Here is a 72,089-nt window from a genome sequence, read left to right on the forward strand (position 1 = left end):
GTGCTTACAGGCATGTCTCGCCTCTACGTCGACTCATGTTTCTGCAACGATTCCATATGAATGACCGGCATTTGAACAACTATATGGCCGAATTCCTAGTAAGATGGAAACAAATTTTCAAGTGTGGTACAATGCTTTCACCTCGTTATAGACTGAGCGGTATTTTATATACAGACGATGTTGTTATTTTTTAAAATTTTGTGAAGTGAAGAAACAGCGCAACAGTTGCTTAATCCACGATATCTTATTTTGTACACGACCGGTTCCAGAACGCTTAAAGTTGCATAATCTGGTGTAAAAGATAAAAACATTTAACTATCTGAGATTATACTCACCTCAATGTTGCCATGTAACCAAACATTTGCTATCAAACGGATAAAAGAGACATAAATTCCATTCGAACCGTTTCCCTGTGCTGCATGACTGGTAACACAAATAGGAAAAGACGTTCTTATTGTGTGACAGGATAATTTATAAAGGGGCTATACTCTTAAGAAATATAGCAGAAGAATATGGACTGAAAATTTCTCCACATAAATCAAAAGCAATGGCATGTTATGAAAAAAAACGAGATGATCCAAAATTGAGAAAAATGGCAAAATATTGGAGAGGGAATCAATCTTTAACTAACTTAGATGTGAAATATCGCCAATGGTAGATCGTGACATAGAAACAATACTTCGTAAATTTTATACATATAATAAAAGAATATGTATAATATAAATAATATATAATATAATATAAAATGTGTGGCTCAATTTACAGAACTCCGAAAAACAGAAAGGAGACTATGCTGAAGCTTTATAAGGCAACAGCGGTACGAAATTTCTCAGGGCAGTTAAAAGCAAACTACGAAACACAGAAACAAGATAGGAGGTACAGATCTGCGATTTGGGAAGAAAAACTAAAAATTATAAAGTCAACTAGTGTAACCAATTAGAAAGAATGCAGCAAAACCGCCTGCCCAGAATCGCCTTGAACTAGACAGCGATGTGTCTTTCGGACGTCCCAGGACGAGATTTTTCCGGTACAAGTTGTGCGGCTTACTCCACAAAATGAAGATGATGATGGTGACTGGCACATACGCACCACTTCAATGCCACGACTTACTTCAGCTGTTGAAGGTCATGTGAATGCCTCACGGTCGTACACCATCTGCAACACTCCAAATTATGTCCTCTTTTGAGTGAGTGACTGGTATTTTTTCCGGTGACGTCATCGAAGTACTGCGTCGTCATGTTTCTGCAGCTTCGACTCTTCAGCCTTGCCGTTGCCCGCGCTGACTCACGCTGCATGCAAGGCAGGGGAAGTACTGTGCCGTATTGTTTGTGCTGAGCAAATCAGCGAGCGCTACGGAACACATCCCCACCACTAGGTTGGCGTGTGGCGAATAAAGGAGCGCGAACAGAACTGTCTGCATTGAGTACATGTCGTCAGTCGGCAAGATGCGCATTCTCAAGGCGGTGAGCGGCTCACAGAAACATGGATCCGTTGAGATCCAGCAGGATGGTGGCAAGTACACACAGTAGTTTAATACTCAGCCGGGCTTGGCGAGTGTTATAAGCATTGTTTACACCTAAACACAAGCGAATGAGCATTCGCTTGTGCTTGTGAAGGGCGGGAATGGGTGTCACAGTTTCTTACTTTCTCTTCCGCTGCCCCCACCCCCCCTCTTAATATAGTATCTTGTTACCCCACTTTTTAACATACCTTAGCTGCTTTAGATTTTAATAATAAAAACAACATAACAAGTAACATTTTAATACAGTGGTCAAAATAAATGTCGCACTTCTCTGAAACTTTAATATCGAACGTTGCGATGCAGAAATGTGTTACGATATCTACATTGGTTTGTTTTGTAATGCAAGTCTAGCAGAAACAGTTCATGTTTCTATCGTGAGGGAGCATTATGTGCAGTCTATGGTAACCATTTCACCTGTAAAGATTGTAGTACTTTCAGCTACGTGTAATCAAGAGGCCGGCCGGAGTGGTCGTGCGGTTCTAGGCGCTTCAGTCTGGAACCGCGCGACCGCTACGGTCGCCATTTGAACCATTTTTTTGTAATCAGGAGATCTGTGTTGCTTCGGGATGGTTCGGAGAACAATAACGTACGGTCAGAGGCACCGTTTAGTCACTCTAACGGAGGAGAGAATGAGACAGATGGATGTTGCAGCAAATCTTCATATGAGTCAGTCGGACAAGTTTCTAGCGACCTCAGTTAAGGATCTTCAAGTGGCCGCAGATGAAAAACAACAGGAGTGCAGGACCGATATCTGCGTATAGCGGCAGGCACAAACCTTCAATACAACGCAACGCGTCTACGGCGACAGTTACAAACAGCTATAGGAGTGTAGGTGTCAACTAAGACGATACGAAATAAGATCCATGAGCTGGGATTGCGTGCCAGAAGACCCCTCCAAGCTCCTCCTCTAAATGGGTTTCGGTGAAGCACTCGTGTATCATGGGCACAAAGTCACTCTTTGTGTACTAGGCAGCAGTGGGGTACACGCTCTTTTCTGTTGACACCCGTTTCGGTCTGCGCGCTGACAATACTGATACCCGTGCGTGGAGGCAACGAGGACAACGTTTACAATCTAACTGTATAGCAGACCGCCGCCCTTATAATGGCGATTCCGTCATGTTTTGGTGTGGAATCGTGTGTGGCCGCAGACAGCCCATGTGCCAACACATTGGAGGATGACTGGTTAAAGTAACGGGACGACATCTTTCCACGCATTGTGGCCCCATTTGAGCTACACATTGGAGCGTGATTCACGCTGATGGATGACTACGCACGCCCCAGTCGTCACAGTCTTGTGAACGTTCCCCTAGAGGAGCATATACCCAGTTGGATGGAAAGGCTTCCATATTCAATGAATTGGCTTCCATATTCTCCAGATCTCAGCTGCATTGAGAATGCATGGGCCATGTTAAACGAGCGGTTTGCAATCGTCCTGTCCCACCACAGACCTTACAGGGCATCAAAGAGGCCGATATATAGGAATGGGTCAATATCCCACAGGCTTCTCTGGACAGTTTGGTAAGGAGTTTGCCTAAACTGCATTCCAAAGTCTCTCCAATTACGAGGAGGGTCGATTGGTCCAAGAACAATGTGACAGTGAAAAGAAACGGTAGTGTTTGTAGTGGAATCTTTTGTGAGGTTTTGTTTTTCTTTTTTGTTGGTGTTTATCAAGCTGATATGTGTCTATCTTCTTAGTTTTTCTTTTCTTATGTCTGTACTTGGCAGAACAAAATCAGTTTTGTTTCCTGTGATATCCATGATTGACACTAACGGAATATGCAACATTTATTTTAACCACTGTATTGTAATAATAATTTGTTTAGTTTTGTGCTTAACACATCACTTCAGCATAAGTGGCAATAACAATAATTTACACGACATAAATAGAAGAAGGCGCTACATATTACCAGTATCTCACTTAGCAGTGCGATTATGAACACCAGTCTGCAATCTATAACTGTGCGAGCATGTGTAAGGCAGGACTGCTGCTTCTTTAAGTTGTTCCCATCTACGGCTAGTGTTTCTTTTATTGTTCCCTTGCAGTAGGGCCTGTCCGTTTCTGTTGCCGCACTCAACTCCCTGTGGTTTTGCCAGTTCTACCTGTAAACTCAAGGATAGTATCCGATTTGTTGTTGGTAGCACGTGCGGACAGTCTGTGAGTGAATGACCGCCTTTGCTCAGCTGGAACGCGCTCTGTGGCCGGTCGGCCCGCTTGTGATCATCCACAATTTCTTGTAGCACAGTGGGCGATCATGACGCCTATGACACGTGCCCCCTTGCCCTTGGCCGTGAGCAGTGATTTGCACTGGGGGCTGGAAAGGGGGGGGGGGGGGAGAGGAACGGGAAGGAAGACAACACGAGAGGACGAGCGTACGCTGCCTATTCTGAAAACGCTGCCGTTTTTTTCTTTTTTCGGTAGTGATCGGCGCATTGGTGTCACCTTTATACGGGCCAGATACACAGTCCTGCCACATTAACGTGACCGCCTCCATGTTCAACGTCAACGTGCAGTAACCACACACAGACGGCAGATGGCAGCACTAATAGTGGACGGTATAAAAACTGTCGGGGGACTTGGAAAACAGTACAGTCGTTGTCGTAAGGCGAAAACGGAGCGATTTATCTGACGTCCACAATCATTGGCTTTCGGGCCAAGGGTGGAAACATTTCGGAAGCAGCTAAGTTTGTAAATTGTTCGCGTGCCACTGTGGTTGAAGTATACCGTGCATGGCAAAATGGCGCTTCCAAAACCGGCGCCGAGGTAACTGTGGTGCACCACAGGCCATAGATGACAGCGGTGAAGGACGGCTGCGGAAATGTGTACGGGCAAATAGGCGAGCAACTGTTGAGTAGCTGGCCGCACAGTTGAATCAAGGGGCTACCAACGGTGTCTCCATAACGACCGTTCAGCGAACGTTGCTGCGTTTGGGCATCTGCAGCAGGCGCCTGGTTCATGCAACCCGTGCTGACTGCAGTTCCTCGGCGGCGAACGGTGGAATCTGCACATCAGTACCGAAACTGGAAGTCCGCCTAAAGGCGACAGGTGGTCTTCTCATATGAATCACTTTTTATGCTGTAGTGGACGGTGATTCGGATTCTCCACCAGCCTTGAATCTTGATTGGAGGGCAGGTCAGAAATATTCAGGCTACACACTTCGATTTTACCACAGAAAGAGATCAGAAAGAAAATGGTTGTTAGATTGCATTTTACCTCACCATGGTAACTGTTCAGAGGTGGGACATATGAGATAGCCTACTGTGGTAGCAAAAATGATCACGCTTAGTTTGCAGTTAGAATTGAATTCAAACAAAAATCAACATTGAACCTGAATCTGCGATTTGTTACTTGTTGAATTTCCTTTTATGATGAAACCAGGCGCAGATATCACTGTAGGAGAGCGATTTGTTGGGTGATGGCGGACTACGTTGACATGCAGTACAATGCTACACATACGTCGCAGTGTAAAGCAAGAATAACCGGACTTCAGGCATAAAATAATTTAGACTGCAGGTTCTAATAGAAAGAATGCAAACATTCGTGTGATAGCACGTAATTGTCGCATCAACAGACTCGCTTCCCAGTGGAATTAAGCTGCCGAAAAATAAAAATAAGTATATACATATACTTAGTGATGGTTGAGGTACATGTTCAATAACATAACTCATTTTAACGCGGTATTGCTATTATTATTCGCAGCTAACCAAAGCGGCTTTCTTACGTACATAGAGATAGAAGAAAGGGTATGTAGCAAGAAGCACTCTAAGAGGGCCTCCTTTTTCATATAAATAAAAGAACAACGTAATAATTCCATCCACTCTAACATACTGAGCCGGCCGAAGTGGCCGTGCGGTTAAAGGCGCTGCAGTCTGGAACCGCAAGACCGCTACGGTCGCAGGTTCGAATCCTGCCTCGGGCATGGATATTTGTGCTGTCCTTAGGTTAGTCAGGTTTAACTAGTTCTAAGTTCTAGGGGACTAATGACCTCAGCAGTTGAGTCCCATAGTGCTCAGAGCCATTTTTTTTCTAACATACTGAGTCCAAGGATTTACATATTTCTCTGCATGCTGCTTAATTACACGACAAAATTGACTGTGTTATAATTAGAACGCGGATTTTAGATAAAAATCTATTTTGTTCCTGAGTTCCTATTTGCATAAAAATTTGTACTTATGCATTTCATGACTATTTACACTTAATAGCGTTAATCCTATAGGACCTAAAAAAGCCTATTTCGACGTTAGTGCCTATTTCGGCTTTAATATCCTAAAAAGCGCCTACTTCATCATATAAGACAGTGGCTCCAAGTTTTTCCACACAATACGACAGATGGAAAAAAATATTTTCTGCCCAGCGTGCAGCAAGGTGGCTAGTTGATATGCGCTCATGCTTCGTATTTGCCTAACACTTCGGTCTTTTTTAATTTTTTTATATCGCTATCCCTGTTAATACCAAATACTCTTTATAGGTGTTTTATTATTCATATGTAAAAAATAGATCACGGATCTTTAGGTAAAAACCTATTTTTTTCCTAAGCTCCAATTTGCATATAACTTGGTACTTACGCGTTTCATGACTAACTAAACTGAATACCGTTAGTTCTATAGGACCTAAAATTGCGTATTTCGACGTTGACGCCTAATTTTGCCTATTTCGGCATCAAAATCCTAAAAAGTACCTATTTCGTTAATCTGACATAGAGTTCTTGTGTTTTCAAAGATTAGAAAAAGGAAGTAAACTTAGGGCTTTACGTCTCGTCGAAGGCGAAGGTCGTTAGAGGCTGTTTACAATTCCTTTGCTTGCCTTACTACCAACAGCACTCGGCACGGTTGAATGGTCATCCCTCCAAGCACGCGCGGTGAGCGAATGGGAACCGGTCAAAGATTTGAGTTACACATTAGAATCGAACGTGGGAGTACTAAATGTTATATTTGAAAATATTTAGTTCGTAGGATTCTGGCCAGATGTGTATTTTCGCCAAGAAACGGTTTCATAGGCCTTAAGCTGAGCACGGATTAAAAAATCACAATGTTAATCGTAGGCGCCCTTTGTAGCTAAATTACTGCCCTTCACGCATTTTCTCGCTGCTGTCTACAGGCAGTCCTATCAAATTACTCTGTTTCGTAAAAGGTATTATACGTGAATTTTCCGGTTCGAAAAATAATTTGCCAGTAGTGAGATGTTTTCATCTGAAGCACCGGTAGATTCCATTCGCTTGTTCAGAAGGGGCGGCCATTTGTCAGGTGCCATATGCCCAGCAACGAGTACGGTACATCCCCTACCGTTCCCATGCACCGCAGTAGAAGGGAAAAAAACAGGTCATCGTTCACTTTTTCCCAGCGAAAACAAATCAGTACATTGTGTAGCGATCGACGTGTTAAGTGTTACTGATGTTCTAAGTGCAAAATAAATTCTAGTTTCTGTGTGAGATAACTACGCCATGCCGAAAACAGCTAGTTCAAAGTCTACTCATATAAGGCAGTGGCTGCAAGATTTTCCGCATTATACAACAGATGGGAAAATTATTTTCTGCCAAGCATGCAACAAGGAGGTTAGTTGATGTTTTTCTTAGATTTCTTATTTTCCTGTCACTTAGGATTCTTTTCTATCGCTATCCTTTAGTAATACGAAATACTCTTTATATGCGATTCTAAACGGCACCGCCTCCCGCGCCCGGGTTCCCGGGTTCGATTCCCGGCGGGGTCAGGGATTTTCTCTGCATCGTGATGACTGGGTGTTGTGTGATGTCCTTAGGTTAGTTAGGTTTAAGTAATTCTAAGCTCTAGGGGACTGATGACCATAGCTGTTGAGTCCCATAGTGCTCAGAGCCATTTGAACCATCTAAACGGCATTTCCCTTTCTCTCGTATTAGGTTTCGAGGGTTAAGAAATCTCATTTAACTCAGCATTCAGATGGAATCGCACATAAAGCTAATGTTGAACGAAAATCAAAATTAAAGCAAACTCTTTTAACCAATAAATCTGGTGAATCCACCGAAAAAACAAGTTCTGCAGTGATTTGTGTCATGCACATGTGGCAGCAAACATCCCCTTTCGGAAACTAGAAAACCCTATTTTCAGAGATTTTCTTGAGAAGTACTGCCATCAGTATATTCCTGCAGAGTCAACTTTATGTAAGAATTATGTGGATTCAGCTTACAATGCTGTATAGCACAGAATCCTAGAAGACGTTGGAGAATCTTGTATATGGATTTCTGTGGATGAAACTACTGATAGTCTTGGCCGTTACATTGTAAACCTGATTATTGGCAAGCTAGATCCAGATGCTCCATCCAGGGCTCATTTGATTTACTCAAAACAGCTTGCAAAAATTAACCAACAAACAATAGCACAGTTTGTGAACAATGGGCTTAAGGTGCTATACCCAAACGGAGTGGATGAGAATAAGTTGCTTCTGGCCGTCACTGATGCTGCTGCATATATGACAGCAGCGTTTCAACTATTAAAAGTATTCTACCCATTGATGCTGCACGTAACTTGGTAGTGCATGGGATCAACCACATAGGAGAGCAAGTAAGGCTACAATTTCCTAAAGTAAATAAAGTAATATCTATGGTGAAGAAAATTTTTGTTAAGGCACCATCAAGAATACAGGCATTCAAAGAACAGCTTCCAGAAGTCCCATTGCCGCCAGAGCCTGTTGTCACCCGCTGGGGCACGTGGCTGATAGCAGCAGAATACTATAGTACGCATCTCTCAGCTGTCCAGATGGTGGTTGAAAATATACCGGAGGATGCTGCACCCGTAACTGCAGCAATGGAGTTACTCAAAGATTCTTCTTTAAAACGGGACTTATCTTACATTAGGGCCCACTACACATTTACGGCAAGAATAATTTCACAATTAGAAGGCTCAGGGAGATCTATGTACGATAATGTTTCTTTGCTTGAAGAAGTCAAAATGAAAATTAATGAAGCGCCAGGTGAAGTAGGGGAAAAAGTATGGGCAAAAATGCAAACGGTTTTGCAGAAGAACACTGGCCTGAAGGAGTTGCGTGCAGCTGCCGACATACTTGGTGAAATATCCAGCACTCCTGACTGCAGCATTCCTGTCCAACATGTGCCGAAAATGAAGTACGCCCCTGTCACATCTGTTGATGTAGAACGTTCTTTTTCAGCGTATAAATTGATTCTGACTGGCAAGCGCCACAGTTTTTCACTAGAAAACCTAGAAAAGATTTTGGTTATTTATTGTGAAGCCAACTATGGTCAGAGTATGTGAAACTACAAATGTATTAATTAAACCATTGCCACATCTTTTTTACGGAGATCTTTATCTTGCAGGAACTCAAAAATATTTGGAGTTATGTTCAACATTAATGTTGTAGATTGCTGTGCTCTGTAACTGTGTAAATATTCATTCTCCTTGTTTTAATGACTGATAAGATCTTCATACTGTCAACATTGTGTATTTTAATTTATTTTTATTTTACCTGCATCATTTTTATTAGAGCCTATTTTAGGTTTTATACAGCCCAAATGAACTATTGAAGGAGCCTATTTTAGGTGCCTAAAACACACTTTCTTACGACCTAAAAATCCGTGGTCTAGTTATAATGCTCCGGCCTGAGGTTGCTTTGCGCGAGGCGCTGCCACAGCCGAAAACGTGTCACGTGGAGTCGGCCATTGACGCGAGAGTGCCTGAGAATGCCGCGGCCACACACTTGCGTCAATGTCACTAGAACACTGAAGATTTAGATACGCGCCATTGATTAGTAGACTGTTTGACGTTGCCCTTATTATGTTTTGGATTCTAATTGCTCCTTTAACTGTTTATGTCGACTTTGCTACACTCTGGACTTTGTTTTTGGCTAGCCGTGAACCCCTTTGTCATTGCACTCAGTAACAGCCTGTTTGTTTAATCGGTCAAGTGTGAGTGATCATAAACTGTGCTCCAACTACGTAGAGCAGGACAGAACAGTGGCGATGAAGGCTTGAGTGCCGTGCAGCTATCCCACTGGGTCCCGAATTTATAAAGTTTTGGCTGCAGCAGTTAACTGCTGCAACAGCCGCAACAGCTTCAGCAACAGCAAGAAACACTGTGGGATGCCAGCAACATCAACTACTGCAGCCACAGCAGCAGCACACGAAAAGCAGTGGGAATTCCAGCACCGACAACAGAAACTGCTGTTACAGCTACTCAAAACCAATAACAGTCTGCAGCTGCAGCTTCTTCACCTCCCCCTCCGCCATTCGCTTACTTCGGCGAGGCAAAGGCAAATAAAATAACTGACTCAGGACGTCAGAGAGCGCTCTTACCGTCTTCCAGTAATACACTGTACCAAGTGATGCGAAAACTACACCTATTCTCAGCTTCTCTGCTGTTTATGGTTTGCTGATCGACTATTACAATCACCAAACGCACGTAATTGCATCTATGTTCAAATTTAATCAAAATGTTAAGGATCCTAGGCAGCGCTATGCACCATCAGTTGCTGACTTGCTAAGCTTAGCTCGCTAGTGTGGTTTTTCCGGCAAACAATGCGGTGCATCGTGTGTGGAGCCGTTAATTCTATGTTGTTATATGTCTCGCTTCTGATAGAGAAGTTTGTGCGAAGACCTTAGACTCATTTGATTCAAACAGGAGCAGCCGGCCTTTGTGACCGAGCGGTTCTAGGCGCTTCAGTCCGGAACCGCACTGCTGCTGGGGTCGCAGGTTCGAATCCTGCTTCGGGCATGGATGTGTGTGATGTCCTTAGGTTACTTAGGTTTAAGTAGTTCTAAGTCTAGGGGACTGATGACCTCAGATGTTAAGTCCCATAGTGCTTAGAGCCATTATTATTATTCAAACATGGGCGATGTGCTAAAAATTCCCAAAGCTCACGAAGTAACGGCATCAGCACCAGCTATAATTCAAGATCCTTCTGGTATCGACTTTCTTAGCAGTAACAGTCGTCGCCGTTCTGTTCTGCGATCAACTGATGAATTCCAGTCAGCGCCAACATCCGATTTACAGAGCACCCGTTCGTCCGGTAGTCCGACGACTCGGGATTCAGCAGTGCAGGAGTTACTGATCGTCCGCACTCATTGTTGGTAGATGCGCAAAAACAGAAGCGCTTTATTCGTCATTGGCGTGTCTTAATGCGAGGAGAGGCTGAGGCAGCAGTTTCCTCACTGTCGTTGTTAAGGGGTCCCTGAAAAGTTCGTGCCGTCAAATCATGTCCAGGTTGCGCTCCACGGCATCAGTGACGTCACTGCGGTTTCTGTGACGTCACCTTTTCTCATGCGAGGCCAACAAGATTTACGGCCTGTGTAACGAACTTGTGACGTCACACTAGTCGGTTTGTCCGCCACACTTCGCGAACGCTCGGCTCCGTGCCGGACGCTCGGGAAATCAATATTTAATTGAGAAGGTACCCACTACAGGTCCTCATTTTGTCTTGTGCTATCGAGAATTTGCGTGCGTTTAACCTGCAGTCCCGAATTATTAAATGCGTCTGAAATAGTTACTTGCTGCCAGCCGCGGCCTGTCTTTCTCGTGTGCTTCGTTTTGCATGACAAAAACCGGGGCATCTAGCCTTGGCTGGCTTGCCACTTCAACAACGGCCATCAGTACGCTGCAAGCCATCCTGCCGGCGCATTTAACTGCAGCAGACGGGATGCAGAACCTGTTATGTTGTAGCTAGAAATTAATGGAGCAACGGCAGGTTTCCGCATGAACAAAGGCACAGCCGCGTTTGTGACTAATGTGGACACATACTGACGCGTGAGCTTTCCAAAGCTGCAGTGTCCTCAGCACAGCTATATGAAGGGCCAGGGAAAGAAGTTAAATTTTATGAAACTCGAGTACAAGCAATTTTAATGTTTGAACTGCGAGTACATCAATATCTGAGAACATCCAACACTTTTTATTTCATAAATTAAACATCTTGAGCGCAAAGAATGTGGAAATAGCGTTACTGGCATCTACAGTGTTCACATAATGAAGTAATTTCGCGAAATGTAGACAAATGTCGCTCTGTAAGGGGATAGAAACAGGGAAATCAAGCGAAAAAGACGCCATAATTCCATAATAATCACGACGATACGAATTTCTGGTTGTGACAATACAGCAATAGTACCGCTATCGCTTCACAGCACTAGGACGGAAAAACTTCATCAGGCATTGCTATTCTTTATATTTTAGCCTGGAAACCGAAAAGTGTCCTTGAATAAAGAACGGAATTTTTCGTGTTAGATTACCGCGAACAAAAGATACTGCAGAGGTATCGTGCACTAGACAAGTAAGGAATTCTGAAGAAACATACCACCATAAGTAGGTAAGGGCAGTTCAAACAGACCATCCACTGGTTGACATTGACATGATGTCCTTATGAAGCCAGTCTGCATTCCTCCATGATAGGTCTTTTTATATTTCAACATACGAAGTAGTTGGATTCAGATGATATTTTAATACGCTGAGTTTTGAAAGGGCATTTCGCAGTATACTTTGAGTCCAACAGTGTTTTCTGTTTCTCGATTGACGTTGATCACAGTCAAACAAGATTACTTACATCTCGATTCTTCGATCATTCGATTATTGCCGGCCGCGGTGGTCTAGAGGTTCTAGGCGCTCAGTCCGGAACCGCGGGACTGCTACGGTCGCAGGTTCGAATCCTGCCTCGGGCATGGATGTGTGTGATGTCCTTAGGTTAGTTAGATTTAACTAGTTCTAAGTTCTAAGGGACTGATGACCACAGATGTTAAGTCCCATAGTGCTCAGAGCCATTTGAACCATTTGATCATTCCATTGATATCTGCAGGTGTTTCCATCACTGCCTTTGCGTTCCATAATCCATCTTCAAGGAATGTAATTTTTATATTATGAAGCCACTAGTTTGATCATTGTTACATAATGAATGAATGGGAAAACGGTGAAGTTTTAATTTTGACCACCAGCAGAGTCAGTGTCCTCATCCAAAGCATGAGTCACGAAGTGAAGAAGGAATGACGCCCATTTCGCAATGAATTCAGGATAAACATACAGAAAGGATTCGCCTGTTGCAGGAACATGGATACTGTACGAATACACCGAAAGTGCCGCTTAAAGTAATCGTCATTGGCTGCTATATTTAGCAAACATATATTTTTTGCAAACTCCATCCTGATAGCCACCTTCGTTTTCTTCTTCTTTCCCTCCCATTTACTGGAGGGACCGATTGCATCAGAATTCTGTTTGCTCTGCCCTCTCGTAGCTAGATGAGTCACCAGTGACTTGCCTGCTTCTTTCCCCTGAAAAATTGACTTACCTGGTTTTTTTCCACTTTTTGGAAAACTTTGAGTGGTAGTACCTCTGGACTCGCGAGATTTTTTTTTCAGTTTTAGCCTCTCAACAGACGCGTACGATCGGTCTGAATCGACCTATAGCAAAAACTCAATTTCGAAAAAAAGTGTTACCTGGTTTTTTTTTCCTCCGACCCTTCATATAATAGTCCAAGCTAAGTATAAAAATGTAGCTCGGCAACTAACTCTGCTAGTAATCAATTCATGGAGGAAAACAAACATTTTTATGCTTTTTGGTTTCCAAATTCAAGACCACTTTAATCTGGTTTCAACTATTATATCATTCACGGACCTTGATGCCTTATGTGCGCAGTGTAAGTGACTGCTTGAACCTACATTGGGCTGTCCAACTGATTTTCCAAGCAATCAGCAGTGCCTAAGTTTTGTACAGCATGTCCAGTGCATTTCACCATGTGTGATCACAGTAAAGCAGAACTAGATAGATGCTTAACATACGCGGTATCGTCTAGCCAACGGGCAGCACCCACAATCGTAGTTAAGAATCTGAATGGACCACTTAAGATTTGTAGTGAATTTAAGTCTGTCATTAATTCTCGAGCAAATGTCGATTTGTATCCAGTTTCTAAGCTGGAGGAATTGTATATAAAATTGACTGGAGGCAATTATTTTTCAGACAGAACACGCTGACGTCTCCCTTCAATTGATCACATGAAACACTTTTCAGTGATTAATATACCATTTGGCAATTATCTTTATAACTGGTTGCCATTAGGAGTCGGTGTTCATGACATTTCGGCGATACTAATCCAAGGCATCCCCAACAGTGTTAATTATTTAGATGACATGCTGATCACCAGGGCCACACGGAAGAAGCACCTACATCACCTACAGATGATGTCTCAGCTGATCTGCACTATCGTCGCGACAAATCTAGTTTCTTTGATCCAAGCGTAAAGTACCTGGGACAATATTAAGTAAAGAGGAGCTCACACCTAAAAGGATCATGTGGAAGTAATCACCTCCCAAGAACCTCAGCGAGCTATAGTCGTTCCTGGGCAAAGTAAATTACTATGTGTAATTTATTTCCAATGCTGTCCAGATATCCAATCCTCTTAACCTGTTACGTAAATAAAGTGTTAAATTTGTGTGGTCAGAAGCGTGCCAGAAACATTCTTGCAACTTAAAAAGTGCACATGCCACCCCTTCTTTAGTAATATTCAGTCCCAGAAAAAGCTTAACACTTAAATACTAAAGTGACATTGAACAGCCGGACGGAGTGGCCGAACGGTTCTAGGCGCTACAGTCTGGAACTGCGCGACTGCTACGGTCGTAGGTTCGAATCCTGCCTCGGGCATGGATGTGTGTGATGTCCTTAGGTTAGTTAGGTTTAATTAGTTCAAAGTTCTAGGGGACTGATGACCTCAGTAGTTAAGTCCCATAGTGCTCAGAGCCGTTTGACATTGAACGTAAAGAAAACTAATGCCACGAATTTCAGTTTGAAGAGGAAAAATGACAATGTTAAATTAAATGTAGATGGCACCTCTGTAGACTGTGTAACAAATGCAAAATTTCTAGAAATGAATATTGGTTCTCAGTTGAAGTGGTGTGAACACACAAATGTACTTGCAAACAGAATGTCATCAGCATGCAATGCCCTTAGAATCCATGCAGTGTCTTTTAGTTACATATTATTCATATGTACACTCAGTTCTTAGCTATGGAATTCCTTTTTTGGGGAACAAATGCACAAAATATGAACACAATTTTCAAACTCCAGAAAAGAGCCATAAGAATAATAACCAAAAATACTAGTCGAGCTCATTGTAAGGATCTGTTCAGAACACTTGGGATTTTAACTGCTCCGTGTGAATACATTTACCAGTCAGTTGCCGGCCAGAGTGGCTGTGTGGTTCTAGGCGCTACAGTCTGGAGCCGAGCGACCGCTACGGTCGCAGGTTCGAATCCTGCACGAGCGACTCAAGACGGCAATGGGTATATTAAAGAGCGCTCAATGGACATGAAACGGACATAAAAATCTACCGTCATTGTAGTACTAACCTTAAGGTACGATATATGTTTTAGTTATAATAAATATTTGTTCTGGGAATACTGAATCATTTAGCAGTGTTGATTCCTATCATCTCCTCAGTATTATTTTCATTTTAATTACGCATTTTGCTAAGATTACAGACACCAAGATCAGCAGTCCAATGTGCGTGTTACATTGACAAATAGAAAACTGTTTTATCGTCTTCTTGCATCAGCTTTAATATTGAATTTCCCTTTTGTGTGATGTTATAGTTGTTTTTGCGCCCTTAAGGGGCTCCGGAACGCCCTATACTTGCAATGTTAAAATAACGCTTATAAATTACGTATTTCCTCACAAAGTATTTGAGGTAGGAAGTTGAACTTTTTACAGATTATTTATTGGAATATGGGCTACAACTTAACACAGGGATTTTACAAAATTTTAGTTCAGTTATTAAAGATGAATTTTTTCATTTGTAATGAAAATTCACAACATTTTTTTGCAATTTTTTATTTATATATTCAAAAATATACAGTTTTTTGGAAAAGGCTGTGTTAAATTATGCAGAAGGTACTGTGTAACATTTACTGAAAGTTTGAAACAAATATGTTTGGAAGATCCTTAGAAAACATGTAATTAGTATGAGAAAATAAAAGTTTTGGGAATCGAGCGACAAAGATTGGATTAACTTTTTAGTGCATTCCAGGTCCATAGGATGGATTATCTTCATCCTCTGCAAACTCCTCCTCCAGCTTCCTCTTGTTCCTCCTCCTGTTTACTCTTGCTTGTATTTCTAGACTCTTTACAGGCAGCCCGAAGGCGTTCCTTGTCTAAAGCAAGCATCGCTCGTTGTTGTGTTCGTAGATTTTGCTACCATTTTCTTCAGTTGCAGTTACTGCAACACTGTTCCAAAAGGTGGTCATGTATGAACACTTATCACATTTCAGTTGTATTTCACTAGCAAGTCCTACGTGCTTTATTATGGAGAGTTCCAGACCAACTTCACTACAATGAATACATCTTACACAGTTTGAAAAAATTCCTTTGAGAACCGACATATCAAATATTTCATTCACATCCGATTCGCCCATGAGACATTCATAGTTTTCACTCATTGAACCAAGCTCCTTTTGTGAAGTATTTTCTTTCCCACTTTGACTGCTATGGGCAGGTGTACTTGAGAGGTTAGGTTCACTCACTTGGTTATCGTCTTTATTGTTTACAGTAATAACACATACCTTTGGCTTTCCAACATTTCTCCTTTTCTTAAAAGCCTTCAGAGGATTTCTAATAAATTTACTTTTACTCATTATTATACTTCAACAAAACAGAGACTCAAGAAACAGAATTAATTACGAATATTTTCGAGATAACGACAGAGTAAATAAACATGAAACAATCGACAATCACACCAGCGATATATATTGAACCATCACAGGTTAGCCACAACACATACTTCATCTCACATCACTGAAATGTACCTGATGAACACGGACGTTAATAATAACACCATTTGACAGCAGTTTAACAGCGCCACAGTGGGTCACGCCCATGTAGAACACATTTCAAAAAAAATTTAAAAATAGTTGTAGTCTTCGGAATTGAATAAATTATATATCTATTAAAAGGTAATAGTCTGCAGATTCAGAAAACGCAAAAAAGTAAAAATTGAACTTTTCATGATTTTGAGCCTTTCCGGAGCCCCTTAAGAACTTTTTGGTCCCTTAGGAAATTGTTTTGTCATAAGAATAACTTCACGACCGGGTATGATCGTATCTACGATCGTGAAGTAATTAGAAAGACAATAATGTAATTTCTTAATCAATAGCACGCTAGCTGTGACTGCTTCAACCCACGAGAAACTGCAAGTAAAGACTATTCACATTTCATAGTGCAATATTTTAATGACAATGGTCAATCCATGATTCTTACGCCAATTGTGATTGATAAAACAGTAAGCGAAATCTCAAATTCCAACTTTTCCATTGAATAACATCACTTTTATTTTGTTACATCACATGCTCCAGGAGGCAAGCAGTACAACCTTCCATAATGACGAAATCATTCACGGAATGTCACGAAAACATTCCCCAGACCATAATGCTCCCTCCTCCGGCGTGGGCCCTACCGATAATTGTTGCAGCGTGTTTCCTTTCAGTTCGATGGGGCATAAAACTTGACTCACCTGAAAAAGCCGCCTGTCGCTACTCAGTGGACGTCCAGTTGTGGCATTGGCGCTCAAATTTCAGGCTTCGTTGCTGATGAGCAGCAGTCAGCATGGGCACATGAACCAAGCGTAGAGGCTCATACACAGCAATGTTTTCTGAACAGTTGTTGAGGAAACACTGTTGAGAACCCCTTGGATGATCTGGGGGTCAGTTGCTCGACAGTTGCACGTCTGTTCCTCCGTAAACATCTCCGCAACCGTCGTTCGACTGTTTCATCTATGGCCCGTTGTGCACCACAGCTGTTTCGACGCCGGTTTTGGTTAGCACCATTTTGCCATGCACGGTATGCTTCAACCAATGCGACAGGCGAACGGTTTACCAACTTAGTCGTTTCGGAAATGCTTCCACCCTTGAGCCAAAAGCCAGTGATCATGCCCTTTTCGACGCCAGATAAATCGCTCCATTTCTGCATTACAACAACGACTCTGCTGTTGTCCGCGTACGCCCGACATACTTTGTGTACCCCCTCCTCTGATAGTGCTGCCATCTGCCTTGTGTGAGAGGTTCTTGCACTTCGACGTCGAACACAGGCGGAACATTAATGGAACACAGGTAGGGTCACATTAATGTGACTGGACCTTGTAAATCTGACACTCTTCTTTATCTTATAACCACAATGTAATTGTTATTGTGAATATCAACAGAAATAACTGTGAATAACATCAGTGACAGAAGCTTTTATCCGCAAAGTAGTTATTGCTGCAGATATCAGCACATATAACCGCGGATACCCGTATCCAAGCTGACCACTAGCCAGGGCTACATCTACATCTACATCTACATGACTACTCTGCAATTCACATTTAAGTGCTTGACAGAGGGTTCATCGAACCACAATCATACTATCTCTCTACCATTCCACTCCCGAACAGCGCGCGGGAAAAACGAACACCTAAACCTTTCTGTTCGAGCTCTGATTTCTCTTATTTTATTTTGATGATCATTCCTACCTATGTAGGTTGGGCTCAACAAAATATTTTCGCATTCGGAAGAGAAAGTTGGTGACTGAAATTTTGTAAATAGATCTCGCCGCGACGAAAAACTTCTTTGCTTTAATGACTTCCATCCCAACTCGCGTATCATATCTGCCACACTCTCTCCCCTATTACGTGATAACACAAAACGAGCTGCCCTTTTTTGCACCCTTTCGATGTCCTCCGTCAATCCCACCTGGTAAGGATCCCACACTGCGCAGCAATATTCTAACAGAGGACGAACGAGTGTAGTGTAAGCTGTCTCTTTAGTGGACTTGTTGCATCTAGTAAGTGTCCTGCCAATGAAACGCAACCTTTGGCTCGCATTCCCCACAATATTATCTATGTGGTCTTTCCAACTGAAGTTGTTCGTAATTTTAACACCCAGGTACTTAGTTGAATTGACAGCCTTGAGAATTGTACTATTTATCGAGTAATCGAATTCCAACGGATTTCTTTTGGAACTCATGTGGATCACCTCACACTTTTCGTTATTTAGCGTCAACTGCCACCTGCCACACCATACAGCAATCTTTTCTAAATCGCTTTGCAACTGATACTGGTCTTCGGATGACCTTACTAGACGGTAAATTACAGTATCATCTGCGAACAACCTAAGAGAACTGCTCAGATTGTCACCCAGGTCATTTATATAGATCAGGAACAGCAGAGGTCCCAGGACGCTTCCCTGGGGAACACCTGATATCACTTCAGTTTTACTCGATGATTTGCCGTCTATTACTACGAACTGCGACCTTCCTGACAGGAAATCACGAATCCAGTCGCACAACTGAGACGATACCCCATAGGCCCGCAGCTTGATTAGAAGTCGCTTGTGAGGAACGGTGTCAAAAGCTTTCCGGAAATCTAGAAATATGGAATCAACATGAGATCCCCTTTCGATAGCGGCCATTACTTCGTGCGAATAAAGAGCTAGCTGCGTTGCACAAGAACGATGTTTTCTGAAACCATGCTGATTACGTATCAATAGATCGTTCCCTTCGAGGTGATTCATAATGTTTGAATACAGTATATGCTCCAAAACCCTACTGCAAACCGACGTCAATGATATAGGTCTGTAGTTCGATGGATTACTCCTACTACCCTTCTTAAACACTGGTGCGACCTGCGCAATTTTCCAATCTGTAGGTACAGATCTATCGGTGAGCGAGCGGTTGTATATGATTGCTAAGTAGGGAGCTATTGTATCAGAGTAATCGGACCTGACACCTTTCCTTCCGAAGTACTGGCACCTTTTGAACTGAATACGTACCTACACGGCAAGGTCCATCTAATGAAGAGACCAGTAAGGCAGAGAAGTGTGATGATAAAGAGCTGACCGTTTTTTGTGGTGTGTTTGCAGGACGACGACGACCTGTGCGGGTGGCGACAATGATGCTGAATGCCTCTACTGTCTTGATTTTCATCATCTTTGCAGCAGTGGCTTATTTCACAGACTTACCAACAGGTAAGTTTGTAAGATAAACAGAGTGGTAAATTAATTTATTCTTCTTGTTGTGGCTTCAAAACCCAGAGGGCGTGTTCGCCCCCTTGACAATTTCCATCCATTCTGCTCTCTCTGTTTCCTGCAGCTTTGATGTTTTCCTACTCGTATCCTTGTTCCTTAGTTTATTTCGTCTTCGTGAAGGCAATCCAGCTTTATCTGTTAGGTTATTAGTAAAAATAATTTTTTCCAAGCCAGCGATTTTGGAACTGCGCTCGGTCACCTATTCTTTGGAGGACCATTTCTCCCACTCTCACCTGCCCTAACCCTGTTTCCCACTGAGGCTGTGTACCCAATCTTCCACAGGGTTGCTCAGGTTCCAGGGGTTAGTTAAACCGTTTTCATGTTTTTATCTCACTCTTCACTAATGACATAACGTTCCTCTTTGGGCATAAACGTGTGTAATACCTCAACTGCAACATGCCTTTGTTATGGTGAATGCTAACATCACTATATGAGGTGTTCATGTAAGTGAAAGACATTGAAATATGTCGTAAACTACACATCCGATGCAAAAAGGTTACAATTCAAATTTGTTTGTCTCGAAGGAGGACGTGATACCCCACCTCCATGTTGCGCGGGTAATGTGAGGTTGCTTTCCACTCGTCTCTTAATTAGATTAGATTAGATCAGTTTTCGTTCCATAGACCCAAAAAAAGGAGATGATTCTCGTGGGTGTGGAACGTTGTAAATTATAACATAAAAACATAAAACATTTTAGTATAATATTTAATACCTTGATCATTTGTCAGGAGATTGTCGAAATACGTAGGTGAATACAATGCGGTAAACGGGAACAGGGTGCCTAAAGGATGCTGCTTTCTCAGATAACTACACAACAATTCAAGCAAATCACGTTAATGGTTTTTATTACAATAAAGTATATTGACAATATTTAACTCTGGTTTACGAGGGTGAGTCAAATGAAAACCTTAAACATTTTTTAAAGTATTATTTACTGTACAGAAGTGGTACAAAGCTGTATCACTTTTCAAAATAATCTCCCCCGCGCCCAGTGTAAGTCCTCTAGCGCTTACAAAGTGGATAAATTCCTGTAGAAAAAAATTCTTTTGGTAGTCCGCGCAACCACTCATGCACCACGTGGCGTACCTCTTCATCAGAACTTCTTTCTTCCCATTGCGCTTTTGAGTCGTCCAAACATATGGAAATCACTTGGGGCAAGGTCTGGTGAGTATGGTGGATGAGGCAGACACTCAAAATGCAGGTCTGTGATTGTTGCAATTGTTGTACGGGCAATGTGGGGCCTTGCATTGTCATGTTGCAAAAGGACACCTGCTGACAGCAATCCACGTCGCTTTGATTTGATTGCAGGCCGCAGATGATGTTTTAGGAGATCTGTGCATGATGCACTGGTGACAGTGGTCCCTCTAGGCATGTAATACTCCAAAATGACGCCTTTTTCGTCCCAAAATAGAGTCAGCATAACCTTCCCCGCTGATGGTTCTGTTCGAAAGTTCTTTGGTTTTGGTGATGAGGAATAGCGCCATTCCTTGCTCGCACTCTTCGTTTCCGGTTGGTGGAAGTGAACTCAGGTTTCGTCCCCAGTAACGATTCTTGCAAGGAAGCCATCACCTACTCGTTCAAAGCGCCGAAATTCTTCACAAGCATCAACAAGTCGTTCTCACATTTCAGGAGTCAACTGCCGTGGCACCCATCTTGCAGACAAAAAAAAATGGCTCTGAGTACTATGGGACTTAACTTCTGAGGTCATCAGTCCCCTAGAACTTAGAAGTATTTAAACCTAAGGACATCACACACATCCATGCCCGAGGCAGGATTAGAACCTGCGACCGTAGCGGTCGCGCGGTTCCAGACTGAAGCGCCTAGAACTGCTCGGTCAAACCGGCCGGCTCTTGCAAACACTTTGTGAAACTGGAGCATATCATGCACAATGTGGTGTGCTGACCCATGACTAATCTGTAAACATGCTGCAATGTCATTCAGTGTCACTCGGCGGTTTTCCTTCACTATAGCTTCAACTGCTGCAATGTTCTGTGGAGTTACAACTCGTTATGCCTGACCTGGACGAGGAGCATCTGCCACTGAAGTCACACCATTTGCGAACTTCCTACTCCATTCGTAGACTTATTGCTGTGACAAACATGCATCACCGTACTGAACCTTCATTCGCCGATGAATTTCAGTAGGTTTCACACCTTCACTACGCAAAAACCGAATAACAGAACGCTGTTCTTCCCTGGTGCAAGTCGCAAATGGGGCGGCCATCTTTATACTGATACTGTGACGGTATGTGTGCATCTGCACTATGCTGCCACCTACAGGCCATTCTGCATGCTGTTTGTAGACGCTTACCAACTTACAGGATAACGGCGCGAAATTTCGATTTGTTATTACAAATTTAACGTTTTCATTTGACTCACCCCCGTAGAATGTCGTGTAGCAAGCTATTGGCGACATGCAAATAATCAATGTCTTTCGCTATATAGAATGTCCATGTAAGTAATGGATATGGATGACAAGTAACAGCTCTACTAGTGCTCTCTTCTAGTCCGGGTCTACTAGTGCCCGTCTTCTACTGTCCGGCCGAGGCTGGCAGGAGCGGCTCTTATATTCTCTTCGGCTAGAGGACGCTCCTGTCCTGGTGTGGTCCTAGTCAGCGAACTATTGTCTGACTTCGTCTCACTGCCCTCTCTGCTCTTACGTCCTTCATCTTCGTGCCGGCGCTTGTCGTTGCTCCGGAACAGGTACGACAGACCAGTATTTCATAATTTGTAATTGAAAACCCCATTCGCAACGTTGTATTCCTTCGACATATCGAACTGCTCGGTGTGCCACTGCGACCGCGGTTCGAGGCGAACGCTACTCTACTTTTCCAAGTAGAGGTAGTGTTTAAACGTTAATACCGTCGTCTTCTATACTTGGGCAGATGTATAAAGCATTTAACCTTAGCTTAAGACAGAAAATGACCTTAGATCATGCCTAACCCGAAAACCTGCGTTGTATAAACATGAATCCATATCGCTATGAAATCGCATCATATTTGACTGGCTATAATTCGTGATTAAAATTCAGGTTCAACTCTAATCGCCAATTTATACTGTAGTGGCACTACGATTCCTTGCTTTGGTTTTTTGTAGATACCAATTGAAAGAATAAAAAAAGGTGTTATCACCACAAAAAACGGCAAGTAAATATCTGACTACGCCATTCCCACGCTGAAGATGCTCAAAACACTTTTTTTCGATCTGTAAAGTTAGGATAAGGAAATTACCAGCTACCGCGTGTATTTAACGATCAATCTCATAACAGCTCTTGGCAGGTGATTCGTAATTTATGTGGTTAGTTCAAAGGAACTTAATAGTTACGAAGGAGTTTTATAGACACTTAGCAGCAGAGAAAGAAAGGAAAATTGGTTGTCGGGACGGTAGCTCAGTGTGCGTGTTCGGTCAAAGGGTTAGCTGTCCTCTGTAATTAAAAAAACTGAGTGAATGGGTCAGCGATGAACTTGAACTGGTGTAATGGGACGTCCGCCCCGAAAAATAACGAAGAAAATGAGATATGAGACCTAAAACAAAACCGCAGTAAGAGATCACATGTTAGAACCCACGACAATTCTTGAATTTTTTTCCATTTGTTACTACTTTCTCTACATTGTTGGTAGTAAAGATAATTATAACAACACAGCCATTCTGTGTGCAATAACCCTATGTGATGTGGATTACATTGTTTCCTTCCGTTCACTTTAGAAGTATCTGAGCATTGAGATGTGTCCACTGACGATGACGATGTCGAGACCCAGCGATCTCTCTGCACATTTCATGAAAGGCTGAACCCGCTGTTGAAGTTAAATACCAAGTCATGTAAGCTGAGGCTTCGTCTGCAGAAAATTACTGTAGATCAATTGGAAATAAGACTCAGACACTATCTGCTGAAACCAACCACTGATTGCAATGTGCATGTTACTGTTAACCTTAAGATTTTGCGCCACAAGAACCTTTCAAATTATGGTTGGTGATCTGCTGAAAGCAGACACAGCAGAGCTGTCCATAAGGTATCGGCCTTACGAGAGAATTAAAGTCAACATCAACTTCTCTCCATGCCTTTACCTTGTTGACCACAGTGACTTTATCTTTTTTTTTTTTTTTTTGTACTCAGTTATATTTTTATACCGGCCCAACGCATTTCCGGCAGCAAATCTTCTCTAATTGAAAGAAGTTTGACATTCGCACCTTTTTCTGTTTACTTGCTACCATGGTTATAGCACGAGACCTTCGATAACAAATACTGCGTATCTACGATGTACGATAAATATCTGCGGTCGGAGTGGAATAATCGTGTCAATAGCCGATTTTAGACGTGTTGCCAAGCATGTTACACGCGACCTAAGATCAAATCTGAATCTGCTTCAGTGAATCTCGGTTTAGCGCTATGGAATACAGCTGAGTCCCGTAAATAGTTCGATTTTTAATCTAATGTGACATTTGGTCTCCAGTCAGCGATATTTATACAATGGCCCCTTGGTGACTGATGACCACAGATGTTAAGTCCCATAGTGCTCAGAGCCGTCCGAATCCCTTAGTGATCTGCTTTTCAAATGATCGTTCACAGAACAGAAGCATATCTGCAGAAATTTCAGCACAGACGTCTCTGATGCGGTCAATTATATCTTCACGGCCTATTGGCACTTGCTGGTTCACCTTATCTTTTAAATATCCCCATAGAAAGAAATCCGGTGACGTCAAATTTGACGACCTAGAGGGCCAATTAATAGGACCACCTCTGCCGATCCGCCGACCAGTGTAAACACTGTCTAAATCTCCCCTTCTTCAATTGCATAATGCGCTGGCAACCGTCATGCTGAAATCACATACGCTGTCTAACGTCCAGGTCGACATCCTGCAGTAGTACCGGTGGTTACTGTTCCAAAAACGTCCGATATTTGCGTCCATTTAGCGTGCCGTCAATAAAATACGGACGATTTAGTTTGTTCCTAATGATGCCACACAATACATTAGTTAACTGATCAAGGCCGTTGGAGGTCAATTTGCTGTAACCAATGGGGATTGTTTACATTCCAGTGATGCGTGTTATGCCGATTAACGCTACCATGGTATGTGAATATAGACTCATTTGAAAATATTACCAGCCGGCCGAAGTGGCCGTGCGGTTAAAGGCGCTGCAGTCTGGAACCGCAGGACCGCTACGGTCGCAGGTTCGAATCCTGCCTCGGGCATGGATGTTTGTGATGTCCTTAGGTTAGTTAGGTTTAACTAGTTCTAAGTTCTAGGGGACTAATGACCTCAGCAGTTGAGTCCCATAGTGCTCAGAGCCATTTGAACCATTTGAAAATATTACCAGGTTCTTTAGCATAATGTTGGCGTCGCCGTTCACAAAACACAAAATACTACTCGGTTATGAAAATCGGCTCCTGAAGTTCTTGAGCAGTGACACGTGGTAAGTATGATACTATGACGATCCAGTGTTGTGACAGTTCTACCTTCAGACATACCAGAATCGTGGTATAATTGCTGGGAGTTTATTCGTGGGTTGTGGTGCACTGTCGCTAGTACAGCTACTTCATTAGCTTCTCCTGTAATATGTTTGCTTCGTTTCCTTCTGCCGGTCTGTACGCTGCCGTCAGACATAAAGGCGTGCGAGGCCGTGTATAAGAACGAACTAGAGCGATCTCTACCTGGAAAACGCTCGGCATACAAGGCAATATCAGGTTCAAGATTTTTCCTACATTCTCCGCAAATCAGGATAATTTCAGTTTTTTCTTTTGTGGTTGCAACATTCATCGTCCACTTGGACCTCTATTCTCCAAATGATAAGTAGGTGTGCATCCAATAAACACTGTGCAAGTAAGGTAATATTTAGAGCCGCTATCTGTTCTACGTCTGCACGATACGAGATCTCCGGTCGCAGTATACTACCTGTTATGATACTTCGTAGTTCGCTGTACGGCCACGGCGGTGCGTCGAGTAGTCCCCTGTTCGATATGTCAGAGGAATACAACGTTGTGAATGGGGTTTCCAATTAGAAGTTATGAAATACTGGCCTGTCCTATCATCGCAGCGCGGAGGTGACGTCCCTTGTGCCGGCCGGAGTGACCGAGCGGTTCCAGGCGCTACAGTCTGGAACCGCGCGACCGCTACGGTCGCAGGTTCGAATCCTGCCTCGAGCATGGATATGTGTGATGTCCTTAGGTTAGTTAGGTTTAAGTAGTTCTAAGTTCTAGGGGACTGGTGACCACAGCAGTTAAGTCCCATAGTGCTCAGAGCCATTTGAACTATTTTTGAACGTCCTTTGTGCCATTGGATGTTCAAGGGCCATTGAGCAGCATGTCATAAATTACGGTCGTGTATCAGTTTCTGTTCCACCGATTACAGCGCCAATTGCAGTGTAACAAAGAAAATGCGTCAGACAGAACGTATGTAGATCTTGTAGTAGAATGGTAATCTGCAATGAAAAACAGGGGTTCCCATAGAAGATTTCAAAGTTGCCCTCCACCACCCTCGCGCGGGGTGGGTTGGCGGGTCGAGTGTGATATCGTTGGATATCTCCCTGCGAGACAAACAAATTGATATTCTAACTTTTTTTGAACCGATGTGTAGTTTTCAAGGTATTTCAATGTCTTCAGTTTACTCATTAGGCTGCAGATTGAGAATTTCTGAAAGACAGCACTAACATCATTCCATGTCAGCGCCGGCCGGGGTGGCCGAGCGGTTCTAGACGCTGCAGTCTGGAACCGGGCGACCGCCACGGTCGCAGGTTCGAATCCAGCCTCGGGCATGGATGTGTGTGTGATGTCCTTAGGTTAGTTAGGTTTAAGTAGTTCTAAGTTCTAGGGGACTGATGACCTCAGAAGTTAAGTCCCATAGTGCTCAGAACCATTTGAACCATTTTTTGTTCACGGTATGAGTGTGGGATCTCTTGATGGTGACTAAACATTTGACTGTTGTGCTTATACAAGGTACCATAGGAGGAAGGTTCAACATTCATGGATATGACAGGAAGGCTCATTTGAACAAAAAACTTCATATGGAGTTCCAAATAGTTTTCCGAGATACAGGACATTTAATGTACACTCATATAAAAAAAAGGCAACGCACCACGAAAGAATTATACGAATGGTACGGAAATACGTAGATGCGATGTACATGTACAGACAAACAAATGATTACACTTTCACAAAAAATGGACGATATGTTCCAGAGAAAGAGTCAATAATGCGTTGGTCCATCTCTGGCTCTTATGAAAGCAGTTATTCGGCTTGGCACTGATAGAATTTTTACGTGCTCTCCTGAGGAACACCGTGACAAGTTCTGTCCAATTGGCGTGTTCAATTTTTAAAAATCTCGAACCGGTTGGATGTCCCTGCCCATAATGCTCCAAACGTTCTCAATTGGGAAGAGGTCCGACTACCTAGCAGACCACGGTAGGGTTTGGTAAGTACGATGAAAAATTAACGGGCGGGCGTTATCTTGCTGAAATCTTTGCCCACAATGACTCGCCGTGAAGTGCAACAAAACGAGGCATAAAATATCGTTGATGTACCGATATGCCGTAAGGGTGCTTCGGATGACAACCAAAGGGGCCTTGCTATTGAAAGAAATGTCACTCCAGATCATCACCATTGGCTGTTGGGCCACATGGCAGGCAACAGTGAGGTTGATATCTCACCGCTGTCCGGGGTGTCTACAGACAGGTCTTCACTGCTCATCGGGGCTCAGTTCGCAGTGGGACTAATCACTGAAGACAATTCTAATCTATTCAAGAAGACGTATCTGCAGACGCCCTGAACAGTGTTGGGATTTGACTGTCGCCCGTCATACGATCCGACAACCAGGAGTTGTTATCCCCAGCACCTTTACAGCAGAGCGATACGTCGACGATATTCTACGTCCTGTTTTGTTGCACTTCATGGCAAGACATCATGGGATTACATTTCAGTATGATAATACCCGGCTGCATACGGCAAGAATTTCTACTACCTGTCTTCGTGCTTGCCAAACTGTACCTTGGCCAGCAAGGTCGCCGCATCTCTCTCCAATTGGCGCATTATGGGCAGGGTCCTCCAACGATTTCGGGATTTTGACGATCTATTGCGTCAGTTGGACAGAAACTGGCATTATATCCCTCAGGAGGACATCCAACAACTCTGTCAGTCAATGCCAGGCCGAATAACTGCCTGTATAACGACCGGAGACGGTTTAATACATTATTGACTTACTTGATTTGTGAAGCTCCTTATCTTAAATAAATTATTCAGTATTTCTGTGATGCATCTTTCTTTTGTTTTCGTCTCAGAGAGTATATTTGTTTTTGGGCTAGCAACGCGCACATGTCTCTTTCCCACCCAACCTCTTTGGCGAATCATTCAACGCTGACCTTCCTCATTCCTTTCAACCTCTTTGCTCGGCAAGTGTTTCTGCCATTAAACTAGGCTGTTTAGCACGCACGTCTCCATAGTGCATTGTGAGTGAAGTAGTGTGAGGGACTGAGAATGTGTCACAGAGAAGCGTCGATTAACTATCTTTGCATACGCGCTGGCTACAGTGCCACACACATGCACAAATGAAGAATATGCAGATATGGTTCATGTTTACGGCTTTTGTGATTGTGGTGCTTCCGCTGCTTTCAGAGAATATCGTCGGCGCTTTCCACAACCTCAAATTCGTAATCGTAGAGTGTTTACCAGAGTTTTCTGCACATTGCGTGAAACAGGTATTCTTCCAAGTTCCCATTTTTGTTCTGGACGTGTAGTTCAGCAACATATGCTACGACGCAATTTCACATAAAGCGTGTCCACCGTCTTCACATTGGTGAGAACTGGACCTGAAATTTGTCACTAGTAAAATAGCAATAGTCATTTGCCTCCATTAATATTATATAATATATAACGGAATGGAATTAACAACACACATAATAATCCGATGGTCGCAGGAAAATCCACATGCTGCAATAAGAACCACTTTCTAAGTTCCTTTTTCCATCAATTTTTGATGCGACATGATCGGTAATATGTTGACTGATTCAATAATTGTGGACAAGGGAGTAACGGGACAGACGTATTTACATTTGTTGAAAAATTTGTTTGTTGAACACCTTGAGGATGTTGGTCTGGGCACACCGACAGCAATGTACTTCCAGCAAACAGAGCCCCTCCACATTTTACCAGACGTGTGAGGGAACATCTCAACGAAACCTGCCCTAATCACTGGATTGGTCGTGGTGGTACAATGACTACCCACCAAGATCGCCAGACTTTACACCATAAGATTTTTGTTTATGGAGTTGGATCACGTCTGAGGGTACAAACGAAAGACGAATATGTTGGACGAACTTCTTACTCATGTCAAGGATGTATAGGAACGCTTAGACAAGCAATACAATACGTTCTCCCAGTAATCCACAAATTCATTGACGGTGGGATATTCGAAAACTTATTATGAACTGTCCAACAGCTGTAATGTGGCGTATACGATAATGCTTAGAGGTACACGTGTTAAAAATACGTATTTTTCAGATGATGCCTTGTAAAACCCATGTTTAAATGTTAACTACCTGCTGTACATGTGTAAACCTGACAGTGTATTGAATAATACAGAAAATCAGTCACAGTGTACATTAAATATGTTCTACCTCGCAAACTTTTCGGAATAGGGCCTATGTCCATATGAGGTAGTTTGCTTCAAATTGTCGTTCCGCCATATCCCTAAGTATTGGCCATTCTTCCTGGGACACCTGCATGAATAATATCGCCAACAAATATTTCACAGGAAACTTCAAAGGTTCAGGCGGGATTCGACACCTTAATGTGCTGTGCATGCGTATATTTAATGTTTATTTTATTTTTATTTCACACGTCTTGTCCCGTAGGATCAAATCACCGTGGTCACTGCACGAATCAGTACATGAAATTAATAAAAGAAAAGCTAACAATAGATGAGACGTGGGACAACCGTCAAGGATACTTCAAATCAATAAATACAAGGCAATAATTATCAATCAAACACAAACTCCGGCTTGTTATTTCCAACAGATTTTATTTAACTATTGCATCACAACAGCAGACTGCTATTACCCCAGAGTAATATACATAATTTCCCTAGAATCTGAAACATTACTAAAGAGACAAAATGTCTATGGGCGTCAAAGCACACCCCAAATAATAAATAATTTTAAAACCCTCTTTACCCAAATCTTAAGAACCATACAAACAATAAATGGTTTACCAAGAAAAATTCCCACAGAAGCAGGACACCTTTTAAGATATAACTGCAGAAACAACTCACAATTTCTCTATCTTAATAAGATATTAATAAACCTAGTACAATGAAAGGCATTTTTAAGGTATTACAAAATTTCAGTGACAAGTAACGGCACATCAGAGGTGCAAGGAAACTGAAACTCACATCGAGCCTGAATGAAAGATGAAAGGATCGGTGAAGAAGGAAAGACGGACGCCTCGGCGTCACCAGGAACAAATAATAAAATACTCAACTTAAATTGGCCGAAGAACTGGAGTCTGCTGATAAACACAGCGACCGCGCTATCGGTTACAATTCAAACTGGCCGCCGCCAAGGCATCGTCCCCAGTAAACGATCAGCTACAAGGGACGAAGAGCACCGCTGATTATACCATAAAACAACAACATGAAACCACACAGCAACTGGGCAGTATCCAGAGTAAAACAATCCTTAAAACATTAAAAAAAAATTCAAAACAGGAATCTAGCACACAATAAATTTTTTATCATTAAGCCCCTGCTTGTTTACCTCTGAACACATTACCTAAATACCAGCAGACAGCCAGAAAATCGAACCTGTGGTTATTTCGGAGTGCACGGACACGCACTTAGATACGTGCTCCTTGCCCGTATCTCAAGTGCGTCCAAAACAGGCAAACCTCATTCACACAGGTAACCGCTGTTCAATAAGTTGTGCACCAGTGGTCAATATGAAACAGATAACATGGGCGTCCAAACACTGGGAGAGCCGTTAACTGCAAACAGCACGAGATTCAATACACATATATACAGCAGGACTTAAGGACCTGAATAATTCCCACAGTTTGATTCTGTAGCGTATCCGGCTGCAGGCTGATAGATTCCAAAGCCCATTTCACAGGTTCACACCGTTTAGCAGCACAGACGAGACCATCGCTCTCTCACTAGACGCAGTACACACCCGCCGACCTCACGCACGTCTCCGTCGGCAGCCCCACTGCCCACGTGACAGGAAGAGTCAGAGATGCGTAAACAGCGACCGCCGACAACCCGTCTGCACACCGGGGCGCCAACCAACCGCCCTAAACCAGGCCTATCCCCACAGCGTCGTGCGCTTAAATAGCCGAAAAGCGACCAAAGAGGAAAACTGCGGCCACGCGATACAGATTCGATCGCAGAGATCTTAAATGAATACAGAGGAGCGACTAGCGCCAGCGGCGACACATATCGATAGATAAAATAAAATTTACACGAATTCTATGCAGGCGACAAGCAGCTGAGTACATATCAGAAAAATAAACAACATAAGAGCTCCTCAACAGAACAGAAGAACTGAACCACGAGGAAATTCGTAAATTTAGACTTAAAATTACGAGGATTACTGCTAAGATACTTTAAAATCTTTGTGTCGCTTATTGAAAATGATGACAACGGAATTCTCGTCTTTCTGCAGAAGAGACAAGGAGATTGCGATTCAAATGCTGACTGGATATTTGCGTCATATTAGACGAGTATAAGCTACTAATTTTAGGAAATAAGCTCATACTGTTAACAACAAACGACGTTAAAGAAAATACACATTGAAAGGCCATTGTCAGAACTCCCAGGTTCCAAAACAGGAATCGACAAGAGTATCTCGCATTTATACATGTTGCTCGAACTACCTGTTGCTGACCTAAAAAAACCGTTAGTGGTTCAGAACAATTATCCCAGGATATAATGCTGTATTTCATATGCGAATGGAAATAAGCAAAGAACACTCATTATCGTATTCGACTTTCACTTACTGCAGATACCATATTAATTGTAAATAAACCAGCACTTAGTTTTTGAACAAGATTCTGAACATGAGCTTTCCATGAAAGCTTACCATCCAAGTGAACATCTAGGAATTTGGGTTATTCAGACTCACTAATCAAATGCCCGTTCTATGCAATCAGAATGTCAGTATTAGTTGAATTATATGTTATAAACTACAAAAACTTTGTCTTACGGTGATTCTCCATCGATTTGTTTTCTACTGTTTGCAGTTTCTCCTTTCTAAATGTTTCTAAATAGTATTCGTATCTCCTTACAGTTACTACTTTACTGTCATTTGTTTGATAGATGTAACGATCATTATTTTGTATTCACAGTACTACTTTGCCATTCCTTGTTATCACAAACAGTTCTAAGAGATATGTATTTTGTAACGTTCGTAAATCTTGTGGCACGTTGTAAGTTTTATAGTTTTGTTTATATCGTTCAGAATTATCTCGAGGAACTGAAATACTATGTTAGAAAACTGAACAGAGGGCAATCCACATAGGATATAGCGACCACATTTTTACAAAGCATTTTGGGCAGCTTAAGTACAACTGAGTAGGTAAAAACTTACTTGTTTGCCAGGAATCCCAAAAAGTATGCTGAGAGTCCAGTTATTCCTAGATCAGCACAGAGCAGATTGGCTGTTGTGTTTGAGATTAGAGTTTATTTGATGATTAGTGTAGGATTATATTTTTAATAGATTTTAGCTACTTTAAAATTATTTGTTTATTTCGTTACCTCATGTTCATATTTTTTACTAAGAGCAACAGTATAATGAAAATCAATGAAATATTAGAATTATACTCTGGTCATCAGACTGGTGGATTCACTAACTGTTTATAACTTGAGATAATAAATAGTTAATTATAACTACAGGTAAGTGAACTCCAGGAACTCCCTCATATCAAGAATTCGTTCTCGAAAGCAAGCAAGGCTGCAAATACGTCTTGCGTAATGACCACGAGGAGAGAGTTTGAGAAATTGGAGGCAATACAGAGGCTTACCGACAATCATTCTTCCCGTCCGCTATTCCCGAGTGGAACAGGATTGAGGGTTCAGTTAGTGGTACAAAAAGTACCCTCCGCCACACACCATTAGGTGGCTTGCGGAATATGATGTAGGTGAATGGATATAAGAATATACTGATGCCTTCCTCAGGCAGAGTAATTCACTGTGCCATAAAGGACACCGTCGAACCATTTTGTCATTCGTAGATGGAATCAGGAAAATCGTGGTTGACGCGGTTCACCAATACCCTCGACAGTTGAGTTCACTAAACTGCAGCTGGAAGGGCATACATGATTTAGGGACGGTCATTTTGAATCTCAGGGGTGCAAACTCATTCTTCCGTTTTAACTTTAAAGAGGAGGCAGATAATAAAAGTTAAATTTAGTCGGGGCTTCACATCATATGGGTAAATACGGAGTCAAAGCGTGCACTGTCCTCACATAGGGAAACAACCTGCAATTCGATGATATGTAGCGTACAACACAAGTACCGCATGCTAGTCAGTCCTCGTGCTGGTGGAGGAATGCACGTGTTAAAGATCCTGCTCGATATACAAGCTTGTCAACAGGAATTCACATCGCCTGAGTAGCTGGAAGGGTCTTCCAGTGGATAGGGTAATGAACTGTCGCTGTGGTTCGTCACCTTTCGCTGATTCCCTTATTCACCATTCGCACCCTTTCACAACTCTCACTTCAAATGTCCTCGCAGTAGATACACGGCTATGACAGATTATATGCAGATTAGATACACCTTCAATAGAACGTTGTTCCAAAGCAGTGTATATGATATTGCTTGAGTGTACCGTTAATCTTGACCACCCCAAATACACTCCTGGAAATTGAAATAAGAACACCGTGAATTCATTGTCCCAGGAAGGGGAAACTTTATTGACACATTCCTGGGGTCAGATACATCACATGATCACACTGACAGAACCACAGGCACATAGACACAGGCAACAGAGCATGCACAATGTCGGCACTAGTACAGTGTATATCCACCTTTCGCAGCAATGCAGGCTGCTATTCTCCCATGGAGACGATCGTAGAGATGCTGGATGTAGTCCTGTGGAACGGCTTGCCATGCCATTTCCACCTGGCGCCTCAGTTGGACCAGCGTTCGTGCTGGACGTGCAGACCGCGCGAGACGACGCTTCATCTAGTCCCAAACATGCTCAATGAGGGACAGATCCGGAGATCTTGCTGGCCAGGGTAGTTGACTTACAGCTTCTAGAGCACGTTGGGTGGCACGGGATACATGCGGACGTGCATTGTCCTGTTGGAACAGCAAGTTCCCTTGCCGGTCTAGGAATGGTAGAACGATGGGTTCGATGACGGTTTGGATGTACCGTGCACTATTCAGTGTCCCCTCGACGATCACCAGTGGTGTACGGCCAGTGTAGGAGATCGCTCCCCACACCATGATGCCGGGTGTCGGCCCTGTGTGCCTCGGTCGTATGCAGTCCTGATTGTGGCGCTCACCTGCACGGCGCCAAACACGCATACGACCATCATTGGCACCAAGGCAGAAGCGACTCTCATCGCTGAAGACGACACGTCTCCATTCGTCCCTCCATTCACGCCTGTCGCGACACCACTGGAGGCGGGCTGCACGATGTTGGGGCGTGAGCGGAAGACGGCCTAACGGTGTGCGGGACCGTAGCCCAGCTTCATGGAGACGGTTGCGAATGGTCCTCGCCGATACCCCAGGAGCAACAGTGTCCCTAATTTGCTGGGAAGTGGCGGTGCGGTCCCCTACGGCACTGCGTAGGATCCTACAGTCTTGGCGTGCATCCGTGCGTCGCTGCGGTCCGGTCCCAGGTCGACGGGCACGTGCACCTTCCGCCGACCACTGGCGACAACATCGATGTACTGTGGAGACCTCACGCCCCACGTGTTGACCAATTCGGCGGTACGTCCACCCGGCCTCCCGCATGCCCACTATACGCCCTCGCTCAAAGTCCGTCAACTGCACATACGGTTCACGTCCACGCTGTCGCGGCATGCTACCAGTGTTAAAGACTGCGATGGAGCTCCGTATGCCATGGCAAACTGGCTGACACTGACGGCGGCGGTGCACAAATGCTGCGCAGCTAGCGCCATTCGACGGCCAACACCGCGGTTCCTGGTGTGTCCGCTGTGCCGTGCGTGTGATCATTGCTTGTACAGCCCTCTCGCAGTGTCCGGAGCAAGTATGGTGGGTCTGACACACCGGTGTCAATGTGTTCTTTTTTCCATTTCCAGGAGTGTAACTACTGTACGATACCATAAGATGTTTACAATATTGAAGTGTGTGTGTTATTCCGAATTACGATGCGAAGTTCCTTCGGACATGCATGCATGTCCGAAGGAACAGGCACTGCGGTGACTACAGGCCTCATGAAACAATGAAAGTAAGTGTTGGATTGAATAACACAGGTACTACAATATCGTATTTATCCTCCGACTCCGGGCAAGCGACTTTCAAGTAAACTGTTTCCCCCGTACGGGAATATACGCAATGTATGTACGAGTGCAGGTTGTACATACGTGTTTGGCGACATATGAGAGTTTGGTCTGGCCGTGAATCGTGCTCGGACAGCCAAATGGTAAGGCGATCGCTCGCGATAAGGGGAAATTTAAGATTCGCGTTCCAGTCCGTCACAAACTTTCGTTGTTGTCATTCCGTTCTACAGCTGATGGTCGTCCATATTCGCAACTGGACATGCATGCATGTCCAAAGGAACTTTGCATCGTAATCAGAATAACTCAGGCACTGCTGTATCGTACAAATGTTCATGTCGTCATTCCATCATAAAGTTGATGGGTGTCCACATTCGCAGCTCCGGATACATTTCAAGTAGTCCAATTAACTGTTAATCCAGAAGCAAAATAAAGAAAAAGTTTTGAAGTCAATCTTGTTTTCTCTACAGAGATACATTAACCAGCATGATGTTCTTTCTTACGACTTTCTCCGTTACGGAGGTTTGGACAGCAGTACATCTTTTTCTTAAATAGCACCTTGTATTTATATTAGATAATCGACTTTCTCTCTTCAAGTCCTGTCAAAAAAGTATCACTTCGTACTGTCCATATTATTAAAAAAGCAAACCTGAAAATGACTTTCACTCTCCTGTTATCAGCACACATTGTACACAACTGGGGTAACGTAACTCGTCCACTTGTTGGGGGTGGCACTAAGCAAATGGAAACACGAGAAAAATGCTCACCCGTCATTCAGACAATTGTCTTCATTTGAAAGCTAGTGTGAGTACAATATATATCTCAAAAGAGAAGGTAGAAACGTGACCCGTCTATAAAGAGTGTAAGTAAGGAGAAAAGTAATTGCAATAACGTTTCCTTACTTTACGATATGGGAGCATGTAGTACAGTACTGCAGTACTTTAAAAGGATATGTAGCATTTCTACCTCCTCTTCGTTGGTGTACAATGGGCACACGAACAACAGAAGATGGTTGACTGAATGAACGGTGTACAATTTCTCTGTGTTTCCATTACTTTCTTGGTATAGTGATCAAGTGAACGAGCTATCTCACCTGTCTACACTGTGTGCTAATACAGGAAAGTGAAAGTGTGTTGTGCGTTACCTTTTAAAAAAAATTACGTTTATTGTATAGTGGAGCGAGATACGTTTTTGAATAGGTCTTGCAAAGAAGAAGCGGACTACCGAATAAAAAATACAGAGCGGTATTTAAAAAAAAGACACTGCTTATCTTCATAAAGAACCAAGTTACAAGATAGGCAACAGTGCGGGCTAAAGTCCTCCTGATGGAAAAAAGACATTTGCTTGAGACTCTTTTTTTTTATTTTGCTCATGGACGATAAGTTATTTTGCGTGGTCAATGTAAATTTGACACTCTATTCAGACGGTCCAGTCACATTCTTGCAACCACAGACTATGTCCGACGTCGCTGTGCAATAATCACACAAAGACGGCAGGTGGCACTAGGAGTGGAGGGATAAGAAGCATGTCTGGGTGCCGAAACGGCTTAATTGAGAAACTGTTAGCCTGACGCCGTGGTTAAAGTATACTGCGCATGGCAAAACCGTGCTATCCAAAACTGACACCGAGGCAGCTGTGGTACACCACGGGCCATAGATGACAGGGGTGAGCAACGGCTGCGGAGATGTATACTGGCGAACAGACATGCAATAGTTGGGCAACTGACCGCACAGACGAACCAAGGAGGTACCAACATTGTCTCCTCAATGAACGTCCAGCGAAAGTACACTACTGGCCATTAATATTGCTACACCAAGAAGAAATGCAGATGAGAAACCGGTATTCATTGGACAATTATATTCTACTAGAACTGACATGTGTTTACATTTTCACGCAATTTGGGTGCATAGATCCTGAGAAATCAGTACCCAGAACAACCACCTCTGGCCGTAGTAAAGGACTTGATACGCCTGGGCATTGAGTCAAACAGAGCTTGGATGGCGTGTACAGGTACAGCTGCCCAAGCAGCTTCAACACGATACCAAACTTCATCAAGAGTAGTGACTGGCGTATTGTGACGAGCCAGTTGCTAGGCCACCATTGACCAGACGTTTGTGATTGGTGAGAGATCTGGTGAATGCGCTGGCCAGGGCACCAGTCGAACATTTTCTGTACCCAGAAAGGCCCGTACAGGACCTGCAACATGCGGTCGTGCATTATCCTGCTGAAATGTAGGGTTTCGCAGGCATCGAATGAAGGGTAGGGCCACTGGTCGTAACACATCTGAAATGTAACGTCCACTGTTTAAAGTGCCGTCAATGCGAACAAGAGGTGACCGAGACGTGTAACCAATGGCACCCCATACCATCACGCCGGGTGATACGCCAGTATGGCGATGACGAATACACGCTTCCAATGTGCGTTCACCGCGATGTCGCCAAACATGGATGCGACCATCATGATGCTGTAAACGGAACCTGGATTCATCCGAAGAAATGACGTTTTGCCATTCGTGAACCCAGGTTCGTCGTTGGGTACACCATCGCAGGCGCTCCTGTCTGTGATGCAGCGTCTAGGGTAACCGCAGCCATGGTCTCCGAGCTAATAGTCCTTGCTGCTGCAAACGTCATCGAACTGTTCGTGCAGAGGGTTGTTGTCTTGCAAACGTCCCCATCTGTTGACTCAGGGATCGAGACGTGGCGGCACGATCCGTTACAAAAAAATGGTTCAAATGGCTCTGAGCACTATGGGACTTAACAGCTGTGGTCATCAGTCCCCTAGAACTTAGAACTACTTAAACCTAACTAACCTAAGGACATCACACACATCCATGCCCGAAGCAGGATTCGAACCTGCGACCGTAGCAGTCGCGCGGTTCCGGACTGCGCGCTTAGAACCGCGAGACCACCGCGGCCGGCGATCCGTTACAGCCACGCGGATAAGATGCCTGTCATCTCGAATGCTAGTGTTACGAGGCCGTTGGGATCCAGCACGGCGTTCCGTATTACCCTCCTGAACCCACCGTTTCCACATTCTGCTAACAGTCATTGGATGTCGACCAACGCGAGCAGCAATGTCGCGATACGATAAACCGCAATCGCGATAGGCTACAATCCGACTTTTATCAAAGTCGGAAAGGTGATGGTGCGCATTTCTCCTCCTTACACGAGGCATCACAACAACGTTTTACCAGACAACGCCGGTCAACTGCTGTTTGTGTATGAGAAATCGGTTGGAAACTTTCCTCATATCAGCACGTTGTAGGTGTCGCCAACGGCGCCAACTTTGTGTGAATGCTCTGAAAAGCTAATCATTTGCATATCACAGCATCTTCTTCCTGTCGGTTAAATTTCGCGTGTGTAGCACGTCATCTTCGTGGTGTAGCAATTTTAATGGCCAGCAGTGTAGAAGGATACGACCCACCGCAGCAGGCGCCAGAGTCATGCACCCTTGATTACTGCTGTCCATCGACGACGAAGGCTTGGATTTGAACACCAGTACCACACTTGTACTTCGTCTGAGTGTTGACCTGTGGACGTATTAGATGAATCAGTTTTTATGCTCCATCACACGGATTGCCGTTGGCGTATAACGTCTGAAAGCAAACGTCTCGCGACAGTCAACAGGAGGATCTATGCCGGAAGAGGAAGTCTTATGGTCTAGAGAATGTTTTCGTGGCATTTGCCGGGTGATCTCATCATTGTAGAAAACACAGTGGATCAATAAAAGTATGCATCTATCCTCGGGGACCATGTCCACCGCTACTTGCAGCTTGTTTTTCCTCGGCACGAGCCGGCCGTTGTGGCCGAGCGGTTCTAGGCGCTTCAGTCCGGAACCGCGCTGTTACTACGGTCGCAGGTTTGAATCCTACCTCGGGCATGGATGTGTGTGCTGTCCTTAGGTTAGTTAGGTTTAAGTAGTTCTACGTCAAGAGGACTGATGACCTCATATGTTAAGTCCCATAGTGCTCATAGCCATTTCAACCTCGGCGCGATGGCATATATCCTGAGGGCAAGGCAACGTGTCACACAGCTCGCAGTGTATATGTGTAGTTCAAAGAGTACCAGAATGAGTTTGCCGTACTCTTCTGGTCACCAAACTCTCCGGATTAAAAACCAATCCAGCCTCTGTAGGACAACTTCGATCAGGCTTTTCGCGCCAAGAGTCCTCAACCCAGAAACCTAGCGCAGCTGAGCACGGTACTGGAGTCAGAATGGCTCCACGTCCCTGTGAGTACTTTCCAGAACCTCACTGACTCTTTTTCTGCACGTATTGCAGCTGTCCGTCCTGCAAAATGTGGTTATTCAGGATTTTGAGAGGTAGTGATATCAACAAGGCTAGGCAGTGTAATATATCTGGAAACAGACGCGATTGATTGTGGATCAGAGGCGCTACCGTCAGACTCAGTCAGGCGCCACCAGAGGAACGATCGCCGGGTAATTTGGTCCCAATCCATTCTACGCGAGTGGCCTTAGCCCCAGGAACAATGCCCACCGTCGCAGCCGTTGCGTCGTCTTATGGGGAAGTTTGGAATGGGGATCGAACATCTACATCTACATGAATACTCTGCAAATCACATTTAAGTGCCTGGCAGAGGCTTCATCGAGCCACCTTCACAATTCTCTATTATTCCAATCTCGTAAAGCGCACGGAAAGTATGAACACCTATAGCTTTCCGTGCGAGCTCTAATTTCCCGTATTTTATCGTGGTGATCGTTCCTTCCTATGTAGGTCGGTGTCAACAAAATATTTTCGCATTCGGAGGAGAAAGTTGGTAATTGGAATTTCGTGAGAAGATTCCGTCGCAACGAAAAACGCCTTTTTTAAAATGATTTCCAGCCCAAATCCTGTATCATTTCTGTGATACTCTCTCTCATATTTCGCGATAATACAAAACAAGCTGCTTTTCTTTGAACTTTTTCAATGTACTCCGTCAGTCCTATCAGGTAAGGATCTCACACCGCGCAGCAGTATTCTTAAGGAGGACGGACAAGCGTAGTGTAGACAGTCTCCTTAGTAGGTCTGTTACATTTTCTAAGTGTCCTTCCAATAAAATGCAGTCTTTGGTTAGCCTTCCCCACAACATTTTCTATGTGTTCCTTCCAATTTAAGTTGTTCGTAATTGTAATTCCTAGGTATTTGGTTGAATTTACGGCTTTTAGATTAGACTGATTTATCGTGTAACCGAAGTTTAACGAGTTCCTTTTAGCACTCATGTGGATGACCTCACACTTTTCGTTATTTAGGGTCAACTGCCACTTTTCGCAGCATTCAGATATCTTTTCTAAATTGTTTTTCAGTTTGTTTTGATCTTCTGGTGACTTTTATTGGGCGATAAACAACAGTGTCATCTGCAAACAACCGAAGACGGCTGCTCAGATTGTCTCCCAAATCGTTTATATAGATAAAGAACAGCAAAGAGCCTATAACACTACCTTGGGGAACGACAGAAATCACTTCTGGTTTACTCGATGACTTTCCGTCAATTACTACGAAGTGTGACCTCTCTGACAGGAAATCACATATCCAGTCACATGACTGAGACGATATCCCATAAGCACGCCATTTCACTACGAGCCGCTTGTGTGGTACAGTGTGAAAGGCCTTTCGGAAATCCAGAAATACGGAATCGATCTGAAATCCCTCGTCAATAGCACTCAACACTTAATGTGAATAAAGAGCTAGTTGTGTTTCACAGGAACGATGTTTTCTAAACTCATGTTGACTGTGTGTCAATAGACCGTTTTCTTCGAGGTAATTCATAATGTTCGAACACAATATATGTTCTAAAATCCTGCTGCATATCGACCATAACATGTGGGGCCTGTAATTTAGTGGATTACTCCTACAAACTTTCTTGAATATTGGTGTGACCTGTGCAACTTTCGAGTCTTTGGGTACGGATCTTTCGTCGAGAGAACGGTTCTATATTATTGTTAAGTATGGTGAAATGAGGGGATTGTCATCGGTGATCAAGTGAGACACAGAACAAGAAACGTGAAACTTCTCGTCGCGGCGGGGTGAGTTTACTGTTCTCCCCTGGCCACCAAACTCTCGGGGTTTGATCCTAGTCCACAGTGCGACCACCTCGATTGGGCTGTAAGCACGATGCATACTCAACAGAGAAATCTAGCGTAGCTGTCCATGACACTGGAGTTAGCAAGGCTCCACACCCCTGAAGGTTCTTTCCAGAACCTCACTGACTCTCTTCCGGCTCGTCTTTGTCAGTGGTCTGCGCTGCTAAAGGTGGTTATTCTGGCTTTTGACAGGTGGAACACTAATGTGACTGGACAGTGTGTATGCTTTTTATGGTGAAGTGCTGACTGACGAATATTTAATGCAGCTGGTTAGTTGGAAGGTAACAGATTGGTTATTAGTTGGTCAGGGCAAAGAATTTCAATTTCAATATCAGATTGCCGTGAGAGACCGATTTTTGGTGCGGTTTGATGTCAAGTTTAGGTCGAAAGCTGATAGTTTTTTTTGCTGCAAAGGGAAACGACTCCTGTGACCACGTGAGTGTAAGAGTTCGTCGCGTGGTCGATAGGAAATGAACCCGTCGCGACATCGTTGGATACCGAAAAGCAGGCGCCACTCCGCTAGTTCGCGTCATCGTTCGCAGCAGTCGTTATCGATACACAATCTAGGTAAGTTAGTGGATACCCCCTCGTACATTACGGCTGGTTTGGTTATATTGTGGTTTAGTAGCGCCTTTCCACGCTTGTTGCACTTGGTCGGTCAATACAGCGATGACTAATGCTGGTTGTGGGTGACACTGGAATTTCCTTCCGATGATGTCCCATATAAGCTTGATTGGAGACGTATGCTGTGGCCGAGCAGGCGAAGACAACATGAGGGGACGCTCTCTCGAGCATGTTGGATTACGACAGCGGTATGTGGGCGAGCGTTATCCTGCTGGAAAACACACACTGGAACGCTTATAATGAATTCTACCCTGCTTTTGTAAATGATGAAAGTCTATGTGAATGCAGCTTGCCGCTAACTTGGTGTAATGTTTTGTCTGCACAGAAGTGTATCTGTCGCCTTTATCGCTCTTTCCCTCTCACACATAAATCGGTACAATAAAGTCAGGGCTTCGTGTTTTCTAGTTAGGCTGATCCGTGAAAAGACAGAGAAACAATTATGCTAATGGAGGATTCTCTCACTCTCTCTCTCTCTGTCCTTTATCTGTGTACAGTTTAAATATATTATTTACGTGAAATCAGCCTAGTAGAATCTCTGGTGGAGCCCTTCGTCTTAATATTCAGCGGCTGGCTTGCTAGAAAAGATCTTTACATTTGTTATTATTATTAAGCGCTGCATTCAGTTGGGAAAATCGATCGTTTGAGCAATTCGTTCAGTTTACGACAGATCTAAAATTTCAGATGTGGACGAAGCCTTTTTGGACGATTTCAAAAAACTCAGAGATTGCAGGCTCTCTTCGTCACAGCTGAAACTTCCCAATTAATTACAGGGCCCAGACAATCATCAATGGTTCAGACAGAGAACTCATTCGTCATTCACTCTAGAATAAAATGGTCACAAACCTTATTTCTGAGGAAAATTGTATATTGAATCCATTTCCGTACATGTTCCGTTTTCTGTTGGTTCCAAGTCTCATGTAATTTTCTTTTACAGGTTTTTCTTTCTCTTTATCTATCACGCTAGCGGCACAAACTTTCCTAGCTCGCTTTAGCGCGAAGAAGAGTAAATAAATCTCCTTTAGCAATCCGACAATCTTCCAACCGATACTTCCGAAGCTGTTCCTCTCTCTCTCTATAATAACCATGGAGCATACATTTCTGTACCTCTGTTGTTCCAAAGAATAAACGTACTAGAAAAATACCTTGGCGTCGACGAGCTGTCGGCGCATATATTACTAGAAAATCTGATCAGATACTTTTCAAACGTAAATACATGTGGATGATTTGGTTGACCATTATTAATTATTGCGTGGTAGAGGGTAATTTTCCGTGGGGAGATTACACGCTGTTGATGAATAGGAGCACAACAGCTCGAATCACCAGATTGATGTATCCGTCTGCAGTCATTATGCATAGATTAACCACGAGATTAGAGATTAGATTAGGTTAGTTTTTCGTTCCATAGATCCGTGCTGAGGAGATCCTCGTGGATGTGGAACATGTGCTTCTGCTGCCAAACGATATCGCACTCCAGAAGATAGCTCCAAGTGTAGATCCAGTGTGTAGAGCAAACAGACAGGGTGGTTGCAGCCCTCAGCTGGCGTCCTTCTAACCAACACACGACACCATCACTGGCTCCGACACAGAAGAGCCTTCACCCAGTTCTCCAATAAGCTCTCGTTTGACACTACTGAAGTCGCAATGGCGCCCAGTCATTCTGCGACCATGCATACCCGTGACCACCACTGCCAGCAGTCATGTGCAGTGGCTACATTCTTGCTAAGTCTTTTTACAGTATCGAAGAAGGATCGTTCAGCTTCGTAGCCCTATCACACGACCTCGTTCAACCTCAGTAAGATAGTGATATGGATCTTTGTTGCCTTAAGCGCATTCCTGGCTAGCATAAACTCACCACGTCCAGTCTCAATGATAACTAAAGCTCACGACCGTTACAGCGTATATTTATAGCAAACCCGATCTGGGCCTTTATAGTGCCGCAGACCATTGCAGGTCTGCACTGCAAGAGGCGGTTATTCTGGCTTTTGAGAGATGGTGACAGTAATGTGACTGGACAATGTATATGCTTCTTATGGTGATGTGGATGATAATTAATTCGTGGTTGTGCTGACGGAAGGATCTTTAAAGCAGGTGGTTAGTTTGGAAGGTAACAGATCGATTTTTAGTTTGTGAGGCCAAAGAATTTGAATCTCGAAATCAGTTTGTGGTGAGAGAACGATTTGTGGTGCGGTTTGATTTCAAGTTAGGTCGAAAGGTGATAGTTCTGTTTGCTACAAAGGAAACGACTACTGTAACCATGTGAAGGCAAGCGTTCGATAGGAAATGAACCCTTCGAAACACCATTGGGTACCGAAAAGCAGACGCCACTCCGCCAATTCGCGTCATCGCTCGCAGAAGTCTATAAAGGCACATTTGCATGCCGAGCGTGAGTTTCCTCGGAAACGCGAGATATTAATTAAATAAATAATCAGTGACAAATAAATAAAGCCTATGGCACACAACTGCAGCGCTGTGTCGCTGATAAAACAAAAGTACATTTTCGTTAGTCGTATGTTTGATTAAAAAAAAAAAGGAAGAGCTCTCGTTGATGTGGTGCGAGAAGCACGTATTTTAGTTTATTGTCTGGCACACCGCCATATTTCATGATATAGAAAATTACTGCGAGTTGCAACCATACTAGGCACTCGATTCTGTAAAGAATTTATATTTATAAAAGTAAGTAGGATTATGAACTGTAGGCTTATTCATTGAATATATCTGATTTAACTAACTGTGTAATTTTTTGTTTAGTAGACAATCACCTCTGTACGACGTTTTGGCATGGCTGGCAAATTATTGTAATATTGAGATTTAGTTTATGAGTCCGCACCTACCGCAGCAGTCTTTGGAAACGATTTAATTACGAAGTCCGATTATTTCAGTTTTATTTCACGGTCAACTACGAGTAACATTGCCTTTACGAAAAAGCCATTGTCAAGCGTCTGATACCGAATAATCAAAACCTGACGACCCATAGGAGAGCCAATCATACAGATAAAAATAATTAATATTTCATTTTATTTTATTTTATTTATTTTATATTGGCGACCGTGACAGGACGTTGTTCAGTTTGTCATTTGTTACATTGTTCTCTTTGTTTCATGTGAAAAATCAACCTTCTGGTCCTGGACTTGACTATATGAGAAATAAAAAAAAAATCAGAAGATATTTGCCAATTATAAAATTTTGCGGGAAGACGCAAAGAAGCTTCCAGCAAAATAAGGTAAGACGCAGCATCTTTGCATTAGCAGGCTTGACCAGACGTATAATTCAGTGTATTAGCTTTTCAGTAAAATTCTGTAGTGTTTCTTTTCCGCATAACAGTTTCAGTGATAAATTCCATTCTCAGTATTTTTCCTTAAACAATAACGTATGCAACAATACCAATACACGAGTGTACAATATGGCCGACTTCTGTACGATATCATGTAACATGGCCAGCAGCCATTACCAATAATCTCAAATTCAGTTTATATTTTTAAATTAACAGACAGCCATTGTTGCTACGACCGATTCATGCTCAACTGCATTTTATTTTAAAACCAGTGTCAAACATTAATTTCTTGAAATATATAGCACGTGTGGCATGGTAATAACTAGAAAACAATACGCAAAAATGGAACAGCAAAGACGTACTATTCAGACGCAATCCGACTCGGACGAGAGACAAATGTTAGAAAATGACTTTACGACAGCAACCGGTAGTGACGATACATCAAATATTGACGCAAGTGTCAACGGAAATTTTGACAATAGGCCGTCCACCACAAAAATTTCAAAGTCTCAGTCAGAGCCCATGTTAATACATGACGTCACGTCTAATGACGCGGCGGGGGCAGAGACCTTGCAAACAGTAAACATTGCCAACATGTTACAAATGCTAATGAAACAAAACGCAGAAAATATGGCAACCTTAAGGATGCAGAACGCGGAAAACATGGCAACCTTAAAGACACAAAATGAACAGTTAAAGACACAAAATGACGAAATTAAATCTGATCTCATAGCAATCAAGGCATGTAATGACACTTTGTGTAAACGTGTGGAACTTATAGACGCCACACTGACCGAACAGATGACTGAACTCAGTACGAAATTTTCCAAGCTTAATACGAGACAAGAAAAGACTACAAATGACGTAGCACTTTTACAGAAACAATTAAAAAACCTTAATGTCACGTGTGAAGCTCTTACTGAACAAATTCAAACATATCCTTCAGTACACGACAACCTTGAAAAACGAATTACTGACGTGCAGAATAAATTTGACGATGTTGAACAACACCTGACTGACATCTTACAATCTGATGCCACAGCTCATTTTCAAAATATTAATAAAGAATTTCATGATTGGGTAGAGAACAAAGACAAACATTTTGATAGATGCATACGCGAAAATTTACCAACAATTGTGCACGACTCCGTAGCGGAATACATCACTAATAACAAACAGCTGATTAGTGACGCAGTACAATCCGTCACTGCACCCATGAGACAATTCACCGATCAACCACAGTCTGAATGTAACGAAAATATCAGTCAAAATGTACAGTTCAGAAACCAATATACATTCGAGTATGACGCACACATACCGCACACCACAAACACACAAGAACAAAACACACCACGACTACAACACATACCACGACGTGCAACCACAAACACAAGCTATTATCATGGTAAACCACAGCAACATTATCGTAATTACTCGCCAGCTGAGCATTGCAGTAATTACAGTGGAACAAATCCATATCATAATGCAAAGGAAGACGAAAGCTTAATAAAACACAGGCAATTTCAGGCTTTTATCCCAGAGAAACGAACCATTCATCCGGTGATTTTTCTTAAATCTTTTAGTAACGCATTTCCACGCACTTGGAGTGACCGGAAAAAGATTTCATATATTGTCGGTTACATCCAAGGCGATGCAGCTGTCTGGGCATACAGTCAAGCTGACGTATGTACCACGTACAGTGAGTTTGAGCGTGCCTTTCTGAACAAATTCTGGTCGCAATCCGTCCAGGAGCGACTCAGAAGACAAATTTTAGAACCTGAAACTTTTAACAGTAAGAATGGTAACTTACGCAGATATTTTGAAAAATACTTGAACATGGGACACTTTTTAGACGAACCAGTCGCAACGCGAGATATACTCCGTGCGTTGAAGGCCAAATTGCCTTTCAACATTAAAGAAAAACTCCTACATATCCCGGATGACGATTCAGATTATTTTTTAACAGCTTTAGATTCGGTTGACATGTTACTTGAAGATCAGCGCTTTGCGCGGCAAAACAGCAGCCACAATGTTTACACTAGTGGTATGCAAAACATGCAGGCTTGCCAACACAATTCTGGCGCGCCCACAGTTGGATACGCGGTACGACAAAAACAGCAAACTCACATGCCGTCTCAGTACGGAAATCAAAATCAACACGCGTATTCCAATACAAACAATAGTTACAACAGTAATAACATTTCATGCGGCAATCCATACAAAAGGCACCGCGGTAATAACTACAACGGTAACAACGGATACAAAGGTAATAACAAAAACACAAACAGAAATAGAAATAATAATAACTACGAGCCAAGACAGCATCAAGGTTGGACTCGTAACGATCAGTACTTTCATTCAAACTCTGCTTTACTACAGCAGCCACCAGGTCAAAATTGGAGCATACCTTACGACCGACAGGTAAGTTATAATGCGCAACAGCAACAACAACCGCAAAAGTTTGGAGATCATAATAGGCAATGTCCGAATGTGAATATAATAGAAATGACACCTGATGCACAACCTCAATCTGTGTCAGTACCTAGTACAAATGCTAATCCAACAAACTAGAAACAGTCACTACTTTGCCCCAGGTCGTGGCTGAAGAATCCTTGGGGGGCGGCTTCAATGTTAATCAGTTATTTGACACCACACTTGAACAACAGAATAATGATATGCCGAGTAATTCTAAACAAAAACTACCTGTTTTATTTATAAGATACAACCACAATAACAATATATCAGATGAACTTTTACAAGACAGTACACAATGTCGTTTAAACACAAATGAAATTGTTTTAGCATCCACTACTGGTGTAGTAGGTGGGATTCCAACTACTATTATCCTAGATACAGGTGCAGCTGTGAGCGTTTTATCTTTTAATTTTTATAAAAAGATGTGTGAATTGGAACCTGTGCCTGAGTTTCCTGCCCAAAACTGTAAAATAACTACTGCACTAGGTAATAAGTCATGTAGGGTTACGAAGCAAGTTTTTGTAAACGTTAAAATAGGTAATGGAACCGTACAATGGCCATTCCTGGTTGTACAAAACCTTGTGACAAATTGCATATTAGGAATAGATATTATGAGCGAGAAGGACTGCATTATAGACTTCTCCAAAGGTAAATGTATTTTAAATGATAAAGGCAGTGTAATTATTATTGATTTGGACAGGAGAACTCTAAAGCATGACAAACACTGTACAGGGTACAAGGTTCAGTTAGTACTTGACAAAGACATTCAAGACATGCAAACACACTCATCTGACACAGAGCTAATGGACTTGAAAACATTGCTTGATCATAAGATAAGTGAAGCTACAGCTCTCAGTGTACATGAACGTATAAAACTACAGGAAGTGTTATCCAAATATTTACAAGTTTTTACCAAACGATTAGGTGTTATCAACACGTATGTGTACAAGATTGAAGTTAAGCCTCACAAGATCTTCTACCATAAGACATATAACGAACCGTTATCTCAACGACCTGCTGTGTGGCAAGAACTAAAACAAATTACAACATAGATTATAAGTAGTATAGAAATTTTCATTTCAGCGTTCCAGAGTCGCAGTTGAAGACAGAAGAACTTTTCTTTCAACGCCGCGGTTCCACCGAGAAGACTGAATATTAAAGTAAAATTTATGATTACGTAGCAGTGAATGATATATAAATTTTTCACGGAATATTTGTGACTGTAGGTACCACTGACTTGCTATGACACCTGACGAACCGACAGACGTCATCTGTGAAGCGATCTTTTACTTCGAGAAATAGATTAGACGCACATCTCTCAGCAAGAAAAGCATCTACCAGTAGTCAAGGCCACACAGACACACTACACACACGCACAAAACGCGAGGAATCGAACATTTTCTCTCTCTTACTATTTTGAATATTTATTGAGTAGTGAAAACGCCTGGTCTTGCCTACTGATGTAATGAATGTTGTGTCTAACCTATCTTAATTTCAGATGACATCACAAAAAACATCGATAATATCCCAGCAAAACCGCTAAAGAGGATGTAAATATCTGCAATTCATGTAATCAAATATGACACAATGTAATAACCTATAGCTATGTAATGATGATGTAAACATGTTTATGTGCAACTGTATTATGTTTATGCTAAGAAAATATGTGACGTGTGTATGTATTATTACTTATGTTTTTTTTTTAAACTGATGTATAATGTAACTGTTACTGTGTGAAAATTTGAACGATAACGAGTGCCAAAATGTGAAAAACTTTTTTAAAAAAAAAAAAAAAAAAAAAAATTGCGTAGTGAACCACTATTCACGGACATTAACGTACATTACTAAGTCTGCAACTACGCAGAAACCTATGTGAAAGAAACTGTTAATGACATTCATGATGCATCGTACCTTTGTTAACGCGATGAACGATTTCTTCGATGAGTAACCACGAACATTTAGGTGAGCTATATTTAAAAAAAAAACTGAATATGTGAAGTGCATAATTCGTGCATCGTCTAGCGACATTACTACAGTACCCAACTTCAAGATGTTAACTGGATTAAATGGACACAAAGTGCCTGTCCAGAAAACAACACGACGGGTGGAAGAATTTTGGTTGGAACTTCAGGGAATGAAATGTTCTCGAAATGTGACGGACACGCTTACCTGGACTGTCCAAGGATCGACGCCAGCTATGTGCCGTCCGAGGTTCTGCAACCAAGCTTCCACGGAATATCGAAAACGAACTGCATATGGACTAATTACTCGACGGGTCACGTCTGATCTGTAATAAACAATGCTTTTTGTCACAACGAACTGCATCACAACGACTATAATGGAAATAGGAAATGGACATGCTTATGTATCAATCACGTTGTTATACAACGATGTTACTGTGATCAAAAAAACTTTACCACGACGATACTAACCTGTAAAAAATTATTGTGCAGCAGATGAATATGAACTGTGATAACGACACCATGTGTATAGGTCAACGCACCTGAAAAATACGGACATTTTTCTTTGAAGCATTTCATTGCAATGCTATGTAACTAAGAACATTCAACAATCTAAAGTTGTATTGTATTATAACAAATATTGTAATTTTAAAACTAAGTTACCTGTCATAGAATGTAGTCTTCATATGTAATCTTGGTGGAATATTTTCTTTGTGCAACGACTAAGAAATGCGCGCGCACACGAACAATATGAACTGCAATACTGTGCCGCGTGATCTAAATTTACGAAATAACGGCAGTGCCGTAGTTACACAGACGCTTCTGCGCATGCGCGCACTCTGTTTTGCCAACATAAGAACTTTTTCGGCGCACGCGCGTCATTCAAATTTTGTGTATAATATACAGTATAATGTAAGTCATGTAAATAGTTGTAGATAACTTAGATTTTCTTGTGCCTTTAGGTGAATTGCTCGCCTGCAGGTGTGTCCTTTCGCCTCGCAATTCAGGGGGCAATATAAAGGCACATTTGCATGCCGAGCGTGAGTTTCCTCGGAAACGCGAGATATTAATTAAATAAATAATCAGTGACAAATAAATAAAGCCTATGGCACACAACTGCAGCGCTGTGTCGCTGATAAAACAAAAGTACATTTTCGTTAGTCGTATGTTTGATTAAAAAAAAAAAGGAAGAGCTCTCGTTGATGTGGTGCGAGAAGCACGTATTTTAGTTTATTGTCTGGCACCCCGCCATATTTCATGATATAGAAAATTACTGCGAGTTGCAACCATACTAGGCACTCGATTCTGTAAAGAATTTATATTTATAAAAGTAAGTAGGATTATGAACTGTAGGCTTATTCATTGAATATATCTGATTTAACTAACTGTGTAATTTTTTGTTTAGTAGACAATCACCTCTGTACGACGTTTTGGCATGGCTGGCAAATTATTGTAATATTGAGATTTAGTTTATGAGTCCGCACCTACCGCAGCAGTCTTTGGAAACGATTTAATTACGAAGTCCGATTATTTCAGTTTTATTTCACGGTCAACTACGAGTAACATTGCCTTTACGAAAAAGCCATTGTCAAGCGTCTGATACCGAATAATCAAAACCTGACGACCCATAGGAGAGCCAATCATACAGATAAAAATAATTAATATTTCATTTTATTTTATTTTATTTATTTTATAAGTCGTTATCGATACATATTCTAGGTAAGTTACTGGATACCCTCTCGTACATTACGCATGCTTTGGTGCTGTCGAGGTTAGATTATATTGTGGTTTAGTAGCTGTGTATGAAAGGTAGTGTCGCACTGTTGCCACGTGCAGTTCGCGGGAGCGGCCGCACAGCGTCACTTCCGGTGTACAGCTCAGAGCGGCGCATCGTGCCACACTCGTCTTGGAGCCTGCGGCAACAAACCCACACTATCCAGTTGGGCCATCCGACGCCGTACGTGGTGGTGAAGCACACAGCGGGACCGGAGTGCTTCGGCCTGAACAACTGCACTTCCGTACTGCGAGCCATACAGGTATGTCTGTTCTACTTCAGCATGTTTTCAAGCTCCCTGGGCCAGCAGTTCGACACCAGCTCTCACTAACACCGCTACTTTTACCTGCTCCACACACAAACTCCGCAACTTGTCAGTTTGGAACCGCGCGACCGCTACGGTAGCAGGTTCGAATCCTGCCTCGGGCATGGATGTGTGTGATGTCCTTAGGTTAGTTAGGTTTAAGGAGTTCTAAGTTCTAGGGGACTGATGACCTCAGATGTTAAGTCCCATAGTGCTCAGAGCCATTTGAACGATAGCAAAGTCACAGGTTAATGTATTCGCGAGGTAAACCATTGCAAATGTGAAGCACTGGTACATTAATCACCAGTGTAGCAGCCTGGATGTTGAATGCAAGCTTGCAAATGTCCATGCATTGTGTCGTACGGGCGCCATTCCATTCCTGTTGCACTTGGACGGTCAATACAGCGATGGTTAATACTGGTTGTGGATGACGCTGGAGTTGTCGTCCGGCGATGTCCCATATGAGCTCGATTGGAGACGGATCTGATGACCGAACAGGTCAAGGCCACATGAGGACTCTCTCTAGAGCATGTTGGATTGCAACGCTGGTATGTGGGCGAGCGTTATCCTGTTGTAAAACGCCCCCCCTGGAAGGCGGTTCATGAGTGACAGTTTTAATAATCCCAAATTGGATGAAACTGTTAATCGGTGGATGAAGAAAGATTTTAGTGATATGTATAAAAAAAAAATAAAAGAAAAAGAATATGATATTATTTACACAATAGCCAGTGATCTCAGTTCTGTCAGTGGAGGATCAGTCAGAGGAAGAATTTCAGGAAATTGTCGTGGTGACCTTTGCCCTTTTCCAATAAAATACTTGAAATGTTAGCTAAAAATAAATGTGGTCCAAGTGGTAATAAAGAGAAATGTAGAACCCACCACTGAATGCCAGTTTTTCAGACTCTTTTTGTAGATATCCATGACAATTTTCATATGCAAATTTAAAGCCTGGAATTCAGTTTTGCGTTAAAATGTGCGATTCTGTAGCAGTTCATTTATATGTACTGTTTAACAATCTGACCAAAATTATTTTATTCTATGTGATGGAAAGAAAAATATTGGAGACTCTATTACATGCAATGAAATCAAAAGAAGTATTTAAACAACACTTAAATATACATAACAATAAATGCTGTATAATTTAAATTATAAATTTCAAGTGACTGTCATCTTAAATCTTGGTTTAAAGATGGGGGTCCTACAGACCCCAGCTCATAGTGTACATTCCAGAAAAGTCATGTCTTGAGGGAAGGGTTAACCTGAACTAGAAAACAACCATTTCCAGAATGTGACTTTATAACAAGACAAATTCTAACAATCACTTATTTTACTAATTTCCTAATTAATGTTCTTGTAGCAAATGCATGAGATAAAATAATTGAGGAAGACATTTTAAGTGTAGTTAATTAGCTTAGGAAAAACATATGTACCACTCTACAGTCATTGTGCGTGGGATAACCACAAGAGCGTTCGTGCTGTCTACGATATTGCACACTAGAGCATAGCTCCACGTGTGCATCCAGTGTATCTAGCACACAGGCAAGTTGGATGCAGGCCCTCAAATGGCCTCCTTCTGACCGACACATGACCACCACAGGCGCCGAGGCAGAATCGATCCCGAGCGGTCTAGGGCGCTGCAGTTATGGACCGTGCGGCTGATCCCGTCGGAGGTTCGAGTCCTCCTTCAGGCATGGTTGTGTGTGTTTGTCTTTAGGATAATTTAGGTTAAGTTGTGTGTAAGCTTAGGGACTGATGGCCTTAGCAGTTAAGTACCATAAGATTTCACACACATTTTTGAACAGAATAGATCTCCACCCAGCCCTCGAAAGAGCTCTCGTTTGACACCACTGAAGTCGCATTGGAGCTCAGTCTTTTTGCGACCATACATACCCGTGACTACCACTGCCAGCAGTCATGCCCAATGGCTACATTCCTGCCAAGTTTTTCTGCAATATCGCAGAAGGAACGTTCAGCTTCTCGTATCCCTGTCACACGACCTCGTTCAAACTCAGTGTGATGTTGATACGGCGTTTTTGTCGCCTTAAAAGCATTATTGGTTAACATCAACTCACCACGTCCACTCAATGGTAACTTATATGTATAAAACGCATGTTTGACCCTCAGCCGCTTTTATTTCAAACCCAAATATCGACTGATTTCAGTCACGAACCATCTTCATGGATAAGGTTTAAAATGGTTTAAGCCACAACATTACATTTGTCATTACTTAAATAATGTGTAGAGCATTTCATGAATATCAGGCCGGCTGGAGTGGCCGAGGGGTTCTAGACGCCACAGTCTGGAGCCGCACGACCGCTACAGTCGCAAGTTCGAATCCTGCCTCGGGCATGGATGTGTGTGATGTCCTTAGGTTAGTTAGGTTTAAGGAGTTCTAAGTTCCAGGGGACTGATGACCTCAGCAGTTGTCCCGTAGTGCTCAGAGCCATTTGACTCATGAATATCAGTGTATGACACAGAACTTTTAGAAGCAAACATACTAATAACAAATGTATACAGAATACTGTTCTGTATACTTATTAATATTCATGACATGCTCTAGGCATTATTTAAATGATGACAAATGTAATGTTGTAGCTTAAACCATTTTAACCCTTATCTGTGAAGATGGATCATGATTGAAGCTGGTCGATTTTTGGGCTTAAAATAAAAGCGGCTGATGGTTAAAAAATGCATTTTATGCATTACTTGACGGCTGTAGATAGCCACCTCCCAAAAATGTTCCTTGGTAATTAAAGATCACGACCAGTACATCGTGTATTTATAGCACGCCTGCTTTGGATCCTCATAGTGGCGCTAATACCGCCACTCTTATGCGACTGGCTTGAAATATGAATAGACATAATCTTTCAGGCGCAAAAAAAAGCCTACCAATTTTTGTTTATGTCGTACAGTTTCTTCTTGGGGTGGCGATTGTTTTCCGTCGGTGTATTTATTACAAAACTAAAAAATGAAAAATTGTTATCTCAGAAAATCTGATAGAATGAGAACGAAAAGGTGTTTGAAGAAAAGAAAGTGTATAATAAAGAGCTGCGCTTGCAAGAGGTTTTATTCTGAAAATAGTTTTCAGCTAATTATAACATTCAGCTTTGCACGAAACACACGCCAATAAATGTAGTCTATTCGTGTCACCATTACTCAATTTTGTTCCCAGTAAATAACCGTCTTTTTTTGTTTTTCTTATCAGTCTGTGGTGCGTCGCCAGAGTCGATACTATTTCACCAAACGTGTTCTCAAATTACTCGCAAAATGTAGGCCCAGTCGTTAGTAAAGCAGCAGGCAAACTTCTGTTCATTGGCAGGATACTGGGAAAATGCTGTCAACGTACAAAGGAGACTGCTTAAAAATTACTTAAAATATTGCTAACGTCCGTGGTACCTGCACCAAATACGAATAATAGGATATATTGAACTTATGAAAAGAAAGGTTGCCCAAATGGCCACATGTTTGAATCATGAAAGAGCTTCACAGAGATACTGAAAAAAACCCAGAATTGTCAGGTTTTGAAGATAGACACTTATTATTCAATGAAAGCGTGTTTACAATATTTTAAGACCCAGTTTAAGTGAACAGTCTAGATATATTCTCAAGCCCGCTACATATCGTTCTCATAGGGATTCTGAAGCCAAGATAAGACTAATCACAGCAGGTATAGTTGCCAGATATTCTTCACACACTCTGTATACAATTGGAACAGGAAGAAAATGTAATAAAATACTAACCATCATCTGTCTTGCAGTTCACAGTGGTTATATTTCTTTGGTAGACTATACTAGAATTGTCTTTATAAATACAGCTATAGCTTTAATTTTTTAGGGGTGATTTTTATTCTTTTCTATTTTTTTGTTAAAATTGTGGTGGTATCTTTTGATTTTATTTGGATTAGTGGAACTTTACCATGTTCGCTTTATAATAAGTCTATATACTTCACTTGCAAGAATTTTTCATCTATCTTTAAATTTTTTATTTTGTTTATTGTTTTAAAGTTGTTATTGATTTTATTTATTTACTGGAATTTTTTGGGAATTAAGTGGTTAATAGGAAAGATAAATTCTAGTTTTATATTTTCAAGACATATGTTTTTCCTAAGCTAATTAACTACACTTAAAATGTCTTCCTCAATTATTTTATCTCATGCATTTGCTACAAGAACATTAATTAGGAAATTAGTAAAATAAGTGATTGTTAGAATTTGTCTTGTTAAAGTCACATTCTGGAAATGGTTGTTTTCTAGTTCAGGTTAACCCTTCCCTCAAGACATGACTTTTCTGGAATGTACACTATGAGCTGGGGTCTGTAGGACCCCCATCTTTAAACCAAGATTTAAGATGACAGTCACTCGAAATTTATAATTTAAATTATACAGCATTTATTGTTATGTATATTTAAGTGTTGTTTAAATACTTCTTTTGATTTCATTGCATGTAATAGTGTCTCCAATATTTTTCTTTTCATCACATAGAATAAAATAATTTTGGTCAGTTTGTTAAACAGTACATATAAATGAACTGATAGAGAATCGCACATTTTAACGCAAAACTGAATTCCAGGCTTTAAATTTGCATATGAAAATCGTCATGGATATCTACAAAAAGAGTCTGAAAAACTGGCATTCAGTGGTGGGTTCTACATTTCTCTTTATTACCACTTGGACCACATTTATTTTTAGCTAACATTTCAAGTATTTTATTGGAAAAGGGCAAAGGTCACCACAACAATTTCCTGAAATTCTTCCTCTGACTGATCCTCCACTGATAGAACTGTGATCACTGGCTATTGTGTAAATAATATCATATTCTTTTTCTTTTATTTTTTTATACATATCACTAAAATCTTTCTTCATCCACCGATTAACAGTTTCATCCAATTTGGAATTATTAAAACTGACACATTCCTGTGAACGTATTTTGTACTCAGCTGGAAAAGATTGGTATGTAGTTCATGAGGCAGGGTCTATAACACTCCAACATCTGTCAGTAACAAATGTCAATACCAAACAAAGAAAGTGATAATGCAAACTGCAGCAAAACATTCTAGGGATCGCTATTTAAGAAGGTTAGAGGTAGTATAGAAGCATACCAGAAGTGACTTTTGAGCCTGGGTTCAAAAATTTTTTGAGCAGTTCAAGAAACCATACCTTGTGAGTTAAGGGTTAGTACTACTGTACAGTAACTACTGTAATTCAAAATAATGTGGTTAACATGATAAAATTGAATGCACAGAAATGATGTTTTTTATTATATATTATGAAATGATAAAATTAGTACATTTCTAATAGATAAGAATAAAACAGCAACTCCTCCTAACTTGTATGTAATTGATCATAGAAGTGCACAGGCAAATAAGAAATATCAATCTGTTGAATATATACTGGTGTTCAAGACGATTCGCTGATACAACTTTATCCGGATTTCCTAAAATGGTAGGTATTAATTAACCATAATTTAATTAATATCTTATTATAACAATCGTAATTGAATATTTAAAAGTAAAGTGATGGCGAAATGGACATTTTTCAATGTGTTCATGAGTCCCAAGGGTTACTTGATCCTGTTTCAATAAAAAAGGAACTGTAGTTACAGATGTATATATATATATATATCTGTGTGTGTGTGTAAGCCATAAAAACTCCTCACCTTATGTGCAAATAAATAGTATAAAAATTGTAGAGACACAATTAGCATATAAAGTTCAGATGATTCAACCATTGTTTACATGTGAAGTATACTTATAAATCAACCAAAGAGTTATTAAGAATTATAATTAACAGGTATGTTATTAATGAGAATTTCTGGATTAGTACAATTATCATAGTTTAAAAATATGTTCTTTATTAATATTAACAATTTCCACTACTGCTAATATGCTAGGAATAGATGCATTATTATTACTGTAATAATAAATGTTGGATTATTATGTACCTTTCCTTCAGAATTTATTTCTTCATAATTAATTACATTATTAATATTTTCAGTTTCTATGTTTTCCAAATAGGTTTGTGATTAACATTAATAGTTTTAATTACCACTAATAATGTTGGAAATAGATTAATTATAATTAGTATTGTAATAATGAAAGCATAGTCACTATATAGAAATCTACACATATTGTTATTTCTCGATAGTCAATTCAATTATTAATAGTTCCCATATGTTTATAGAATAGTTCCTTTATCTATAAAAATTAATGTGAGTATAATAATGATGTATATTGTTGAAGCGAACATTATAGCACTTGACTTTGGGTGAAATATTTCGTTTGATGTAGTTCTGGTGGTAGAAATACACAGACAGCATCTAGAAATGTTAAAAATAAAATATATGAGAAGGACAAACTTTCATATTTTCATTCATTTTACTAAAGCAATAACGCAAATTTGTAAAATAATATGTTTTTATTGATATAGAATGTCCTAATTTTTAAAATATATTACATTTGATAGTGCTGTGAGTATTATTTTAATCATTTCAGGTATTAGTTTATTAAAATATTGGTGTTGGGGAGCAAGGATACAATATTTCCCTGCCACTGAAGTTTTAAAAGTGGGGTGTAGTCTTATTTTTGGTTTGCATAGTTGGAGTTTTTTTTAATTATTTAACTGGTGTATATATGTTCCGTTTTTCTGTTTGGGTTCATTTTGTCGTCACATACGCTTTTTCAATAAGTGTAGAGATTTATGAATGGTTTTGTTACGATTAGAGTTAATTATAATTTCTTGTAATGTTTCATAACATCAGAGTCCACTGCAGAGTGAAAACGTTTTTTATTTTGTATGTTCATTGTGCACACCAAAAGAAACAATTGTGCATTTTGTGTATTAAATGAAAGGCAACTTACATAAATCCAAAACAACAGTGGCTCTAGAACTGATATTTGGTAGACTCCAGAACTGTCTGCCCTGTTTGCAGGAGCTGCACTGGCAGAAGTATGATCAACCAGAGATCTCCTACAACTTCTTGATCGACAGTGATGGCAATATCTATGAAGGCCGAGGGTGGAACAGCACGAACCCCAGTAAGGGTATTGCTCTGCGCTGCAATGTTGATGTGGCGCTCATCGGCAACTACGTCGAGCGCAACATGACTAAGGGGATGTCGTCAGCACTGCGCTGGTTGCTGGAGAAGGGTGTGAGCACGGGTATGCTGGCGCCCGACTACCGCCTGCTGGCACACAACCAGGTGAAGAACACGCTCAGCCCAGGGCGCTGGGCCCTCCTGGAGATCGCAGACTGGCCACACCGCTGCCTAGAGCACTGTGACCAGGGCGTCGTCTGCACCCATCCTGCTGACAGCGACGACAGCTCCGGCCACTAGATCTGTTTGGTCAAGAATCCTATCATTTAATCATAAAATATCTTTATGAGTGAATAAATGCAAACTTTCGTGATAAATCCACTGTTTATTGCTCTGTTCCAAATCACTATAATTCCTGAAAAGAAAACATAAAATATTGTTTCGACGACAGCAAAACCCATTGTCTTCCATTTCAATTCTCAACAGTGCTCACCAGATAAAATATTGGTCACCCTCCATAAAAGAGCGCAATGATCATCTTTAGGCGCTGTAGATAGCGTAGTATTGGTACCAGGTGGCTATGCCAGAATCCACCTCTGATATATCACAGCAGTGAAGTGTTGTTGTAAGCCCCCCCCCCCTCCAATTTGCACAGGTTATTTAACCTTGACTGTGATTACATATAGTTTGTAATTTGTTGAGGCATCAAATCCGAAGTATTTTGATCAAAACAGTATTTGAAATTAGACAGCTAATCACCAGAATCGCAATTTATTATACAGTGTCACTGAAGAATTAAAAGGAATCACAATTATATAGTTCAAGTTAGAATGGTCAGCTAAAAGTATAATTAATTGTAATTCTTACTTCACTGAAATATAAGTAATAGCAGAACCTAGTCGCCAGTCCTGTTCTTAAACTAATTAATTTGATTAAAATTGTGTTCAGACAGTAGTCAAGTTCTACTCGTTCTGGTGATGTGAGTCACTACCTGTGCAAAAGCAAATTTCGTACCTCCAGGTTAGTAAAAATTAGTTCAGTCAACATTTTGAACAATAAAATTTTGAGTTCAGTGATTAATACACTGATAAACGATTAATTGATGTATTGTAGTAACGAACCTGAATAATCTCACTGTGGCTCTTATTGCCACGAAGTAAAAAAAAAAAAAACAAATCTGTTCAAATATTCAGATATCATCAGCAGCTCAAATATCATCAGTAACACATTAAAGGTATTCCCTGTTGCGAATATGGACAACAGTCAGCTGTAGAATGGAATGACGAGAATGAAAATTTGTGACGGACTGGGATTCGAGCCCGATTTCTCGCATATCGCAAGCAGTCGCCTTACCATTTGGCTATCCAGCACCACTCACGGCCAGACCCAAACGTCCATAAGTCGCCAACCGTGCTTCTCCAACCAGTACTCATACATCCATTAACTACATTCCTGTACAAGTGAGACACATTATTTGAAAGTCCCTTTCCCAGTGTCGGCGGATAAATACGATACTGCAGTCCAAAGGAACTTTGCATCGTAATTCAGAATAACACTGGCACTTCAATATCGTTATCGTTAGGAACAACCCTACATTGAAATAATAAGGCCTTTAAATGAGGTGGTGGCGGTAAGTTCATATGGGACCAAACTACCGAGGTCATTGGTCCCTAGGCTTACACACTACTTAACCTAACGTAAACTAACCTATGCTAAGAACAACACACTTACCCATACCCGTGGGAGGACTCGAACCTCCGTTGGGGGGAGCCACCTTTAAATAAGCAACCAAATACTATTGCAGTGCTGAAACTTGACAGCGAAGGCGTCAGTACAGCTGATCACAGTGAATACAAAAAAATGATATATTTAAAAAATAAAAAAATTTGCCAAATTATGCTCTTTTAAATAGCTCTTGTAAACACTGGCATCAGTTTGCAATTGCTAGTGTTTGCTTTCTATTTCAGATTAATGAGTCTAATTAATAAGAAATAGTCTGAACTTTAATACTTAGAAATGTTTTTAATTTTATCTCTAGGAACACTAAACAGTCTAATGAACTGTCAGAAACCATCGTTCATGGAATGACACTGTGAAAACAGATCAGTAGGACTTGGATCCTGTTCCACTTAATGACAAGTAGGAGAAATAATTACTTTTGTCTACATTTATATTTGATAAAAATTGTACTGTCTACATATAAATTTGATAAAAACTGGCAAGCCTTTTACACTGCTAAATGTCTGCGAAGGTTAGATCTTAGGCACGGATGGCGATGTAACACGGTAAAATAAAGGTCATGCGATGCAATTCTTATTTGCGCAACACTTGTGTTCCTATTGGAGTGACATGATAAGCAACAAGACAACTCGAATACGTTGGTGGCAGCATGCATTATCATGTCTTACGAGATGTAACAAAGAGTATCGTTTCCAAGCTCATTTCGTGAATGAGCGACAATAGCGGCGTTAATGCCTTTGCATAATATGAATTAAGCTACATTATTTCCTTGTATAATTCCATTACTGGAAACAGTGATCCTTGTTGTTGTGGTCTTCAGTCTGAGACTGGTTTGATGCAGCTCTCCATGCTACTCTATCCTGTGCAAGCTTCTTCATCTCCCTGTACTTACTGCAACCTACATACTTTTGAATCTGCTTGGTGTATTCATCTCTTGGTCTCCCTCTACGATTTTTACCCTCCACGCTGCCCTCCAATGCTAAATTTGTGATCCTTTGATGCCTCAGAACATGTCCTACCAACCGGTCCCTTCTTCTTGTCAAGTTGTGCAACAAACTCCTCTTCTCCCCTATTCTATTCAATACCTCCTCATTAGTTATGTGATCTACCCATCTAATCTTCAGCATTCTTCTGTAGCACCACATCTCGAAAGCTTCTATTCTCTTCTTGTCCAAACTATTTATCGTCCATGTTTCACTTCCATACATGGCTACACTCCATACAAATACTTTCAGAAACGATGTCCTGACAAATCTATACTCGATGTTAACAAATTTCTCTTCTTCAGAAACGCTTTCCTCGCCATTGCCAGTCTACATTTTATATCCTCTCTACTTCGACGATCATCAGTTATTTTGCTCCCCAAATAGCAAAACTCCTTTACTACTTTAAGCATCTCATTTCCTAATCTAATTCCCTCAGCATCACCTGACTTAATTCGACTACATTCCATTATCCTCGTTTTGCTTTTGTTGATGTTCATCTTATATCCTCCTTTCAAGACACTGTCCATTCCGTTCAACTGCTCTTCCAAGTCCTTTGCTGTCTCTGACAGAATTACAATGTCATCGGCAAACCTCAAAGTTTTAATTTCTTCTCCATGGATTTTAATACCTACTCAGAATTTTTCTTTTGTTTCCTTTACTGCTTGCTCAATATACAGATTGAATAACATTGGGGAGAGGCTACAACCCTGCATCACTCCCTTCCCCACCACTGCTTCCCTTTCATGCCCCTCGACTCTTTATAACTGCCATCTGGTTTCTGTACAAATTGTAAATAGCCTTTCGCTCCCTGTATTTTATCCCTGCCACCTTGTCCGCCCCGGTAGCTGAGTGGTCAGCGTGACAGTCTGTCAATCCTAAGGGCCCGGGTTCGATTCCCGGCTGGGTCGGAAATTTTCTCCGCTCAGGGACTGGGTGTTGTGTGGTCCTAATCATCATCATTTCATCCCCATCGACACGCAGGTCGCCGAAGTGGCGTCAAATCGAAAGACCTGCTCCAGGCGAACGGTCTACACGACGGGAGGCCCTAGCCACACATTTCCATTTCCTGCCACCTTTAGAATTTGAAAGAGAGTATTCCAGTCAACATTGTGAAAAGCTTTCTCTAAGTCTACAAATGCTAGAAACGTAGGTTTGTCTTTCCTTAATCTTTCTTCTAAGATAAGGTCAGCATTGCCTCACGTGTTCCAACATTTCTACGGAATCCAAACTGATCTTCCCCGAGGTCAGCTTCTACCCGTTTTTGTGTCAACACCTGCCTTCTTTGGGATTGGAATTATTATATTCCCTCCTTACATCAATAAAAATGGAACAGTAAACAAACCACATTCAGTATACACTGCTCTAAAACGAATTGCTTTATAGTGTGAATAAGAGTCAGCAATAGCAGATTGGTTTGTTTTGTTATGTTTTAGAAGAATTTACAGATATAACTACAGTAAATAACAATCAAGATGGAACAAGAATAATAAATTAAGAAATTTGTACATGGAAAGGGAGATGGGTATGACAACTCATATTCTGCCTTATGTAAGACGGCAGATTTTGGGGTCCTGCCAAGGCACTTAACCACACTTATAAAATAACTAACCACTGGATCTTTGTTTCTTATTGCTTACACATTTCTTCTTCTTTCATTCAAGTTTTTGGCAAATTCAGATCCTTAAATGTGTCAGGTTTGTGACACCCAGACCACAGTATGCTTTAGTTATATCGATAGCAAACTCCAGTTTCACGTTCATCGCTGAAACATGTGCAATGTTTCCGACAATATGTGAACAAAAACTGTTACTGAATGTTTCAAGAACGAAAATATCAGTGAAGACGGTAAAATTTGATGCATGCTGTATATACAGGGTGGAGCAAATAAAGTGGCCCAGACGAGTAGATACATTCTGAAACCATTTGTGGCAGTATTAGTGGAGAAGGAAAAGACCTAAAATTACTTCCAGTAGGAGGAGCACCTTTAAACACTCTTCACGCGTGACAGAGTTGTTAGCAGAGGACGGTCTGGTCGCGGCTCTACCTGGCCACCCAGGTCACCTGATTGTCAGTGTGTGATTACTTTGTATGGGGCGCCCTCAGCTGTAAAGGATATCGCAACAACTCTCATAGTCTTTGAGAACTGCAGCAGAATATTTCAGATGGCATTGCAGTAATTCCGGTAGTGCAGTTTCGATCTGCCTTTAGAAATTTGCTGACAAGGTCGCAAGAGTATCAAGAGATGAATGGTGGTCACTTTCTGCAACTGCTATAGTCAGGTTAGTACTATATTTCCTTTCCTCTGGTGTGTTTCTTTGTGCCCTGGAACTCTGTTCTCTGGGCCACTTTTATTTGCTCCACCCTGTAGCTAACCCTGCCTCTGAATCTGCAGTTGTCTACCTCTAACTTTAAAATGATAATAACTCTTAATGCAGTTGAAACGTCCCCTTAGAAAATTATGACTGACAGTGCTGGTAAACTTTTTACTTTATTTGATTTTCAAACAGCTGAGCAAAATTCAACGTACTCAAACAGTTTTCTCTTTAATTATACTGATCATCACTAAACTGACATATTTTTAGTGCAACACAATCTGACTCTCAATAATCCCTACGAAAGAATGGTCCTGACTAACAATAACATATACCTTTCATGAATCACTTACCTCACAAAAATATTCGTTACTCGAACTACTGCAACATAGCGAGCGCCAATTCTGCGAGCTAAATAAAAGATTCTAACTGCTGAAGGCACTAACTACTGATAGGCATAGTTAGCAAATGAAAGATTTTGATAGACAACAAACAATGTATTTACCTTAATAATGTTCAAAAGTCATCATATATGTATCTATCAATTCATGACATCGATCTTTACAAATTTCCTTTTTCTGGCGGACACATGTCCAGATCGTCCACTGTCAAAACTCTGGCATCTCCCTCTCCACATCCACCACTGCTGGCGGCTCACCTCCAACTGCCCAACTCTACACACTGTTCACATCCAACTGCCCAACACTACACAAGCGAATATTCCAACAATGAGTCCAAATAGCCACAGACTGCACACAGCACAGTCAGTGATTTTCATACAGAGAGCTACGTGGCGTTACCAACATAAAAACCTAAACAGCCTACTTACACAATGTTAACTTAAAACGTGGTTGTAACTAACTTTATGAACCACATACGAAAGTTTAATAAGAGTCACAACTCCGCATTATGTGCAGCGTACCATCGAATGTGGCACGTCGTAGCACACCACGGCCACGACTAAATACGAGTGTATCACTTATTGACTCAGATCTGAAAAGATATGCCTCTCCTTCCAGCATTAAAAACAATTTCAATATGTTAGCTGCATTTCGTATACACTACTGCATGAATTAAAATGCACCAAACAAACTAACCAGTGCCTACTTCTTCACTGGAAACTTTTCAAAGTACGTCTGGCAGTTTACTTACTTGTTACGTTCACATTAACTATGGCCAATAGCGAAAATAAAACCAGTTCATTGGCAAGCTGTAATGTGGGACCATAAAATGAAAAATGAATTTTTTTTATCGTATAGTTTCCTTACAATCGAATGAGAAAGACTGCATAGCGGACAACATTCGTAAGTCTAAATACCAACTGTTTTTATTTTTTACACAAAAAGTAAATAAAGATACGTATGTAGTTTTGTTTTATTTACGTAAAACATTTTTTTTTCGAGGCACAACTGATACTCTCCCCGTCGCTCACCGTGTATCATGTGACAAAGTCGCATGCAGCAACCAGTTGTCTGGCTTGTGCTGAGTGGTGCAATAGAGAGAAATGTATTAATGTTATACAGGATGTAACAAGTATAAGTGCCGGTATTTCTATTGGTGACTGAGGACGGTGTACTGAACAACATCATGTCAGTATTTAATCCATTTTCAGACTAATAATTATAGCTATTACAAGTTGTATGTTTTTTAGAGCACAACATTATTGCTTATTTTCCTCTGGGCAATAGTGCAGGTGTTAAAGTGCGGTAATGTGATCGCAAAATGGTAAGTGTATACTGACAAGAGTAGGTCAGTTAGTGGTGCGCTTACGGCCGTGAAGAAAAGAGCGGGTAGAAAATTATATGAGCAGGCTGTGGGAAGACTGTTCGACGTGGAGAAAAAACAACCAACACGCTGATGTGTGTACATGTTAACGCATCACATATAAAAATAACTGCACTTGTATCCACTACACCCTGTAAAGCTGTCACCCCAGAGTGAACCAGTTAAGTCGCTTCAACTGCGTTTCTATGTGCTCCAGCAGTGCGGCTTGCTTCTGTGCCATATCACGAATTGGATCACGTATCGTGAGAACTGCGAAGTACTAACTTGGTGGCATTATGTTCCATTCTTCCACAATATGGTATCGTTCCTGGTGCTGACTGTTTTGGGCTTGGAGTGACCAATTACTCGGGAGACCTCTCCTTTCCACATATCTCGGGGCCTCATACACTGAAGAGCCAAAGAAACTGGTATAGGCTGCATATTCAAATACAGAGGTATGTAAACTGGCAGGTAACGGCGCCGCGGTCGGCAACGCCTATGTAAGACAACAAATGTCTGGCGCAGTTGTTGAATCGGTTACTGGTGTTACAAAGGCAGGTCGTAAAGACTTAACTGAGTTTGAACGTGGTGTTGCAGTCGGTCCACGAGCGATGGGACACACCATCTCCGAAGAATCGATGAAGTGGGGATTTTCCCGCACGACCATTTCACGAGTGTACAGTGAATATCAGGAAACCGGTAAAAGCTGGACAGTGTGACCGAGCGGTTCTAGGCGCTTCAGTTTGGAACTGCGCGACCGCTACGGTCGCAGGTTCGAATCCTGCCTCGGACATGGATGTGTATGATGTCCTTAGGTTAGTTAGCTTTAAGTAGTTCTAAGTTCTAGGGGACTGATGACCCCGGATGCTAAGTCCCATACTGCTCAGAGCCATTCGAACCATTTGAAACCCGTAAAACATCAAATCTGCGATGTCGCTGCGGTCGGAAAAAGATACTGCAAGAAAGGGACCAACGACGACTGAAGAAAATCGTTCAACGTGACAAAAGTGTAACCCCTACGCAAATTGCTGCAGATTTCAATGCTAGACCTTCAACAACTGTCAGCGTGCGATCCATTCAACGAAACATCATCGATATGGGCTTTCGGAGACGAAGGTCCACTCGTGTACCCTTGATGACTGCACAACACAAAGCTCCACGCCTCTCCTGGTCCGTCAACACCGACAGAGGACTGTTGATGACTGGCAACATGTTGCCTGGTCAGACGTGCCTCGTTTCAAATTGTATCGAGCGGATGGACGTGTACGGCGTATGGAGACAACCTCATGAATCCATGGACCAAGCATGTCAGCAAGCGACTGTTCAAGCTGGTGGAGGCTCTGTAATGATGTGGGGCTTGCGCAGTTTTAGTGATATGGGACCCCTGATATGTCTAAATTCGACTCTGACATGTGACACGTTGGTGAGCATCCTGTCTGAGCACCTGCATCCGTTCATATCCATCGTGTATTTCGAATAATTTGGGAAGTTCCAGCAGGACAATGCGACATCCCACACGTCCACAATTGCTACAGAGTGGCTCAGGAACACTCTTCTGAGTTTAAAAACTTCCGCTGGGCACCAAACTCCCCAGACATGAACATTATCGACTATATCTTGGATGCCTTGCAACGTAATGTTCAGAAGAGATCTCCACCCCTCTTACGGATTTATCGACAGCCCTGCAGGATTCATGGTGTCAGTTCCCTCCAGCACTACATCAGATATTAGTAGAGTCCATAGTACGTCGTATTGCGGCACTCCTGCGTGCTCGCGGGGCTCTACACAATATTAGGCAGGTGTACCAGTTACTTTGGCTCTTCAGTTTAGTTAATATACGATAGAACTGCGGTCCCTGTCTCCTGCTGTGCAACTCACAACGACAAGGAAACGATGTGCGCGTCTCCGCCACGTTAGAGACACCGACACCTAACGTCAGTTCTCTCTCAAAGTTCCATCACTACTCTCTGTCTCTGTCTACAGCCTAGCAGTAATTGATTTCAAACTTTTTATCCCAATACCTAACATTTCCAGTGTGTCTACTACACATATTTAAAAATTAATTTTGTTTTCAGTTGCAACAAACACATGGTGCATAATTACACTCCTGGAAATTGAAATAAGAACACCGTGAATTCATTGGCCCAGGAAGGGGAAACTTTATTGACACATTCCTAGGGTCAGATACATCACATGATCACACTGACAGAACCACAGGCACATAGACACAGGCAACAGAGCATGCACAATGTCGGCACTAGTACAGTGTATATCCACCTTTCGCAGCAATGCAGGCTGCTATTCTCCCATGGAGACGATCGTAGAGATGCTGGATGTAGTCCTGTGGAACGGCTTGCCATGCCATTTCCACCTGGCGCCTCAGTTGGACCAGCGTTCGTGCTGGACGTGCAGACCGCGTGAGACGACGCTTCATCCAGTCCCAAACATGCTCAATGGGGGACAGATCCGGAGATCTTGCTGGCCAGGGTAGTTGACTTACACCTTCTAGAGCACGTTGGGTGGCACGGGATACATGCGGAAGTGCATTGTCCTGTTGGAACAGCAAGTTCCCTTGCCGGTCTAGGAATGGTAGAACGATGGGTTCGATGACGGTTTGGATGTACCGTGCACTATTCAGTGTCCCCTCGACGATCACCAGTGGTGTACGGCCAGTGTAGGAGATCGCTCCCCACACCATGATGCCGGGTGTTGGCCCTGTGTGCCTCGGTCGTATGCAGTCCTGATTGTGGCGCTCACCTGCACGGCGCCAAACACGCATACGACCATCATTGGCACCAAGGCAGAAGCGACTCTCATCGCTGAAGACGACACGTCTCCATTCGTCCCTCCATTCACGCCTGTCGCGACACCACTGGAGGCGGGTTGCACGATGTTGGGGCGTGAGCGGAAGACGGACTAACGGTGTGCGGGACCGTAGCCCAGCTTCATGGAGACGGTTGCGAATGGTCCTCGCCGATACCCCAGGAGCAACAGTGTCCCTAATTTGCTGGGAAGTGGCGGTGCGGTCCCCTACGGCACTGCGTAGGATCCTACGGTCTTGGCGTGCATCCGTGCGTCGCTGCGGTCCGGTCCCAGGTCGACGGGCACGTGCACCTTCCGCCGACCACTGGCGACAACATCGATGTACTGTGGAGACCTCACGCCCCACGTGTTGAGCAATTCGGCGGTACGTCCACCCGGCCTCCCGCATGCCCACTATACGCCCTCGCTCAAAGTCCATCAACTGCACATACGGTTCACGTCCACGCTGTCGCGGCATGCTACCAGTGTTAAAGACTGCGATGGAGCTCCGTATGCCACGGCAAACTGGCTGACACTGACGGCGGCGGTGCACAAATGCTGCGCAGCTAGCGCCATTCGACGGCCAACACCGCGGTTCCTGGTGTGTCCGCTGTGCCGTGCGTGTGATCATTGCTTGTACTGTCCGGAGCAAGTATGGTGGGTCTGACACACCGGTGTCAATGTGTTCTTTTTTCCATTTCCAGGAGTGTATTTCACGATATTTGTAGTATCATCGCTTTAAGATGGATCGAAATGGAGACAAGACAGAATGTCAGAAGGATCTATCGAATTTGGACCTTTCCATATCGCGAATGAATCTGTCAAATTTGTTGGTGTATGAAATAGGGCTGCTGATAGAATATCGATATATCGCCCTATCTATATCTTTCCCAAAAATTATCCTTGTGCACAAGTAGTATCTTTTCCATCCATTTCTCGATATCGAAAGAGCAATATCGAGGGCCGATATTTTTATTTTTTCGCAATTTTCAGTAAATATTCCAAATTGTTCGTTTGAAACAGTAGTAGAACATCATTTTATTTTCACTATGTGGAGGAGTCTAACTACTTTTTGAGCCTTCATCACGTCCAGTCTTTCTCTTTGACTGTGTGAAGCAAGTATAGGTAGCACAAAGAAGAAACATGATTGCACTGGCGGGTGGCAGTGTGAATGGAACAACAAGATGTCCGATGTGGACAAATAGCACATCAGTTGCGTTAAAAAAAATTTAACGCGACTAGTGCGCTATTTATTCACGTCAGCATTCTTCAAAAACAGTTGCTGCACATAACGAACAAAATTCTTCACAATAAGACTGGTCTTTGAGGTGGGCGGAGACGTGTAAGGGGAAATGCAACGTAATCGATGCTCGGCGCTACCAACAGAAACTGTAACGTTTAACTTCACCACGCAGTTTTGACACTACAATTGCTAGGTCGCTAGAGTTGGCAGAAATGAAAAAAAAAAAAAACAGGCAAGTTGACATACAGTCTTCTGGACAAATCAGATGTGTGGCGAAACGGAACGACCGACCCATCGGACACCTTTTATTGTGCCACTTACATGCAAACAAAACATCTAATTTGAAAAATATTACTGTCAAGTTTGGAGACTTGGTGCTGAAAGAGGCAGAAACTTACAAATTTGCTGTTCGTGATAGTGGATGGGCACTTGATGTGAGAGAAGCATATAAATGATATTTGTCGTAAAGTGTGTTCAAATATATTTCTAATGAGAAATGCCAAGGACAATGAACACACAAACATTGCTAACGATGTATTATGGGCTAGTTCATTCGCAAATTTCATATGGTATCCTGATCTGGGGAAATTCTGCAAATGTGCACATATAAAGAGTAGTGTACTAAAGCTACAAAAGAGGCTGTAAGATGTATAACAAAATTATCTCCCAGATATTCCTGCAGAAATAAATTCAGGGAACTAAACAAATTAACAGTAGCGTCACTACACATAGATGACACAATTACTTATGCAAAAAGTAACCATGCTGCATTGTTAAAAGAGATACCAATAACCATGACACAAGAAATAAAAGTCATTATTATATTGAAGGATATCGGCTGAAATTAACTGAAAAAGAGCGTGTAAAAGACGCCTTCTATAGAACAGTTTGCAAAACTATATAAATGAATTTACGATGGTGCTGAGCCGCAGTCAAGCAATATTTTTTGAAGGAATAAACCGCCATTTGACATCTGTTAACGCAGTCCTAACAGATATGGCGTGTTAATGGTCCAAGAATATATAGCATTGCACTCGATAATGGCATAAAATGGGACATCTAGATAGTACAGAAGATAAATACATTAATGCACAGTATATAAAGATAATAAAAAACATGTCTGTTTAAAAAATAAACTAACATGTCATTTGGTTAAAAGTTAACTATACAGTGTCAAAGAATATCTTGAAGCAAAAAATTAATGTAATGTTTCATTTGTAACATGTAGAAAAGGTTTCAGAAAGCATAAAGTGATTTTAATCTCTGGTAATTGTGTGTGCTTATCAACATTTTTCTTAGATGATTGTATTTTAGAGCTATTTTTGAAGAAATTAGTCATTTTGCTGATATATATATATATATATATATATATATATATATATATATATATATATATATATATATAGCTCTAAAATACAATCATCTAAGAAAAATGTTGATAAGCACACACAATTACCAGAGATTAAAATCACTTTATGCTTTCTGAAACCTTTTCTACATGTTACAAATGAAACATTACATTAATTTTTTGCTTCAAGATATTCTTTGACACTGTATAGTTAACTTTTAACCAAATGACATGTTAGTTTATTTTTTAAACAGACATGTTTTTTATTATCTTTATATATTTCTTGAAAGAATAAACCCCCATTCGGCATGTGTGTGTGTGTGTGTGTGTGTGTGTGTGTGTGTGTGTGTGTGTGTGTGTGTGTGGTCATATATTTTTGAAACTTGCAATTTTTCAGAACTCGTGTACATTTGTCCAAAACTGCAGTACAGAATGGTTCATGGAAATAAATAAATATGGTGTGTGGTCATTTTTTGTTGTTTGAAGTTTTCTGTTTGAATTTGTTTCTCATTGATAACTGTTCTTGTACCTGAGTTGTCTTTTTGTGCGTATTGACACCGTAGATGAAACGTACAGCTTGCATGTATGGTTTACATTTTGATGTGTCATATTCTTATTTTACTGAAGTTGTTTCTTTATACGGTAACCTATGTTCTGGTGAGGGAAGAATTAATTTGTGTTTATGTTGTTTCAGTGTGTCCAGATGTACTGGTGTTGTGCCTGTCATTATCCTGTTCTGGGAGTGCTTGACCGTGTCTCGGACGTCTGTTGTCACTGCTATGTACTTCTGTTAAGTGAGTGCAGGTACTCACAGTAGTGTAGTGTGGGTTGTAGGTATCGTATGGCAGCGAGGCTTCTTGGATATTCTAATGGGTTAATTGTGAACGGATTTACGCTGGAAAAAAATTAGTTCCAATTTTGGCCACCAGGTGAAAATCTGGCGCGATAAATGCAAGAAAGAGGCATAGAAATGTTCCATATGTAATGGAGTAGGAGCAGGACGGGGACAGAAAAGGTCAAACAAGTGAGAATGGCATAATGTCGATTTTATTATTAACTGCCGCAGTCACAGTACAGCAGACAGATCCTGAGTATATATTCTCTTCAAAGAAGAACGGACCGGCATTGAAGGTGCTTGTGAATCCACACCATACAATCACATACGGCGAGTGAAATGGCTCTTCGTGCACAACACGCGGTTTAACAGTTCGGCAGTTCTGTGTACTTACTGCACCCTGCAGTGTAAAGTGTGCCTCATCACTCCATAGAGTATTGTCCGGCCACATGTTACCAACTTCGATCCTTACCAGAAACCAAAGAGCAAATTCAGAACGTTGCTGCAGATCATGAGGTTTCAGTTACCACAATGTCTGAATTTTGTATGGGTACCAGTGTGAAGTAGACCCGGACA

The 72,089-nt window shown here is 41.9% G+C and overlaps 1 protein-coding gene across 1 annotated transcript; it reads left to right on the forward strand.

The window, feature by feature from the left end:
- Positions 1-1,361: 1,361 nt before the first annotated feature.
- On the forward strand, positions 1,362-58,860 carry LOC124795052 (peptidoglycan recognition protein 1-like). The gene is made up of 4 exons (XM_047258843.1): positions 1,362-1,512; positions 19,357-19,461; positions 51,211-51,410; positions 58,379-58,860. The coding sequence occupies exons 1-4, from the start codon at positions 1,428-1,430 to the stop codon at positions 58,781-58,783; spliced, it is 795 nt and encodes a 264-aa protein (XP_047114799.1). The 5' UTR covers positions 1,362-1,427; the 3' UTR covers positions 58,784-58,860.
- Positions 58,861-72,089: the final 13,229 nt, after the last annotated feature.

The sequence above is a fragment of the Schistocerca piceifrons genome, chromosome 4 (genome assembly GCF_021461385.2).
Source record: "Schistocerca piceifrons isolate TAMUIC-IGC-003096 chromosome 4, iqSchPice1.1, whole genome shotgun sequence".
Lineage (NCBI taxonomy): Eukaryota > Metazoa > Arthropoda > Insecta > Orthoptera > Acrididae > Schistocerca > Schistocerca piceifrons.

Excerpts from the sequence above, each read along its gene's own strand:
- LOC124795052 (XM_047258843.1), top strand. The coding sequence starts at position 1,428 with ATGTCGTCAGTCGGCAAGATGCGCATTCTCAAGGCGGTGAGCGGCTCA. Across the intron at positions 1,513-19,356 it reads TGAGATCCAGCAGGATGGTG|GACGACGACGACCTGTGCGG; the intron begins GCAAGTACACAC and ends GTGTGTTTGCAG. Across the intron at positions 19,462-51,210 it reads TTTCACAGACTTACCAACAG|TTCGCGGGAGCGGCCGCACA; the intron begins GTAAGTTTGTAA and ends TGCCACGTGCAG.